The sequence below is a fragment of the Lepeophtheirus salmonis genome, chromosome 4, assembly GCF_016086655.4.
Source record: "Lepeophtheirus salmonis chromosome 4, UVic_Lsal_1.4, whole genome shotgun sequence".
Taxonomy (NCBI): Eukaryota; Metazoa; Arthropoda; class Copepoda; order Siphonostomatoida; family Caligidae; genus Lepeophtheirus; species Lepeophtheirus salmonis.
The window spans coordinates 5,521,251-5,593,339 of NC_052134.2; the positions used below are offsets into that span (position 1 = coordinate 5,521,251).

The 72,089-nt window shown below is 30.8% G+C and overlaps 3 protein-coding genes and 2 long non-coding RNA genes across 6 annotated transcripts; 3 read left to right on the forward strand and 2 right to left on the reverse strand.

Annotated features, from left to right (window-relative positions):
* The first annotated feature begins 16,276 nt into the window (after positions 1-16,276).
* On the forward strand, positions 16,277-20,448 carry LOC139905113 (uncharacterized). The gene is made up of 2 exons (XR_011779595.1): positions 16,277-16,587; positions 19,864-20,448. It is a non-coding gene; the product is annotated as an uncharacterized lncRNA (long non-coding RNA).
* Positions 20,449-28,181: 7,733 nt separating this feature from the next.
* On the forward strand, positions 28,182-32,884 carry LOC121116441 (uncharacterized). Its single transcript, XR_011779594.1, has 3 exons — positions 28,182-28,691; positions 28,801-29,165; positions 32,412-32,884. It is a non-coding gene; the product is annotated as an uncharacterized lncRNA (long non-coding RNA).
* Positions 32,721-35,137, reverse strand: LOC121116442 (thioredoxin-2). 2 transcript variants are annotated; one of them, XM_040710695.2, is made up of 4 exons: positions 35,000-35,137; positions 34,025-34,172; positions 33,836-33,967; positions 32,721-32,956 (listed from the first exon to the last, which is right to left on the reverse strand). In XM_040710695.2, exons 2-4 carry the CDS (start codon positions 34,145-34,147, stop codon positions 32,894-32,896), a joined length of 318 nt encoding a protein of 105 aa, XP_040566629.1. In that variant the 5' UTR covers positions 34,148-34,172; positions 35,000-35,137; the 3' UTR covers positions 32,721-32,893. The 2 variants fall into 2 exon arrangements, with proteins under 2 accessions (XP_040566629.1, XP_040566630.1); XM_040710696.2 differs by having other exon boundaries at positions 34,629-35,004.
* A 25,026-nt stretch (positions 35,138-60,163) lies between these two features.
* LOC121116443 (uncharacterized) lies at positions 60,164-65,129 on the forward strand. Its single transcript, XM_040710699.2, has 12 exons — positions 60,164-60,258; positions 61,621-63,051; positions 63,113-63,277; positions 63,353-63,376; positions 63,452-63,640; positions 63,702-63,869; positions 63,938-64,000; positions 64,068-64,241; positions 64,410-64,433; positions 64,506-64,667; positions 64,730-64,753; positions 64,809-65,129. Exons 1-12 carry the CDS (start codon positions 60,201-60,203, stop codon positions 64,973-64,975), a joined length of 2,649 nt encoding a protein of 882 aa, XP_040566633.1. The 5' UTR covers positions 60,164-60,200; the 3' UTR covers positions 64,976-65,129.
* Positions 65,005-68,757, reverse strand: LOC121116539 (uncharacterized). The gene is made up of 2 exons (XM_040710802.2): positions 68,686-68,757; positions 65,005-67,450 (listed from the first exon to the last, which is right to left on the reverse strand). Exons 1-2 carry the CDS (start codon positions 68,695-68,697, stop codon positions 66,857-66,859), a joined length of 606 nt encoding a protein of 201 aa, XP_040566736.1. The 5' UTR covers positions 68,698-68,757; the 3' UTR covers positions 65,005-66,856.
* Positions 68,758-72,089: the final 3,332 nt, after the last annotated feature.

Genomic DNA, 72,089 nt, shown 5'->3' on the forward strand with positions numbered 1-72,089 from the left:
TTATTCCTATATTTACAACGCAAATCTTTCGAAAGCACACCCTCGAACGGCACTTCCATCTATTATATTTATCTATATAGCCGTACCTTTCTCTCGGTACGCGCGCCGGAGAAAGGAGAAACACACTCCTCACAGAAGTTTAAGGAACTCGATCACCCTGCCCGTTCCTGGGAGAAATATTATTTACCCTGGATGTACCCTCATCCAACTCTGGATGATCCAGGGAGAAACCATTCCTTTCTCCGCCTGTACACATTTACCATGCAATGGGGTGAACGGGAGAGCAGTCACATTGGAGAACCAGAACTTCATGGGACGATATCCACACTGAATTATGTGGTCCCTGACTTGGGCACGAACTTCTCCTCCCAACAATGACCATGGTTTCTCACGAACGAGCATTTTCCCTGTTGATGAAAAAGGGCTAACCAAATCCAGCGGGGCTAGCTTCGCCGACAAGCCCACAACGGGGAGGTCACGTGATCCTGATCCCATCCAAGTCGCCAATGTTGTGTATTGAAAAACGTTGAAGGAGTCACGAATACATAACACTTAACTCTCTTGCCAACATTTGGTGTAGCGAATGGCAAAAATTCAATCTTCAAAAAAGGGTACATCTTTATAACACAAAATTAGTGTCAAAAATCATTTATACTCTACAACTATTCCATCTAGGGCAGAAATATCGTTGAAGGAAGAGGTAACTTGGCTGGTGTACCTTTTTCACCATAGTTACATTCCAGTTCTAAAGAGACCTTAAGCTTTAAAACAAGTAGCGAAACGAGAACCCACGTGATCAATAGCTGAAAAATGCACTGGTGCACAGAAACTTTTTGTCTTCACTAAAGATACAGTTTAGTTATCATTTAGAGATATAATTAGGAGTTATGATGTTTTTTTTTTTTTAAATGTCCCTTATTTTATTTGGAAATGGTTATTCGAAGTCCGGAAGACGAACTTAGCTTAACTAGAGACGAATTTGATAATATGGAGTTTTGTTAACCAAATAATTTGTTTATTCTAGTTAAAAGATTACGTTATTTTTTTATATATATTTAATGTTAAAAAATATGTTTTATATTCAACTATGGAGTCCAAGTCAAATCTTGAGTCTAATTACTCACCTCTGACAATAATTGACCATTGTATTTTAAATCATACATTTATTATTATAACAACAATCAATCAATGATAAATGTATAATTGAAAACACCGGCTTCTCTCTTTGGTGGGAAATTCAAAAAAGGAAATATCAAAGAATAAAATAATTTCTTCTTTCAAAGCTATTTTAGAGTGAGGTAGGTGTGCTCATAAATCACTCTCTTTATTACATCCAAGCTTAAACTAGTAGTAAAAAAAATAACAGAGTGACAGCATATGAAAGGGGACATCTTGTAAAAAAGTGTTTAAAACACTCCACCATTCTATCTCCTCAGGCTAACGGTCGTTTTTCGCTACTTGGTTTAAAGCTATAAAAAAACCATGTCCGCAATTGGGGGGCTTAACTCTATTGGCTAATATTTTACTGAAAATATTAATTGATGTGACTAGAAGACCTAATTTGGAGTGGGGATTTCATTTAACTAATTCTGCAATATTTAAAATTTTAATTTTGGGATCAAATCTATCTAATTGTGCCATTGGTGATATCTCGATCGGATGGGCGCAGCTCACATAGTCATGTGGAGTAAGTCACCTAGCTACGACTCAAACAGTACTGTGGATATTATTTGGCAAAACACATCAGTTGAATATTCATATGGGAGTCCTTGTTCTAGATAAAAATGTTGATAAGCTACTTGAACTATCAAAATACTGAGTCTGATTAGAGAAAAGGGGTGGATTACAAATTAATATAATTACATAACTTAATGTTGAGTGATACCTTGTAATAAATTAGCAGCTAATGTTGAAGGAGTATCTTCTCCCAAATAATTAGTTAGTCAAGATAAGTATAATAAAGAATCCTTGGATGAATGGACAGATGTAGAAGAAGAAGTGAACGTAAGCAAAAATTGTTATGTTAAGGAAATGAAATATTTATTAATTCTTTGTTGGATAAGTTCGTTTAATTTTTGATAGATATAAAAAAAAGATGTTTCTTTTGACTACAAAAAAGTACAAGAACGACATGCTTCATAAGATATTCCATTCTTTTCTCCAATAAGTTTTTTTTTCTTTAGAATTTACTCTTCAGTAATGGAGAAGGGCAATTCACAAAAAAAAAATTCATATTTTATTCAGTTCAAGGAAATACTTTGTGAACTATCAGACCATTCTTTTTGTTGTATAACTCCAGGAAAAGTAAATTTGAAGGTGAACATGTGATAGTTCTTTATTCATTTTAGAGGACAGAAATACTTTTATAAAAATTTCACTCTTCTTAACATGGAGTTTAGTAGATGATTCGACGACAAATTCTACAAAAATTATCATATATTCAATTTTTTGTTGATTATAATATGATTTGTAAATTAAGTTGAAGCTGCGGTGTGGTGAAAACTTTAAATAACTTTCAAGAAGAAAGTGTATCGAAACTTCCTCAATAACGATCAAAAAAAAATTGCGATCTGAAATTCACAGCGATATAAGGATCAGGGCCATTGGCGATCAATTTAATTCCGATCAAATTAAAATATAAAATTTCTTTAAACCTATAATTAAACCTATATATTAAAATCTTTTTAACTTAAATAATCGATTTATACATTTTTATTATAAAATATAATATATGTAGGGGAAAAAAACTGAAATACAGTCTGCTGGCGAATAATCTTATATATACAAGAATAAACATTTGAACTTCCTCCACCTCTTCCGTTTTTTTCTACCTAGTAACAGTTTTTGATTTTCACTCTACTATTATTCTAAATTAGTTTGGAGGGAAGGGAAGATTGCATTAGCCTCTTAGTTCGTCCTGGGTAAACACTTAAGAAAATTAAATATGTCCAATAATTTTTCAGGTAGTTACATGAAGGGGAGATCGAATTAACCAGTTAATTCGTCTTGGATTGCTGCAATTCAAATAAACGCTTATTGCTTCAATTCAAATGAACACTTATGAGCATTATATCGAAACATTGGATATTACGCAGGATACATAATTTATTTGAAGGTAAAGTAATTTTAAAGTTGTTTTGTAGTTGGTGCCTGTATTAGCGATTTTCAAGTTGGGTAATTTAGGAGTAGGTTAGTTTATTGAGATCACATCACACTTTCATTATCATACCCCATGAGTCCGTGGAACGGCCTGGCTCATTCTAGTCTTATATATACAAAAATAAACTTGCCTGGCAAGGTCCTTGTCCTTTTTAAGGGTGTAGTCCATCAATACAAGAAAAATGTCACTGGCCACCTCACCTCTTGCATTCAAAGCATCATTTGAGGCACACAAAGGCAGCTGGTTCACAACTATAAATTGAATGATGTAAATAATAGCTGCTACATAGGTGCAGTTCCTCTCCAGTTTTGCTGTATTTACAATTATTGTGGAGATCTCTGTATCAGTCCCACTCCTTGTACGCCTATCCTTCCGCGATGCCACTGACTTCATATCCTCTTTACTGGACTCGTGCCTTCTCAGCCCAGCCAGTTGTTGTAGCCAGTAATGGTGAAAACATTGATGCTGTTTTTATTTGAACTAAAGTTTCTGTAGGCATAGCAGAAAATTGAATCTTTGTCAAACGAATACTCTAGCCATTCTCTAACAGCAAACCTCGAGGTGTAAAATGACTACTTTACCCCACTGTACAGTCGGATATGTTTTAAGAAATACCTGGGTAGGCTTTGTTGTTCCAAGATCCCCTGGCACTTGCAGGCCACCAACAGGGGGCAGTGACGACCCCGAAGGCTTCTTATACGGAAGTGAGGGCGGTGCCGGCGAAGGCAGCGAGTTGAGCAGGATTGAGTTGACATTACTAGTACTCGCTTTCACAATGGTTATAGCGCTGACGTGAGAGAAGCCAAAGTAACGGCAACTGTTCCGGATGCCGCATGACCCACTTTGTCTCCATCCTCTGCCCTGCTCTGGTTCATGTCTTCTGCGGTGTTCTTTTTTAGCCATTTTCGGATATCCATTGCTAAATGGATATCCAACAGGTATATAACTGTTGTTGTAGAAGAAGTTCAACGTCAATACCGTGCACGTCATAGATTTGCTATAGGTGCGTACACTTAGCAAACTTTTTGTATTTTGTGATATAGTGCTATAAGTGCTATATACAAAGTATAAAGCAAAATATATAATCGTAGCATGTACTGTTAATAATAATAATTGACAATAGATTGTGACTTTTTGATTATTTCATCATATAAACCAGGGTTTCACAAACTTTTGATTTTGACAGCTGTATATTATAAATTGCAAGATATATACATCTAAATGAATTTTAATGGTTTAAGAAAATCTGCTTTTATTTGAAAAATTTTATTGCGACGGATGGCACTGGTGTTTTCTGCCTAGTTCACTCACTTTAGGATCAATGCTGCTTAAGTAGTCTCAAATCTCCCCTGTTACAATTTGCAAGCGATTTCTTTGCTCTGTAAGAAGTTTAGAAACTGCACTAAATCCCCTTTAAGCCACGTAATAGGATGGAAAAACAAGGAAATAAAGTTTAATTCCCTACCACAAGTTTGGATATATAACAGGAATTTATTTCTGCAACCAAAGATCAGTGTATGATTTTTTGAAGAGAGGCTTCAATTCAAAATCGTTTTTTAGAGCAATTAAATCTTCTTGAATTACAAAATTAACTTGAACAAATATCAATGAATCGATTTAGCACCCAGTCTGGTATTTCCATATTTATGATATCTTGGTATCTTTCAATCATGCAGAGATTTAAAATTATCGCAGTATATCAAGAGATCATCATCTATAGAAGTGTTAGTGTCATCAGTTAGTAGTTTAAGACTTGGAAAATGATACATATTCTAACGATCAATGTTTTCTCGAAAGAACAACAGCTTTTCTATGAAAGTAAAGATTTTAGATTTTGCCTTAATTAGGCTGATATAATCTCCTTGTAATGGCAAATTTAAATCATTAAATTTACAGAATAAATCAGTTAGATACGCAATATCTGTTTTGCATGCCAAGAGACCATCACTCAAATCACTGCATTTATTTTCCTCTAAAAATTGCATGACTGTGTCAAAAGAGAATTTTCTTTAAAGAATTGTTTAGCACCTTTAAAAACAGACACCCCTCGAGTGTCTGTTTCCAATTCCTTAGCAAACAGTAATTCTTGCATTCCTTTATTGTTTTTAATACAACGACTATACCCTAAGAGCAGTGATTCATTAACTGGTAACGTAGATTTATCCAGGTGCAAACCAAACCTTTGTTTTTTCAGAATGTCACACAAACTTTCTTCAATATGTACAACTATTTCATCAACTCTTCTTCGAAGAGTATCATCACTAAGAGGAATAAATTTAATAATAATATGAGGGGAACTATGATGTACTACTGCTGGCAAAACTTCTTCAACAACAGGTAAAATAAAATTGAATGCAGCTATCAGATTGAGCAATTGTAAGAACAAACGAGTACATCATCACCTTTTTGTTCTTGTTTCGTCATAAGTGAGACGATGGATTTCTTCTGCTTTAAATTGTCTCTTAAAGCTTGAAAGTACGAGAAATCATTGTTCTCTTTTTCTGGATGCATTTTATTTCAGTATGTAGATAGCCTTGATAGCTGCATCGCCTCGTTAGAGTGTTCTTTCTCACAAATGAGACACATTGGTTTTGGAACATTGTGAGGAGGAGTAACAAAGCCAAATTTCAAATATTCAACGTAATACTGTCTACACTTTTCTTTCAATGAGTTCTGAGACATAATAACGGTAAGAATACTACGTAACAGTCTTAAAAGGTAAATCGGAAACAAAACAAAAGGTAAGCTTAATAACTTAACTCTACTAATTTATGAAGCAGGGATGAAATAAACTTGTAAATTTAGCTACTCCAGAACACAAAAGAAAATTTCGAGTGCGTAGGTGTGTTAAATAAAACTACGTGTCGTTTACTAAATAACTGCTCGCACTCTAAATTTTCTTTCATGCCCTGGAGAAGAAGATGTCTTTGGAGTCTACTTTGCCTTCACAAAAAAAAAAAAACACGCATTTTTTTTAGCCCATAACAGGGGAACACATATATTGATCCAGCATCCGGCAACAATGCTCAATTGAGTAGCTCAAGCGATACGTCATTAAAACAGGTAGAGAATATATTTGTTATAATTAAAGAGCTATCTCAATGAGCACGTATAAAATATGAAATTTCATAATTTTAAAGATATCGATAGCACATTGTGTTAATTTGGAGTAATTTGTTTCAAATTTGCTTTATAATAATATGTAAATACAAAATATTTTAGACAAGAATAAATTATATATGTATTATTACTTATTCAAACTTATTAATACTACGTAGTACGTACAATAAATAAATGAGTGACGTCATAGAAAAGCTCCAAAATAATGTGTCATTGTAGAGTCGGAAGATGCAAAAATAGAGCTTAGACAAAATTTGCAAATACTTCAAGGAAGCTTTTTTAAATTTCCCGTTCCCAAAAATCAAAAAGAAGTTGCAAGAAAGAAAAAAGGATATCAAATCTTAAATATCTTCCAAATTGGAAACCTTTCTGTATGTGAAAATCATTTTAAATCATAATTCCCTTTCCATAATTGTTCAAGTAAAAGTATATGAATAGTGAACTAAATAAAAGTAGAAACAGTATTGTACTGGACTAATTCACCAGAGAACAGGAAATGATTCTCCAAAATCCTTGAAATAATAACAACTCTAGCGGACAAAAAAAGTAAATTTATACCAAGATATTGTTTTTCGCTAATAATGACGTTAGTCCTCAATCCGCTAATTGGTTTGATGCTTTAGTTTAAGCTAAAGGACTCAAGGAAATGAGCAGCCACTCAGTAGTAGAAAAGCATGATGTCTACTTCTTGGTGCTGATTGGCTTAAAATTGTCAGCTATCAGAATATATATTTGAAAGATTGGATAGGTCATTTACTATTATGTTGAATTAATTTAATTACCTCAATAAAATTAGACAATAATTGCAATATATTTTTCATAATGATAATTTCCTATGTGTAGTGTAGGGTATTATAAAAATAGATCAGCTACATGTAATAAGTATCTATACTTTTCGTTAATGAAATGTTTACCTTTTCAACATACATAAATAAAAGGAAGTTCTGGATCAATACCATCAAACTTTCTCCAACCAAAGACTCAAGAGTTTGTCAAGTAATATAATCAACAATATTTTACTATGTGAGTAATATAATAATTAAGTAAATAGGTTGTATTAAAAGGATGTCACTGGACTTAATTACATTCTCATTTTTGGAACTTAAATTATTTGTCTAAGGCATATTTTGAGAATATTTTTTATTTGGAAGTTTTGGAAGTGTTTGAACATTATTAGATATAAAAAACAAAGCTCTCTTTTAACTGAAACTTTTAATATGAAAGTCTGTCTCTTGTATTCAAATGTTAATTTGCTAAGAGGAATTCACCTACTCGTCTTCTTGGCTAAGTCTTTTTATATCTTCGTAAAGAGTTCATACATCAGTTTTGACTGGCTCTCATCTTCATTTAGAGGGTAATGTCAAAGAAGTTTAGCCCTCCAAATATGTATCATTTGGGAAAAAGGACTGACTCACGTAGATAACAAGAACTCACATCGTTTTGGATCAATATTTTCAAGAAAATATCACTGAATATAGTCCATTCATGAATTACTCCTTGACAGGTCACGGATAATTCATTTAAATATGGTTATTTTAAAGACAGTAATTTTGAGAAGCTTTGAGGAAAGGGACCAAAATTTTCTTCTCATGAAAGTCAATATAATTTTTTGTAAAGGACTGATTTACTTAATAAATGCTACGAAAACATACGTACATCTATCAAGACTTTATCTCCATTCAGTTTATATATCTAAATATTATGTTTATCGGAGTTCTCTGATCTTTTATTTATTGGAAGGAACTATCGATTTTTTTAATCATGTTTCATAAATATTTAAGCATTTTTGAACTAGATACTCGTGACTCATAGATTGTATAAATTTAACTATTATTTTTTTCTTTGTAGAATGAAAATATTCGATACATAAATGATGATATCCAGATGGTCCTTTTAAATTTATTTTTGTACATTGAAATTTCTTTCAACTTATTGATTTAGCTTATATTTTTTCCACCAAGTTAAAGTTACAATTATTTATTTTAGAATCCATGGGTTGTGGCTAATTTCAAATTGGGTTATTGAAATTTATTCAATTACTTGTTTGAATATAATAATATTGAGAAAGATTAGGAGGCATCAGAAAAATAATGATGATGATTCCAATGATTCTTTAAATATTTTATTAGGAATGGATAGGACCATTTTGGAACCAAAGATTGAGAGAAACAATCAGAATTTAAATGAAAGGAATTTTTAAATGATTCATATTTTTCCTATGTCAAAAATACAACTCATTGATAGCTTATACAGTTTTTCCTTAAAATCTTTCACTCTTCCTGAATGCGTAGATGAGAAACATATATATATTTATGTCGTTGTTTTTGTATGTTCGCTCTTTACATTGAATCCTTTAGTTTTAACAACAAGCTACAGACTATCACATCACCATATGGATTATATTTGTTTAGTTAGCAGATACCCTATTATTATATTGCATTAAAAAAAGAATAAAAAGTACATTTAGAAATAGGTAAAATTTGGAGCTTCTATAAATTTTAAACCATAGAATGATAGAACAAACAATTACTAGCTGCTCAAATGTTGATTTTTAAAAGTTATCCTCTCTTTATCAGATTTAATTTTATTTGACAAATAAAAGTTGCAAGATTTATTATTTTCATATTTGTTTTTGAACTTGAAGATTTTTTGAAATTATACAGTGAAATAACAAATATTAGAGTTTAAATAGTTTAAAGTGTATGCCTTATACTCGTACATAATTTTTTTGACCAAAAAGCTCAAATATTTTATCACTAGAAGACGTCCAAATCAAAAATATTTCAACACAAAAAAAGGTTTATAAACAAAACCGATGAAATTATTGAAAAAAAATAACAAAAGACTATAATAATAATCTTTTTTGTTGTGATTTTAAATGACCCTAATGATTTTTTTTTTTTTTTTTTTTTTTTTTTTTTTTGTAAAATGGAAATTTTAGATTAAGATACAATCGTAAGAAAAAATTACTACCATTTTTTTTTGAAAAATAACCACTTATTGTCGACAATATTCATTTAATGCATTTACAGAATATATTATATAATGTGTTTAGTTTTTTTTTCTTCTTCATAGAAGCATTATTTTAAGGATAGATTTTAATTTGTATTTATCTAATTTTTTAATTCGTTTCTATTTAATTTTTTATCTATTCCTATTTACGAACAAGCTGCTTTTACCTTCAATTGATTAATTCAAGGTACAAAAACTAGTATTGTTAATATAGATATAGCAAGAAATAAAAAAATTAATCGATATTATTGATTCACTATGAGAAAAGTCCCATATTATTGATTTATAATATTTAATCAAATAATAATTCCATACGTGATGAAGGACCATTATAGCATTTTTTATTATTATTGTATTGTTTTAATTAGAACTATTATACATGTTCAAACATAATTTATTATTGCATAACGTTGGAGCATTGTCCCCATAAGCAAGGCGTCCATCTATCTTGTATCACTGAATATCCACAATCGAAGACTGTGGTGCAGCTTTCACTAGTCCCAGCATCCCATGCCAAATTATGTGGAATACAAATTACTTTATTGTCGCCCTTAAATTCTGCAGTTTCACACCTAGGTATAAAGGTAATTATAGAAAGGAATTATTTCAAATTACCCTACATATGTGGCCGTCATCATAGGACAACTCTAAAACGAGTTTTCACAAAATTGATTATGAATTGTATTTGAAAGGCCACCTCTGGACTAAGTTAAGTTTTATAAATCAAATCAAACTTCTAGACGTTAGTTAACATTCTTGAATATCTCAGCTTCTTCTATAAATTTGAGTTCATATTGTATGTCTCTGAAATATTAAGTTGTATGTATGTGTGATGTAAATAAAAATATGGAGCATTTCTCCTTCTCTTGATTTTTATTAACTTTTCATAAATGGTATTATTTAACAAAATCTCACGTGAAATTGTAGGGACAAGGATATTTTTCTAAAAAAGTTTCGTTGAGGATCATATTGAGTAGTGCATGGGTTTTTATATGTTCCTCCAAATATATAGACCTACTTAGATTATCACAAAATTTTAATGGTAAATTTTACGAACTATACATTTATATTAAGTTTGTTTATAAATTTTGATTAGGCTTGTGTCGAATAGTTGTCATATTGTAAAGAAAAAATGGACAATAACCAATGAAAATTTTATTGTTTTACGATGTCATCTGTAGGTTACACATCTTGGTAAAAGTTTAAAAGAAGACAAAAATTATTTACTTTATTAATAAAGCCTAAAAAGAAGCATTAGCCGTTATTTTGAATTCAAAAAATTGATAGACATTTCCTAGTCTATAAAAAATAATAAAGTAGTTATTATGTTTTTTTAAATCACTCTATGTACAAATGAAAAGAGAATAATGTAAGTTTGCTTTTTTTTGCCAAATGACTACTTTTCTATACTAACCGTTATCAAAATTTGAAAAAAGTTGAAAAACAACTATCTATATAAATAGTCGAACATGATTTCCTACCCCCAATTTCAGTTTTTTAACATTTTTTGGTGGATACTTACAAGTAATGCTTTAAAACAAAGTAACAAAATGAGACCGTTAGCTTGAGGAGAAACAATAGTGCAGCGTTTTAACGTTTTTTCGCAAGATGTTGCTTTTCATATGAAGTCACTCAGTTATTTTTATACTGAAATAATTATTAATTAATGGAATTGCTGTGGAGAAAGAAGAAATCATTTTATTCTTTAATTTTTCCTTTTTAGCATATCCCACCAAAGAGAAGAGGAGTTACTAATTATACATTTATGATTTATTAATTTTTATTATAATATTTAATAGTATAATAATAAATGTATAATTTAAGATAAAATGGTAAATTATCGTCACACGTGTGAACTTAGATCCGAGACTTGACTTGACTCCATAGCTAATTTTTGTCTAGCTAAGTTACGTCAGTCTTCCGGACCTCGAATGAGCATCTTCCAAAAAGTAAAATATATTAGATAACATCATAATTCATAACTTTTAATTATGTGTATATTTCCAAAAAAACAATACCTCTAGCGGATAAAAAAAGTTTCTGTTCGACAAGGCATTTTTCAGCTATTGCTCACATGTGTCCTCGTTTCGCTACTTGGTTTAAAGTTTTAAAACTGTTCTTCTACAAAACATTCTTCAAATTATCAGAATTACCACCTTAATTTTCGGTTTCTCTTTATTAGCAAACCAATGGATATTATTTTCAATATCTTTGACAATGATAAAATGTGGACAAATGTTATATTGAAAAAAAGTAAATCAATAAAAACATCTTTTATGTTTTCATCAACACAGATTTGATGATTTGGGAAAAGTTATCCTATGGCATTGATACAATATCAGTTGAACTCAGTATATTTTGCCCCCACAAATATATTGTTGAAGCAGTGATTATAGGCTGGACAATCTTTATCACTTTGCATGAAGCTTCTACCTCTGGAGCCTGTTAGGCATCAAATGTCACAAATAAAAGATAAGGGAAGGCTATCATTGTGTGTTCTTTGAATAATGAAGTAAAGGACCTGTGTTATTTATATACCTGTTTTGCAAATATTATTCAAGCCATACTATCCTTTCTCATAATTATACAGTATATATAAAAGTATTAAATTAGTTATTATACTCATGGAGTTCTGACATACCTCTTCATTAACTTTTGATTTATGAATTAATCGAGGGGACTAAGAAATACATAATTTATCTCCTACTCAACTTCAAACAAAGTGTCCTCAAACTGCAACTTCAGATTTAATGTATGTATATAAGTTTAGACAGCACTAAACTCGAGACTAAAATAAGACTCAAACTCACTTTGTTTTAAATAACAAAATTAAGGGGCCTTATCCTTTTCAACTATTGAATTAGAGCTGAGGAACTCTTACTCACAGTTTGGAATCGGGGCACACTAATTTATAATTCAAGTGCAACATCAGGCTTGAGTCAGAGTGAAAAAATTTGCGAGTTTACTTGAGCTATAGCTCAAAGACTCAAGACATGAATTTGACTTGTAAAAAATAAATCTTGTTTCAATGCTTTCTGTTTCAATACATCACACACACATATAAATTATTTTAATTATATAGGATATCCAAGGTTGTGCCCTGTTCAGATTCAGTGGTTTTATCGGTCTTGGTATCGGTTCTTTCATTTCACCGGTCTCAGTCTTTATTCAGCTTTATGGGTCTTGGTTCTTTTTTATACAGGCTCAGTTTGGTAACAAGCACTTAAAACAAGGGGATTCACTAGAAAATTCAGACCCAATAAATTATATTAGATACAAACAGGGCCGCAGCTACCTTTTACGCAGAGTGCCCTAAGTTCCAGGAGTGTCCCTGAAAACTTAGGTTGCTTAAGACAGTGGTTTTCAAAGTGGAGTCATGAGGAGAGGCTAGGGAGAGGGTTGGGTGTTGGAAGCTGGAAAATTGAGGATTGCTTTCAGTCTACACATACATAGTACACGTGTTTAGTATAAATGTATTAGTGTAGGGGGCCTGGACATAGTAAAGTTTGTGAAACCCTAGCTTAATAAATATTATAGTTATCATATTATTGAGCCCGACAAGCTTAGTAGCGGACCTTAATCCTCTTTTATTTACACCGTCTGGCGACTAAAATCAATTTTCCAGATCCATAAGAAGCCCTCATCAATTTGGAACTCAAATACAAATGTATCAAGGTGAGAACGTAAAAAAATCATTCTAAAACACTGCAATTGTATTTAAAAAACTCAATAAATAGACTTATTAACTAAAGTTAATTGAATTTTTATAATATATATTGTATTTTCTTTTTATATTCTACATAGGAACAGAAGCACAAGAACCGAGATCGATAAGCAATATATTACCGTCTCGGTTCCAGTGTCTGTTTGATTTTGTCTGTTCCAGTTATAGCGGTTCAAGAACGGGAGCCACTAGAATCGCTAGAACTACTAGACTGATAAAGGCACAACCTTTACAATATCAATAGTTAATATGGGTAATAGAAATATATTAATATCAATTATATTTTCTCTAAAACTTCCATCATCACTGAGGAATGACTCTTGGAAAGGCTCAGACTCCTTTCTTACATTGAGCTGTTTCAATGCATCATTTTTTGTCCCTAATCTATAATATATGTTCTCTGCAACATGGATCACAATTCACAACAGCCAAGACTTAGTGGGGATATGTTTTCCCACAGTCGATACTAAGAACTTGGCATACTATTCATAAGCCAACTTACTTGTCTGACTGTCACATTGCTACATCAAAAGAATGTCTTGTATGTTTTCATTTGAACTCTCATATGATTTCTAAGATTGTGAGTAATGCGGATTTCCATGCACAAGTTCAAAGTATTAAGTTAAATTTCTTAAAAAATGTCTACAAAAACAACAAAACTGTTCAATATAAATTGATTTCAATTTGAGACCAAATGTAAAAAAAGCCAAATCTAATTCTTCAATACCAAACTGCTTAAAAAAAGGGTAATCTTGCAACCTTGTTAGAATCTCTGAAAATATAAGATACCATCAACTATTTTTCGATGTTTGTATGAATTATGAGCGTTCTATGCGCTTTTATGATATTGTCAAAATTTTGCTAAAAAAATACTACTTGAAGTGAGAATGAGTAGTGGGCTACAACTAAACATTAGGCGGAACGCAATCCACGGGTTGGGCTCCCTCTACTTGATTATTAAATTGCTTGCAATGAAATATTACCTTAATAAAATCCTTCATGATCAAATTGGTTGCATTGAGTTATTTAATAACCAAATTACACATAATTATTTTACCTGACAATGTTGATGAACGTAAAATGACTACACTATTGGAAACCTGCTGCCAAATTGTTGTAATTGGCGAATGAACCCCTTATGCGAGACTCTAATCACTTTTTCCAGTGGAGCACGTGGTGGGCTCAAAATCAAACGCTAATTCACTGTTTTTTGATATAACCTCTAGAGTTTAACTAAAATTTTTACTTGTATGATCCATTTGACATCCTACTGTGTTTGCAAAGGTGGTCAGCATAAAAATGGGGGGGCTCATGCTTAGAAACGTTTAAGAGCCATAACTATAAATTGCAAATAGTATTTGTTATATTTATAAAGTAAAATATACAACATCTGATATATATTAGACTCTTGTAAATTATTCATGAATCTGTGAGAAAAAATATTTTTTTATTACAGACATTCTCATTCTTTGGTCCACGTGTTCTCTTTTCTTTGTATTCGTAATCGTAATACACGAATATTTACGTATTTATTTCATTTGAATTCATTCATTGAAGGCCCAGGTGTTTTGCAATATTGTTATTATAGCCTCATAAAATTTTGATTACCCTACGAGTGAATATTTAGAAATGAGTCTGCATGAGATATCTTTCATTTAAGTAAATAGGCACTAGATACCTCTTCAACGTTTTTCTTATTTTGGGGGAGGGATCTGAAGAAACAAACACGAATATAACAATAATGAGTTAGAGGGAAATTTTTCTGTACGTATTTTCTTTCAAATTAGACACCTCATGGATTCGAACTTGAAGATGGTGAACTAGTAAAGTCAATTAATTTGTATGTAATGACTTTTGTATAAATTGCAAATGAATTCATAATTAGTTGTTATGTATTTAATATCTCCTTACATATCTCCTTCTTCGTCTATGTATTATAAGTACTGTGTTTTACGTGTTATAAATAGTATCGTCTTTTGTAAATATATTAGAGTTTAGTTAGAATACACATGATCATATAAACAGTGTGTAGTTTCATTCCTCCACGTCATTCTTCCTCTCATCTCTCCTGGTCATCCTGGATCTCTCCTATTATAAATAAGCTTGTGTCTCTCCCTCGTCAAGACGCAATATTAGTAGGTGAAAAAATGAAATGAATATTTCTTAACAGAGTTTTTCCAATCACTGGCACCGATACTTTTATTGTCTGTACGCTTTTTTATAAAAATCATTATGTTTAAAAAGATAGTGTACTCAATTTTAAATAACACTATCCAACAAAATCACACTTTCTTTATGCACTAGATCAGCACTATTGGATAGCTGGAAGTATGAACTTTAATTTAAAAAAGAGAGACTCCCAAAACCCCTGTATATCGTTGTCAATTTGAGATGAGGCCCCAGCTAAAAGAGATAGAAACAAAAAGATAGAAGAAGAAAAGAGATAGAAACATAGAGGGAAGAAAAAAAAGGATTTGCTCCAAAGACTCCCTTGAATTTACTTCTTTGAAATTCCTCACCCACTACGGGTATGCAACAAGTCATTTTGTGTCCATGCAGCTTGAAATAATTTATTTATACAGCTGAAGACATATGTTATAAATCTTTTTTTTAATATATTTCTCTATTTTTCTCCTTTTTCTTTTTCTCTCTTTTTGTTTCTATACTTTCTAGGTGAGGCATACCAACAAATATGGACTTTTATTATAGGATAAATTCAAAAATGAGGTTTATCCTTGAAATATTGTCGTGACCTTATTTCAAATTGACAACAATATAGAGCGTTTTTGGGAGGCTCTTTTTTTTCAATAAAAGCTCATAGTTTCAGCTATCCAATGAGATACTTTTAAACTTCTTGAATCTATTTGTTTTGAAGCAATGAGCCTCTGAATAAAAATCACCTATTTTTCACTTTAAACAATGATAACTCAATTTTTATAAGTATGATGCAGACAATTTAAAATAATTTTAGAATTTTGTAACATTCGGTTTTAAAATGTATTAACATAATTTATCATTATCCTCCACGCCGAGGGCTTAAAACAGCTTTGAATCTTAAAAATAGGGGAGGGGGGAATTACATATATGGCTTTTTCTCGAAGGTTACATATGATGCTCTGAGTGAAAACATAATTCAAAATTGTTATGTATTTAATATTTCCTTACATGTTTTTATCTTCTTGTATATTCGTCTATGTATTATAAGTACTGTGTTTTACGTATTATAAATAGTCTCGTCTTTTGTAAATATATTAGAGTTTAGTTAGAATACACATGATTCTATAAACAGTGTCACATTATTCCTCCACGTCATTCCTTCACCTCATTTCTCTCGGTCATCCTGGATCTCTCCTATTATAAATAAGCTTGTGTCTCTCCCTCGTCAAGACGCAACAAAAATCAGGGGATCAAAATCTGTTAAATTGAGCATATACTGTTTTTGTACCATTTTTGTAGTTGGGCAGTGCAATTAATAAATTAGAGAACACCAAACAAATTAAATACGTAAATATTCGCCTATTACGACTACGAATACAAATAAAAAGGAACACTGGCCACAAAGAATGAGAATGTATGTAAAAAATATATTTTTTCTTACAAATTTATAAATGATTAACAACCTGTACTAAAATTTAAAGAATTTTGAATATTTTACTTTTTAACTTCAACAAATACTATTTCGCCTTTAAACGTTTCTAGGTCTGAGCCCCCATTCTTGATGATGACCCAGGGGTCTCCGCAGAATTAGATTCTGAGGGGGGCTTGGTTTTTGGAATTTTTTGAAAAAATCCCAAAATTAAATTTTTTTTGAAAAAATTTCAAAAATCCATAGCTATTCACAAATTTTTTTTTTTTTAAATTAAAAAATCCATAGCTATTTATACAAAAATTAAGGGCATAAAATTGAACTTTTATGAAGAAAATTTTAAAAATTAAATTTCAAATATTAATTTTTTTGCTCTGCTACAAAATTTTTCAGAATAAAAAAAACAAATTTATAATAAAGACAAAAAATCCTTAATTTGGGGGCCCGCCCCTTACGGACGCACCTGTGACCACCTTTGCAAACACAGTGAGAATTCGAATTGATAATATAATTTAAAAATTTTTTTATACTCTAGAAGTCATATAAAAAACAGTGAATTGACATTGGGTTGAGCCCAACTTGTGGGCAGAAAAAGTGAATTTAATCTCAAATAAGTATTTCCTTTGACAATTACAATTGTGGGTTATGAACCTACTCTAGGCCATATTGACATATTTTTTTGTACTCTAAAAAATTATTTTTCCAATGTTAATAATTACTTAGAAAATATAAATCAAACTAGAAAAATTGTTTCGAATACAGAGAACACTCTGACAAAGACGAAATTCTGACGAAAACGAAAATTTGACAAAAATCATGACGAAGACGAAACTGTGTCGAAGACAAAATTCTGACGACTACAAAACTCTGACGAAGAAGAAATAAAAGATAACTATCACGAAACAATGACGATGTCTGACGAAGACAATATTATGACACAAACGAAACTATGGCGAAGACAATATCTGACGAAATGATGACGAATACTAATGACTGACGAAGACTATTGGCTGACGAAGACGAGACAAGACAAGACAAAGACGAGAAGAAATGAAAATAGCTGTCCAACTATCTGTAACTTTAATCCAATTCTGAGTTTGTAGTTTTGACTCACTAATTTTGAAAAAATTAACATCTTTATGAATTTTTCCTTGTCATATTCAATTCATAAATCGTAAAACAAAGCAATGATAGCCAAGAATAATACATCAATAAAAAACTGTTAATTAGCTTTAAAAAACAAATGTAATATTTTTTAATATAAATAAAAAAAAACTAGTTAACCAGGACCTTAGTTTTTCACATTAAATCATATAAGGTTGGTGATCTTTGATTTTTTTTGAAATTTTAACCATTTAAAGATAACTTACACTTAACACTTACGAATGTTTTTAAATAAGGGTTTAAGTCATAGAATTATGAGTAATGTTTTTATTTTTTTATTTAAACCATAAATTCAATTACATAAAAAAAAATATAATAAAGTTTCTTTAGACATGCATTTTTATAGTAAAATATTATAAATGTACAAAAATACTATATAAATGAATTTATGAAATTAACTAAAACACACGATTACTCTGAATTCTAGTACTTTGAATTATTGATCCAATATAAACATTTTTTTTTTGGTACCATTACCAATGATACCACATTCTAAATTTCAGTCAAATCCGTTTCATCGAGGGATTACCTATGCATAGAATTAGTTGATTATTCTTACCTGCCATGAATTTCAGTTTTGTAACATCGTTTGTTGGCTACTCGCGAGTCACTAAATCCTTCCTATTATGTAGAATGATAAAATTAATCAATATGGGCAAATGTTTTATCGAAAAAAGTAAATGAAATAGTAAGTTATGGAATCAAGAGTAATCTTTTAATCATACCTTCATTTATATAGTAAAAAAAATAAAATAATATTTCTTCAAACATACAAAAATTATTATATAAATGAAGTTAACTAAATCCCCTCATTACTCCTTATTCCAGTACTTTGAGTTACTGATTCAATATTTCATGTCTGATTAGGAACATTACCAATCAGTCAAATCTGTTTCCTTGAGGAATTACCCATGTATTTAATTAGTTGATTATTCTTACCTGCCATCCATTTCAGTTTTATAATATTATTTGGTAAATACCTACGAGCCACTAAATCCTTCTTAATATGAATAATCATAAAATTAATCAATGTGGAAGAAGGTTAAATTGAAGCAAGTAAATAAATAAAAACCTTTTTATATTTTTATCAACAAAGATTTGATAATTTAGGAAAACTTCTCCCAAGCATTGATACCATGGCAGTCGACCTCATCATATCTTGGTGGTACACATTAGTATCCAGAAAGTACATTGTAGAGGCAGGAACGATAGGCTAGATAATCTTTGTCACTGTGGCATGAAAATTCTTAGTCTAAAGACAGTAAGGCAACACATGTCACAAATAACAGATAAAGAAAGGCTCTCATTGTGAGTAATTTACCAATGACATTATAATTATTTGAATACAAACTCATGAATCACATAAATTCAAAATAAAATTATATTCCTTAGACCATTTAAGAGTTCAAATTACTTGTAATAGAAACATAGGAGTGAATGAATCTCACCTATGAGCTATCTTTTTTACAACACGTTCCTTACAAATCTTGTATTGGTGTAGTATCTTGATATATTCAGTAAATAATAAGATATGTATATTTACATTTTTGAGTGTATCTACGTATAAATAATTCATTACCAACTTTTGGTCTGTGCTCTATATATTCAAATACATTAATCTAATACACTCTTGAGCATTGTAATACTATTAAGTTATTCTATTTGACCGATCAAAAATTTATATATATGCATTACATATATCTAGGAATCAAGAACAAAAGTGCTATTTTTGTATGAAACCAAAAACAAATATTAAAAAAATAAAGGTTTAAGTCGGACACCAAAAATATATAAAAAACTACACACCAAATTATGAAACTAATCTGTATATATATAATAGAGTTTGTGTGTGTTTCTTTCTTTTATGGGTATTTTCGTGGGGGGGGGGGGTTTATTCTACCCTTAAAACATAAAAATTATTTTTGGAATTCATGAAAATTTATAGATAGTTAAATTATAAATCATAAAGTAACTGGGGACTCAAAAAAAAAAAAAAATATACAAACAACGACGTTTTATAAATTTATTCCAAAATCAAAAAAGTTATTGGTAAAAAAGAAATCGGTGAAAATTATAGTTTTGTTTATTTTTTTTTAGGTGCAAAAAAAATGGATTTTTAATTGAATATTGGAGTTGTAATTAAAATAAATTTTGAGGAAATTTGTCTGGAAATTCGTCTGCATATAAATTTAACTCATAAAAATTGATGTTTAACTGAAATATCGGTCATTTACTAAATAATTTTTCACGTTTTTTTTTCATCAATCGTCAATTTTCAATTTTTAAGAAGAAATACCACAAAACGATACATTTTGGACATATAATAATAATTATCGACTTTAATCTTTAAGCATATAGTATTTTTAATTTGCTGGACATTTTATTATATATAATTTTGGCAATGTTTGCAAAAATGGACCAGTTATCAATGATTATTTTTTTGACGACATTATTTTCTATAACTTTATTGGTTTAGTAAGTACAAACAAAATATCTGGGTAGGTTTGTTTTCTTTTTATAGTGCGAATAAATATGATTTTATTCTGTTTGAAAAATTAGTGCAAAAGAGTTTTTTTGCATTTTTTCTTCGCGAATTTCGATTTGGCAATTTTTTGACCAAAAATAAAAGATGAACTTTTCATGTAGAATTTTTTTTTAGAAATATATTTTGGTATGTTTGAATTTTTTTACACAATTTTTTTAATTCATAATAATATGTACATTTCATATAAAATACAGGTACTATATTATGATGCTACTAACGCTCACCCGCACAGAAAAGGTATAAACATTAAGAAAATTGCATTCAACATCAGGGTTTTGGGGATGTAAAACCATTATGGGGAAATTTATACTTGGGTATTGATAAAAAGTTTATACGCACAGTTGAAAAACCGTTTACAAAATTTTAGTTGTAAAAAATATTTTTTTGAGCTGCCAACACTTGATTGAATTTTCTTTTATTTTGATTTGCTAAAATACAGACTTTTATTACATCAGAAAACATTCGAAATAAAAATTATATTTTATGGGTTATTGCTAATTATAGTCACAATTAGATTTCCATTATTATCTATTTGAGTTACCAATAGAATCGAGTGCAATAAAGGCTTCAAGCCTGAATATATCCAAAAACTAATATTTTTTGCACTTCATATAGTAATTCCCGTATTTATTTCGACAAGTAGTTTTTTAGTGTTCTTTTAAAAAACAATTACGACAGTTTTAAGGAAACGCTTGCCTTAGGTCTCAATTTTTGACGTAAAATATAAGGACCCTGCATTATATCCTTGTTTTAGGTCTCACTCACGCTAAAGCCAGCCATAAGGACATTTTTTATGAGAATAAAAAAAAGTAAACTTTTGGTTTGTACCTTTTTGAAGAATTGCAATAGCTCATAAAAGTAAGTGAGACTTTATTTTGAAGTTTATTTATTTCCAATAACATATACATATGTTCGATACATATAAGTAATATGTTATATGATATAATAATATTTAAAGAAACGATTATTCCTTGTTGAAATATATACACATTTACAGTTTTTGAAATACGATCAAACATCAGTTATTGAAAAATATAGCTTTTTCTGGAGTCAGACAAAGATATTCACTCCTGTGATGTAAGTTTCTTTTTTTAATTATATAATCATCTCTTGTTACATCGTTGCATCATCAAAATAACGATTTTGATGATGCCTCAGTCACATTTTTAACTACTCTATCGGCAGCTTGAGTGTACAATGAATATTTTCAATAATAAACGACTCTTCATTTTTCATATTGTTATCAATTTACTTACCCGAAAAAGATTTTGTAATGGATTGGAGGGGTGCTGAGGGGGTTTATCCATCTCTACCTTTATAATTTGAGAATATTAACTACAATTAAAAATTATCTCAGGTATCTTAAACAATCTAGGGTACAACTGTGAAGGACCAGCCCGTGAAGATAGAATTATCTTCCAGTCAATTTTAAGAATCTCAGGTCTGTCTTCACAAATCCTACTGAGAAAACCTTTTGAGGAAGAGAAAAATAAGAATTTTCTTGTATAACTCGAAAAATAATTTTATAGCTTGAAATATATGCCTTGCCCTATCTTGCACATTAGAATTCTTCTTCATGGTGAACCACATAGGGTCCATAGACAAACATTACAAAATTTACCAGACAAGTAAAGTTATCAGGAAGATTCTCTTCAGAAACATACAGAAGTCAGCCATCTTGCATGATTTATATTTCCTGGATTTTTAAAAGTAATATAACGTGATGAATTGAATATAAATATTTTTGATCTGTACTCAATTCTATATGAACTGTTTTGTGCTACTTTCCTTTGACACTATGAATATTTCTTTATATGACTTTGTTTTAATCTTAGTATACCTAGAGACATAGACGTCAAAGTCACCTGATGTCCCTGGCGTTGTTCTCCTTTTTAAAAGGGATCAAAGAGGGGGGGAAAGGATGCAAAAAAAGAAAGAGAGAGCAGCAATTGCAATTTTGAATGTGAAACCAATAACTTTATTGAGGCTAATAAGATGGAGGAAATAAATAACGAATTTGCGAAACAAAATGAGTCTTGCAAGCATTTACTTCTTCATAATTCTTGATGTCTGTTGGTTGCATAATTTAGTGTTGCATAAAAAATGTGTAAAAGATAACAACATTTTTGTTTTCGATTTTATCAACAATAAAACTGATTCATATTTAACTGAGTTGTTCTTTTTGTAATTTGAGCACAGATATACTGGGTGGTTAAAAACTTGTTTTTTTTATTACCCGGTATATGTATTGTCGGGCTTAAATCTTTGTCGGACTTATCATAGACTATATATAAATGGACTATAATACTATTTCAAATCTGTTTTTTTTTAAATAACCGAACAAAGAATGAACAAGTTACGTCAGAACGAGAAGAAAAGGACTAGAGACAGAAAAAAATCAGCAGAACGCTGCAGTCCTATTTTCATGTTTTGTTCTTGTGAATTTATATTGTTCTGATGGAATTGTGTATGGTTTTTGGACTTTGGAAACTCGTATATTGTTGTTCTTAGCCTAAAATGATAGAGAAGATGACATGTACGAAGACAGGAAAGCTTAGTCGATTCCTCTATCGTAATTTAGCCTTGAAATGAGGATGGGATTCTTCTTCATAGTCCTCATAGAAAGGAGGGATTCAATAAGTCAAGTTTAACTTCCAAAGCCCAAGCATGAAACACAATTCATTTCATGGTTAGATGATTTCATTCAAAAAGGATGCCCCTCTAATCTTCATATGGCAGGATTATAGGCAAGACTCTCCATTGTATGAAATTTTGCCTTCATTAAGTCATTTATTTTGTAGAGACATCGATAGGATTAGGGATCCCCATCTAAGTTTTCATATGACTTCATTAACAAACAAAGTGGATTCACAAAACAAGTATCGAGTTATTTTTGAGCGATATCTACACTCATGCCGTATAAGAGGAGTAGTTCTTAGCCTCTAACCACAACATTAAAAAATATCACGTTTAGGAGGACTCGACTCCTAATAGTATTTAATTATTAATCTATTTGTGCATTAAATAAAAATAATCCTTTTTTAATCGCTTAAAGGATCTAACAAGTAGGTCAATATTTCAGGATTAATTCCTGTTTACATAAATTAGTATTTCTACACATCATTTTACAATCGTTTTAATAAACTACACATGTTAAACCTCAATTAATTACTTATAATATTGAGTTATATATAGCGTTTTCACGTCATGTTATAATTTGAATGTCGACCATTTTTGGGGCCTAAACAGCCTAGTTTTGAAAAAAGGAAAATCGTTTTTCATTAATAATCAACTATTGGATGTCAAACAGGATCAACAAATACACGGACTATAACCCCTAATGCCTTGTTTTAGTATATACTAGCTGAAGATTCCCACGATACAGGACTGAATTAACGGGAATATAAAGAAAGTATGTAGGGGGTAAAAACAGACAGAGAAATGGGGATGTGGAAAGAGACAGAAGGAGAAAAGGGGAGAAGGAGAGATACATCCTTGTTTATTGTATCACGCAACCTTTCCTCGAAAAAGAAACAGAAAAAAGATTCAGAATTATTTGGTAGTTAGCCAAATATGTAAATCATATCAAATGCTATTTATACCTTAAGTCCTCCCAGAATATCATTTACATATTATGTATCCAGAATTTTTATATTTATTGAAAAGAATAAATTATGAAATAGCCATGACGTATCAAGAGAGATTAGTGAATTGATAGCAGATATTTTTGTGATAGCGAGGTAACGCCGTGATATAGAAAGAGAGATGGAAAGGAGTTTTTATATCGGTTAAAAGCAGCCTCTTAATGACTTCAAAGCCCAGAAAAAATATCATGGAATATACTTGGATATTTTATGCGTCTACTAACTAAATTTCCGCCTGTTTTGTTCGACTGTTTTGGATTCAATGTGTGATAACATCAAAAACAGACTTACAAATTTATATTAACGGGTTTTCCGTATTTTATTTGTTCTATGCGAATAATGGAGTTATCAATATTTGCGTAATTTTACACGGATTACAAAAATAGAAAAGAAAAAAAAATTGTGCATCGTTTGGAGGGCTTTACTAATCTTCAAAGTCTTGTAAAAACTTACGTATTCACAAATTTAAACGTTTGTCTAAAATAATAGAGAATTGAATTTTGAGAGTTACTTTATGATTAAAATCAATGATCCAAAATATAGAAAAATAGCGTAAGTAAAGTAAAGATTAAAATCCACGACAAAAACTAAAAAAAATATACTTAAAATTTAGTTAATAGTTTTTTTTAGTAATTCTTCTTATTTGTTGTTATTCAACAAAATAAAAATGTCATTTATTATATTTATAAGTTTGAGATACACGACGAATTGATATGCAGGCATCACCAGGTTCCTAGAAATTTCGAATTTTACTAATTTTGTCCTAAAAGCTCCCTCAATATTAAACTTGTTTTGAGGATTTCCATGAACTTTATCACAATATTTTTCATAATAAGTTGTGAGAGCTTTGAGCTTATAAACTATACCGCTTGGTTTCACTAGTGAGAAAAAGCCTTAATAGTTAATCTGATCAAAGTAAACCCATTGTAAATCATTGTTTAAAATAAAATTTTAAATACATCTTCTGGATATGACATCCATTTGTTTTTTTCTGGTTGCTCAAGGAGAGGGGATTCAAATTTCCTTCAGACATGAGCCTTTCTTTGAAATGGTGGATTGCCGTTTGGAGGCATATTTAGTGACCGTCAAATAATTGAAAGATCAGAATGAATCAAGGATGCTCAACTTTCAAAAGGAGATTATATCCTGGCCGATAGAGGCATTATGGTGCAAGACCTTTTTGCTAATTAAAACGCAAAAGTTAATACATCAACGTCAATGCGAGGCATCAATCAACTTCCAGGATCCACTGTTCTTAATGACAGGAAAATCGCTTCTAAGCGAATTCATGTTGAGCGAGTCATAGGACTCGCTTAGACTTATAAAATTATCCAGGGATAATTTGATTGCAATAAAAATAGAAAAGGAGACCGCATTTTATATTTTTGCTTCGTTTTATGTAACTTCCGTCAGAATATAGTTAAGAAAAATCCCTAGATAAAATACAAGAAAATCAGAATTGTCCTTCGGGGCTGCGATACGTACTATATTGTTCTATCCATGTATTTGGTAAAAGTAGTTATGACCCTTTTATAGCTTCATTTTTTATCATTACAGGTTAAACATAATTTGAAATGACAGAGGCATTAATTACTACAAACATACCTTGAACTTCCGTCGACGACATTTTTGCTGATATAAGTACATATATGTATAGTAATACACAAAACAAACACATGTTGATATTATGTATTTCAAGAAATGAATATTTTATTATAACTAAATGAATATTCTAAATACGAAATTAAATATTCCTTGATATGTATTGAACAAAATATTTATCATAAAGTTTTGTACATAAGAGGATGAAGAATTTTTTTTTAGAAAAGAAGTGATTGTCAAAAAATACTTCCTCAATAAATAAATCTTTAAATGTGCAGACTACGAAAAAACATTTTGACTTCCTAGTCACACAAAGTTGTCCATGAATCTGGTAAAAGTAATTATGATTCTTTTTCAGCTTTATTTCTCCATTTCGAATTTCTAAGAATGAAAATTGGGACCTGTACAATTTTTTTCGTTTTGTCCTGAAAGGGGGCTTTTAATTTTAAAAATAGCGTTTTCACCGACACATCCATCAGGAAAGCCAGCCAAAAATTTATACTCAGGATCAATGAACAACCCACATTCCTTGACTATATTATCGGTGGTATAAAAATATTTGAGCTTTACCATGGGAGATAGCGGCAGAAACAAGAGTTGGTGCAACACAAATAGACTCAGCTAATTTAGTGTAATCTCGTCTTCGTGTAGCCTTGCAAATGTCTCCAAATCAGGATGCAGTTAACCATGACTTTTTTTCTTCTTTCCATAAGTGTGACCTTGTCGTTATCTTTTCTGATTCACATAATTTAACACAGTCTTTTACCTAAAAATGAGTAAATGGCTTTTATTCCAGCTGCAAACACAGTTATGTAGGGAGCTAATAAACAACGTCATCGGGTGGATTTGTGTAGCCCTCTTTTTTGTTGTCTCTCTCTTTTTTTTAATGTTCCTTTAATTGGTAAGATGGGGTTGCACTGAATAAGTATAAGTAAACATTATAGTATTACAATTACTCCATATAACCTAGGAATCTGTTGGTGAAATGAAGTATATTTCTTTCTCTAGGAATCACCGGGGCGCGAACATATACACACATGAAGTTCAAGAGAATAACTCAGAGTGTGATGTCCATGAGCTATGGCGATTCCACGTTGAACCCATTTGTTTACTCTCACACACTTTTGCTAAATTACTTCTTATGCTATGAAAGTACAATGTCGCGAGTGTTAGGTTTCGACCTGCAAACTTAATCTAGCTTAAACCTGTTTAGAGGTTTTCATAACTTTACTCAAGATAGTTTTCATAATTGCTTGAGTAATGTTTATCCTATGAAAGTATAGCTTTAAAATTTTAGCAAGTGAATTTTGTGGCTTATAAGTAATGAGTTCGAGGCGTAGTGAAACTATTTGTTTTATATTGGCACCATACAAAGAACTTAATGATCGCCAGCTACCAGCTATAAACGACGTCATTAAATTTATTTTATTTGTCAAAAACGACTTGAAATTAAATCATAATGGAAAAAATCTATCTAATTATGGTATTTATGCGATTGCCCATAAAGAGATAACAAATATTTGGACCAAAGGTTCGATTCCAATGGCAACGAAGAAACGAGATATTCAACTGTTAAAAACCTATTTCAGAAAGTACCTTAAAAAGGTGGCGTGATTCAATATTTAGAAATACCGTTACATTAGCGCATTTGTCTGCTTCATGCCAATGAGTTACCCCTTCGTCATTTATTTTTGAATTTAGATGGTGTCCTGAAGAATATTACGGACCAATTGGCAAACGATTGACTGGCTGTGAAAATGAAAATGTCGTTCCTTTTTCTGCAGTGGATTATAATTTTCCTAACATGACGAGGAATGTGGTCGATCAACTAAGTACAGATCAAAATTATATGTCTTAAAATATGTCAAGCTATTTCAACTGGTTCCTGTACACCTGAGCTGGCAAACCGTAAACCTGGAAAATTGGCATACTCAAAATGGCTTACTACTTCTAATCGTTTACTCACCCTTTACGCAAATACTCATAATCCATAAAAAAACTGCAAGTACTTGTCAACTACGTGCTTAAAGTCTACACTCCAGTATGGTGCCTAATCAAGTAAAACACGTTTTTTAAGGATGGACTTAAGCATTTTTTTGAACTGATTGTTTACTCTAGATTTTTACCAGAAAATCTTAGGTCTGTCGTGGAGTCTGTTATTGAATGAAATGCTTTTTTGCACACCCAGAAATATTTTTTGATTTAGTTGGCTCTAAGGCACGTCACTATACCCACCACGACAAATACTGTTTTCATACCGAGTTTCCGAACTATTGGACATTAAATGCTGAGTTTGAAGTGTCATAGTCTATAAGGCGAGCAACATCCAAGCACAATAAAAATATGTGACAGGGATATAAATTGGGGTATACTTAGAAAATATCAAGACTGATGTTTTTTGGTTGAAGGATACTATGCAACATCTCTAGGGCATTGAGTTTTCTTAATTGGAATGTCTAGATATGGTTGCTATTAAAGCTGAGAATATATCTGCGAAGAAATAAAATTGTGTCTCTTGTCTGAGAAACCATTAAAGGTAAAAACCTGCCTTTTAAATATGTATAGAGACATACTCCGAGAGCACTTGTTTGGTTTCCCATCAAGGAGCAGAAAGAAAGGAAATCATATGAGTTTGTTCCATGGAGTAAGAATGTAAAATTAGAAGTAAATCCAATAAAGACACAGGTCAAAAGAGAGAAAAAAACAACAAAAAACTTTTTAATTTAATTATGTTCTAAATGGATTTTTTGAGTCTCGACTTCGATTGGCCTAGTACAAGTGAACATGGAGAAGAAGATGAGTCCCTTTATTCGAACGACAAAGTTCTGGAGCTTCAAGACAATAAAAGAATTGAAGAGATTAAATCGAATACATCTCAAGAAACAGTTACGACGCTCTCGATATTAGTTAAATAGTGCAAAAATATTTTCAAATGTTAGGTTCCGGATTTACTTAATCATAGTAGGAACAAGGAAGAAGGGCACTGTGCACAGTAACATATAGTCATGAAATTTTACATGGTGAAAGTCATTGGAAGGATGATACTTAACAGGAAACATAAGTAGATTTAGTAAAAATATTATTTATTTGCAAGTCATTTTCTACCATCAAGTTGATAAATAATTATAATGCAGGTCAGTTTTACACGGGCTTTTCAGAGTATTAATAGCATACATTTTAAGAATGTATTATATTTGAATAAGAACATTTAACAACATTGAAATATCTTTGCACTAACAATAGATACCTCTTCATATTTGGAGCAGTCCTTTGAACCAAATCGGCTCTTGAATGAGTCAAACTCACCCCAAATACATTTTACATTGAAACCTTTAATCCCCGTACAATTGGATCTACAAGGAAAACAGGATGAAAAATTAAACATATCATCACTAAGTTCAAGTTCCAAAGAAGAAATCGTCACTAGCCAGGAATCGATAATAAGCCGCTCAAAGCTTTACCGTAGACACCTCAAGAGGCATCGAACATCATTTTCACATTTCCAGTTATGTGAATTGGAAATAGCATTTGAATCTACTCACTATCCAGATGTTTATTTCCGAGAGCTCATTGCTGATAAATTGGGACTCTCAGAAGCCCGAGTTCAGGTAATTTATATGAAGAATCAATCAAAATACTTTTACTTCTAAATTACTAAAAAAATTTCAATGCGTAACCATTATTGGAAGTTGTTGTAAATAAACTAATTTTTATTTGACAAACCCGTTTATCTGGGTTCTAAACCAGGGAAATTAGTATAATATATTTCAACTTCTATCGAAAACACATTTTTTGCCAAAGATTATTTATTCTATTTCTATATTAAACAAGAATGGTTTAATTCCAAAAAACATATTTTCAAGATACCAATCAATATTTACTGTTTTTTTTTTCAATTTTAACGTTTCACAGAATTGGATTGATCTTGAACTTTCTTAAAATATTGTTTTTGAAACTTTCCGACTGATACCGAAAATCAAATACGAATAGGACAATTTTATAACAACTTTTTCATAATAATGTTTTGTTGCATATGATTTAGTTATCATATTTTGATCTAAGCAACTTCAATATGTAACATAGAATACAAAATTTGATTAATATTTTAAACACAGGCCTGAATAATTCACTTATTCATAATTCTCTAGGAAGCATTCAGACGTCACAACTCAGCGTTCTGGATTTTTATTTTTAAGACAATTCTGACCAATTAAGGTACCTCCCTATAAAGTTTACTCAAACCGTCAAAGTTCGGAATTATTAATCGAAATTTATTTTTAAATATATATAAATGAAAAATTAACGTTAATTTATAGCATTATATTCAGTTTTCATGATTTTTTTTACCTTTACTGTAATCTATAACTAATTTTGAACCATAACCTCTAGTTTTTATGCTCTAAAATGAGGTTTTGCGTGCTAGAGCGTTTTGTTGAAAATTTGATGAAAATATAGGGTCGTGAAAAACGACAATTATTTGATCACAGTATTACGTGGGCCCAATGCCGGTTTTACGTGGGATAGTGAGGCCACTTTCCCCAGGCTCCATTTTATTGGGCCCTTATGCTGGAATAGAATTTCAAAATAATAAAATATAATTTTTTTATAAATAAAAATGAAAAAAAGATTAGCAGTTCAAAAAAAATAGTTAGTTTTAAAATAGAAATAATATTATTTTCTAAAAAAAAAAGTCAACATGGATATAAGTCCAAAGATGGCTTGGCCTTTTTTAACATATTTTACTTTATCAAGAAGTTAAAATATTTATAGAAATCTCAAATTTTAACAAAGGAAAGGAAGAAAAGGGTTCCGTTCATTAATTTTTGCCCTTAGCCTCGCTTACGCTAAAACCATGAAAAAAAGTAGAGCTACTCACTTTTTGTCAAAAATGGCATATTAAGCTTACATTAATTTAACTCTCCATGTTTGACGAACACTTTTGCAAATATGAAATACCTTTTGTAAAACCGACGTAAAAATTTAGATTAATTAGTTAATATATTTTATTTGCCGATATCTCAAAGCAATTTTATTGTACTTATTACACATTTGCTCCAGACACACAATTAGTAAGTTATACACCAAATAGTTACCTTATTACTACAGGTTGTAAGAGCTTTGTGGTTTAACAAGGAGAATATGGACTAATTCCATATTTTGCAAAAATGTTTATTGAAAAGGTTATCTAACGATTAATCTATACAAAATATTGCTAAGCTACATAATATTTGATAACCCCTGCCACTGAATGATAGAAAGACACTCACATTGAACATCAAATTTAAAATTATTAGTCTGCAATTACTCTATAAAAGCTTTTTACGTATCATTTCAATGAATAATATAATTTTTACATTCACTCGTAAAAAGAATACCATTGAAAGAGATGATGCATCATGCTGAAATTAAAAAATAATATAGCTTCATGAATCAGTGTTTATTCATTTTGTAGATGTATATTGTTCCTAAATATATCCTTCACATAACATCAAGTTAAAATGATCATATTAGTATTGGTATCAATCCTAATTTAGGACTGAAGTCCTACATTGAGGACTTGCAATCTCAGAATCAAAGACTAGACTAGAACTCGACCCCTAATTTATACTGAGCTCAACAAAACCCTTATTCTTAACAAACATATATTATAAATGTGGACTTGAGATGAGCTCAAAAGAAATCTGAGGACTCAATTTTATATATTCAAGAGCTCGATGAAAATATTCAAAGACTCGAATTGTAGTAATAACTTTTTCCCCACAGCTGCCAATCCCTCGATATTGATCATAATATCCCATCTTAATCATATAAAAAACATTATAATGTAGCTAAATTATTCAATTGTATCGTTTTGTTATACTGAAGACAAAACGTGATTTGATATCCATCACTACCAGACACGAAATTATAATTTCCAACATTGGATTCATATTTTGATTTAAAAAAATAGATAATATAAATCACAAGAAAAATTGCTACGTGTTCATTGATCAATTTATAAAATAACATAAAATACTAGAATACATACTGTATATTTAATTTAGAATGTATAATATCATTCGAAAATGGTGTATTTCTTAGCACTTATTATACAATCTGTATATTGAACAGTTAATATTACCTTAGTTTCAGGAAAATTGTTTTTATCCAAAGTGCATCAAAAAATTGATTTAAACAATGCATTTGTGTAAATAGATGTACAATTACATAGTTCATAAATATATTAAGTACATCAAATCACTTATTTTTTGCTTCAATATGTTTGCATTTGATAAACATTTATTTAACCTCTCTCCTTATCAAATACGTACATCATAAGTCTTAACTTGTCTTCGCCATTTCTCATCACCCCTGCGTACTTACAATGTACAAAGCCCCCAATGAAAGATTTTTCCTTTCCATCTTACCAACAGTAACATGATAAGATTCCATGTTCGTGTCTATGCTATATAGCTATTATATGAGAGACCATTAATATAAACTGATATTAATACATAACTTTAAGTTGCTTTTATTTAAATATGATAAAGTTTGGGATACCCTTAAAGAAATGGGATTGAAACTCAGTAACAAACTTAACCCACAATTTTTTGTATAAGGAAGGGTTCAAATTGATGGTAAATTTTACCGATTAATCCGAACTTATTACATTCTAAACATTAAATTGTCAATTTGCATACGGGTCTTAAATTTGGACTGAAACGAAATTTTTTGAGATCTGCACAAAAAAGTAATAAAAAGGAACGTCGATTACATAATATATGATACTTTATATGCTATGTGCCAACCTCTTCCTTCATAAAAGCAATGATTATGTGCATTAACAACATTACTGAATATTTTTACTCTTGAAGGTTTGGTTTCAAAATCGAAGAGCCAAATGGAGAAGAGGAATTAAGGATTATGGTGCTATTATTAATGAAGCCGTCCCTTTTACTACTCCAATGCTGACAGATTGTTCATCCTTTGCCTCACCTTCAAACACACCTTCTTCTCCTAAAGAAACGAGTTTCCTTCTTTCTTCATCCTCCGAGTCTCCTAATGATATATTGAAGTCTATTATAGAAGACCAAATTTATAATAATGATACCACTACGTAGCTGAAAAAACATCCAAACAAATATTGATTTTTCGAAATCCACAGAACTTAAAGCAATGCATAATTTAATTAATTCTTGATTGACACTATTTTATTCATAATAATCTTAATTGCAAATAATAATACTTTATATCATAATTGAAATGTTGATCACACATATTGTATATTAGAATTGATTTCAGGTGATGATAAATATTACAAATTTATTAAACACAAATAATTATAGAACTTGTATAATTATTTATTACTATTAATGAGTTCTTCAAGTTTAGTAACGTTGGCTCCCATTAAATCAGCGACCTAGAGAGTAATTGAAAAAAAAAGATATGATGAGCTAGTTTATTTGATATAATTCTCTAATAAATATATAAAATAACACAATAAAAGAATGACTAATAAAAGACAAGTGCACACGAGCGACTGGACCAAGGTGACTCAAGTCACCCAGAGTAAAATAAACATGTACTCTTTTAAAGTCATATTGAGGAGTAATTTGTTGTATGTGACTTGAGAGGAACTGAGTCACTTGATGCAAGTAGATATGTGGCCCGTCAACACAAAAATAACCTTGAATGATTTTCCCCAAAATTGAGTCATGATTACGTAAACTCTTCAACGAATTATCGTTTAATTCTATCAACAAAATATTATGAGTAATCCTTTTGAGGCAATGTAAATTGCACTTATAAGCAAAAATTATCGTCAAAATAAAATCATAAGAAATTGATTAATTTTATTTGAAATTAACCTTCACAGTAAATGTAGACACTAAACTATGGTAAACATTCTTGGGTATCTCAACTTATCCCTTACATTTGAATACAAATCCAATAATTCAACGAAATAGGCCAATGAAATATTGGAGTGTGTTCCAGAATTAGGGCCACATTCACTTTAGCGTCATCAAACTATGAGCACTGTGTGTAGATATTTCATACCTATGAAATTTGTTATTAATACGAACGGGGTATCATTTTGTTTTTGTGAGACTGGAATACAGTAGCACTCTGTATAAAAATAAAACGAACATTTTTGTACAAAATTGTTTTGTCAACTCATAACGTATCTCTGTATCTTAAATAACTTTTACATAACAACCAATTAATAAGTCAAAAATTTTATATAGTTTATGACAATTCAAAGCTACATTAACGTAAAAGTAAATAAAATAAAAAATACCTTTTTAGTCTCCTTGAATAACATAAAAGTGGGCATGGCAGTGATATTGTAGTGTTGGGCAACATCTTCGGCCTCATCTACGTCAACCTTTATAAAAACAACATCATCCATGCTTTTAGCCCATTCCTCAATCTATATAGATATAAAGATATCAATAAAAATCTACACACTACACGATGAAAAGATTACTTGTGGAGCAATAACCTTGCAAGGACCACACCAGGTGGCGAAAAAATCAACTACAACCAACTTTGTTCCAGCTTCTGAGAGTTGGGAGTTGAAAGAAGAGAGGTCCTTAATTTCAATGACCATTTTGGAATAATATTAATGGTTAAATCTGTAATAAGTAAGAATAATAATTGTGAAAAACATTAATATGATATACTTGTTATTATTGATATTAGTTTAGTATATGTATTTTAACAAGGAGAGTTCTTAGAGAGGTAAGGGCGGGGGGGAATGTATAGAGTCAGGCCACATTCATTATTTAAAGTATTGGTTGCTTTCCCTCACCTTACAGAAAAAACCTTAATTTTACACTACTGATGCTATACATATAATCACTTACATACATAGCTATAATTAATTAATGAGCTATTGGTGGGAGCCAGATAGGAAGGTGAGAAGAAAGTATGATGTAATAACATCATACCTGATATTAATTATTATGTACTTAGAAAGTATCAATAGGTATACAACTTATAGAAGGACAAGGACAATTTAAGGTGGGGGGGGGGGTATTAAAGAAAAGAAGGAGCCATGGAAATCAAGGTATTATCGATGTGTTCTTCACCTCAGTCATTCTTCTCATCAAGCATGAGCAACAAAGAGCCGCATCCAATTGTGAGGAGGGGCCTTGTTTCTTGTCCATATCATATAAATCCTCTCATTTAATTTCATGCACAAGGAAGTACAACCAAAATAATGGCAAATACCTAGGAAATAATTCAGTAGGCCGCTACTTCAATCAAGAAGAGGCCTGCCATGAGTCAATAATTACATTTTATTTAAGTAACAATTTATCATAATTAAACAGTTAAAAGTTACATCAACTGAAAGTGACTTTCAAATCATAAGAATTTACAAAAAAAAAAATCGGGTATATACTTGTGCAAAAATGAAAAATATAATAAATATATTACTAATATTGTTAAGTTAACTTACATGATGAAGCTATGAAATTCCCTAGTTGGCTTTACACGTAGAGTCGCTAACATACAATACTATGGAACAATAATAAAAAAGAGGGAGGATAAATATAGGATAAAATAAAGCAATAACAACAACGCCAAAAAGCGTGAACGTTTATTAAATAAAACATGAGGTGCTCTTCTTTAAAAAGTTAAACGTTTAACGCTCCAATGACGTCATTGGACGACCACCAATCAGGGAACTTAGTTACAAAAAATACGCGCCGAATAATTAATAAATAATTAAACGATATTATTTTATATAGCTAGAGGAAGAAACACATAAACTTCCGGCCGGCCAGTGAGTACGTGTAGGCTGGAGGCTACATGAATCAGCAAGATACTTGCATGCATCAGAGCTTTTTAACAATATAGACTTTGTCCTTGTTAATTTATAAGTTATATCATTTGTAGCAATGCTTGAGCAGTGGCATATAGCTGGAATAGATAACATAGTTAATTATTTATATACCTGTTTTAAAGTACTTGTATATCAATTTAGCTAATGTTATTTTAACTTTTATAGATCCATATTACTATGAAAAGAATTCAATGAATTATTTTGTTATAAAGAAAACACTTGTTCAATTGATCATGGAATTCTAGAGTGTCTATAATTCTATGGATTGATATAGGGATGTGAACATTAGGTAAGTGGCGCTGATGATAAATATTGAAATAAAAATATACTTTGATATGAGCAAGAATTCTAATTAATTATTCCTCCCTATTTTGAAAATTCTAAATCTAGCGTATCACGATTCATGGTATCATTTAATAGTGATCAATGACCATTATAATTTATAATAGTCTATAAATATCTTTGTCAGAAGATATGCTATCCGATATCTCTAAAAGTTACCATATTTTGTATGACATTTCCTCGGGTGTGGGTTTATCTTTACCATATAGAAAAAAATATAAAGCTGAAGGCAATTGAACTGCCTTTTGCATGCCTAGTCACAAGTGTTGTGTCGGTACAGTCTAGTCTTAAAGTGGGTTACCACATGTATTGTGATTTGTGTGTGTACACACAACATATTATTCATAGGCAGTTGCCTCTAGAAAAACCTACTATGAACCTATTTCGTAACGTTAGTTCTAGTTTTTCCTGATGGTAAAAATCACTCAATCTATCATCTAAGTTAATAAGTAGCAGGAGGGATACCGGTACATTCTTTTTAAATAGGTACATAGTTGTTCTTTTTTTGGCTTTTTGCAAAATAAGGGTGATATTTTTCAAGGTTAAAATAACTAATATATATTTTTCAAGGTTAAAATAACGAAGTATACAATTCACTTTTTCTTTAGATCATAAATTATTAAACCAAAATATTTCATCTATCATTTGACGAAATTTTATAAGGCTAGCATTAACCATATATACGATATTTAATCCTTTATTTCTATGGACACAATAATACCATCTTTTTTAATTCAAACAAATCATAAATTTTTATCTAGGACTGGGTAAAAATATTTTTGTTTATTTTAAATTTTAGTTTTATGCATGTGCAACAACTTTAATTAGATTTCTTTTTTTTCTACGTATTTTTGAAATATAAAAATAAATACTATTAAGTATGTATTATTCAATTCTCGAATAACTATATTCATTCTCGAAACGGTACTTGTGGCGCTTGTTTGAAATGTAAATTATTCAAATAAATGTTTCATCTATCATCTGACGAAATTGCATTGGCATAAACCATAGATGCGACATTTAAACATTTTAGTTGTTACAGATAACTAATAAGCGATATTTGTTAATAGCTGACAAGATTCAATTCATAATAATACTTTGTCCCCGACAACAGCTGACTCATAATCCACTACTCCAGTGCCATCAACTGAAACTTCGGCACTATATATCAAGGTGGTGGATAATGAAGGATAATCTAAAGCATTTTCAATTTCCAAAACATTTTATTATATAATTTTTGCAGTATCTACAATAATGAACCAGTTATCGAGTATTATTTTTTCGATAACATTATTGTTCATAACTTTTTTGTTTTTGCAAGTACGAAAAAAATATTGGTAAGTTTGTGTTTCTTTTACAATTCCAATAAATGCTATTAACTATTTTTTTGAAAAATTAGTTTAAAAAGTTTTTTCCAATTTTCTTTGCGAATTTCGATTTTGGGAATTTTTTGAAGTAGTTGTTTCAAGCTTATACCACATTATTTTTTTTACATTCATATACACTACTAAGGGTTACAAGAGGCAATAATAGTATTTTTTTTTTTGAGGGGGGGGGGGCAGTGGAGTTCCGATGATGAGACTTTGTAAATTACCTTACTTAATCGGATTGATATAGTGTGTGAAGAATCCAAGAGAATTAGAATTATTAGGATCTTTTTGGGCAATAACGAAACATTCATATAATAATTATTACTATATGTAGTATATAGAAGTATTTTCTGAATATATTCTTTAATTATCTTAATTAATTTGCCCATTTTCAATGGGATTTCTTCTCCCTCCTTAGCCTGAGCAACGCTGGGTAATCCTTAGCTAGAATGAATATAATACGGTAGACAACTATTACTATTATTACCTTGTAGTTGTATCTTTGAACAACTGCATCTAATCATTTGTGAATATTTTTCAATTTTCTTTAGATAGGGGATATACACCATTATCTTAATACTAGGTACAGTTTTATAATTTAAAAAAAAACCATCATTATAGCGAAGAAATCAATTATAAATTTAAAATAAGTGGATATTATTTTTTCTTAGCATGAAACGACCATGTGAAAAAAGAAAATTTACAACTAGATCTTAATTAGTAATTTATGTTGATATAGAGTTTATCTTGCTAACAGAACCGAAGATGATGTACTGAATAAGCCTCTGTTGCCTTGTGATTTTTACTTTTCTCTATTGAAAGAGATATTGATTTTAGGAAATATTTGAATAATACACGGGAAATAAAGTTTTCTAGAGATTTCCCACTTTGAAATTGCTTGCAATAGTCTGTAATACAGATCAATAATAGTTCTATAAATATATATCAGTACTTTATTATTTTTTTAATCAAAAGTTACAATCGTATTATTATTTTGCTACATTTTAACTATTGTTTTCAGTAAAACAACATCTCATTATCTAGTATCGAAAACATTTCATAATTTATTAATTTGTGTAGAGATCCTATATCTTTGCAAGAGTAATATTCTAATATGGTGAAAAGCAATTTGGCTATTTAGAGAAGGATTCCTGACTCAATATGTTTAGGAATTTCAATGATATTCAGATATTTCAAACATAAGTCTACAGAAGTCAAGAGGTTTGTTATATATTTGTCAAATACATAATCACTTAACAGCTTCGAATAATTATTTATATGTAATAACAGAATAGAATATGCCTTGCAGACCAAAGTATGGAGAAAAGAGAAACAATTGCTATTTACGAGTCTATAGTCATCTTCTACTTGTTTTCAAATGACAAAAGTGACTCAGTAGTAATAAAGCAATCAGGCGTGAGCTTGAAGTGTCCAGTTTATATAATTATTCGCATAGACCGTATATCACGAAGTCCAACTGATAAATATGAGTGATTTTTGCGTTTCAGTTTCGTTTTCAGGAAACTGAAGGACCCTTATTAATTGAATAGTTTTCTTAAGAGTAGGAGACGAAGCAGAGTTGACTTTCAATCATTTCAATGAAGGAGCTGTGGGTCCTCTCTTCTCCTCACTGGGTATGTATCTATTATTCTGTCATTTTATGGAACTCCTTAGTTCTTATATGTAGAAGTATACGATGATTCCGTGGAAGATCTGAAGTAATTTATGCATAGGGTCAATTATTAACAAGATTAGAAGTCACTAGTCACCTTGATATTTCCATTAAAGGAAATTAGATTGACGAAGTGAAATGGATCTCACATTAAAAGTCGAGATCCCTTGAGCAGACCATGGCATTGAAGAGAGTTATAATTAGTTATATCACCACCTTGATAAATTTTCAACTCACGTTGTTATATTAATAAATAATATTATTTACTAGGTAGGTTACAAATAATCAAAATTATCTGAATCAAGGACCTTTAATAGGTTCCTACGATGTATATTGAATGTAGAATTTTGTCGTCACCAAAATGACTTCTTCTATTTGTTGTATAAACACTGAGTTTGCACTTTTTTAAAGTCAAAAATGTAATTTTCTTCTCATACCTTCCCAAAAATGACGTCACTTCTTCTTTTAAATTTCATGTTTATAAACCGCAGATGCCGTATCCTATACTCTACCCCATCTATTTACGTTTATTTTACTATTTCTATTCCAACGCAACCTTTAATTAAATTATAGAGGTTATACATAAATAAATATATTATTTTATTTAACATAAATATATAAAATACATTTGGTAATAACAATTTTAAATTATAATTAAAAATACATAACAACACTTCCAAGAACTCCTTGAGACTTCCTTGTAGTATGACATCACACTTTCGATTGAATGTTTTTTTATAGATGACGTCAGAACATCTTTTTATATTTCATATTTGTTTATCAGTCATTGTGCATAGGAAACAAATTTTCACCAGTACAATAATGTCTATATCCGTGGATATAATATTATAAAATTATGCCACTTGATGGATAAAAGTCTAAAGTTTACCGAATTTTGCCAATATTAGATCGGAAATGCCTGAAAGTTGTCGAAAATTAATCTTTTTTAAAACACAAATTTAAAAAGTGAAATTTTTAATTTTGAATGTATTAGAGCTATTTAAAATGATTTTTTTATTAAAAAGAGTTGTAAATGAGAAAACAATTTATTAGTAGCCATAGACAAATGTATTCTCTATGTCTCGTAAAATCAAATTTTTGCAAGTCCTATAATATCGATGTTAGCTGAAATAATTTTATAAAATTTTGGTACAAATTATTATGAACCACCTTGCTAGATATTCTCTATGCGCGACCCACACTTTGGAAACCCCTGCTTTATACAAAACTTGAGACTTCTAGTATTTTATGTATGGACATGACTAAAATTCTATTGGAGTCGTTTAATATGTTTCTTCGTGATTGAAGTTAAGCTAAAATTGAATTAAGGATGAAATTCAATTGGCGTTTTGCATGGACTCAATTCTTAGATAAATCTATTTGTAAGTTCTTGGAACATAATTCTATATTGTGTACTTGTTTTCAAGCAATCGATACTTAAATGTTTTTAATCAATGCATACAAATAGGTTATACATTTACATGAACTTAGATAATTCCTGACATAGAATACTCCTATATTTATTTATTTTACTACAGATAGTAGAACCACTAATAAAAAATTAGACAGTCGGTACTTTTGCCTTAAACCACTTCGCCTACATTTCGTCTTAATATATAATTAAATGAGGTTTATTCGTCGTTATTGTTTATTTTTGGTTTAAATTGATGTTTCCTTTGAATTTATAAATCAAAATATGTTATGTTTGTTACTATAAAAACATTAAATGGATATTTTCTTTAGGAATAATTATGGGATTCTACCCCAAAATTGCAATGCATACTATCAAAATCTCACTATGTAATGTGTTCGAACCAGAAACAAAACATGTAATATTATCAAATATTTTTTTGACGACTCGGCATAGCCCTGCCAATGAGCTATTACCATAATGTATATTCTCTATGGTCCTGTCGGTATGTAAAAATAAAATAAACCAAGAATGAATGTGGTAATCCTGGGGGAAAAGGCATTCGTAGGATGTTTTTGGACGTTAATTTCCAAACTCATCATTGTATCTGCTTCTAATTTGTTATATAAAATTTTAAATGACGCGTGTACAAGAGAAAACATGATCTTCTTACTTTAATGCTAACAAAGCTAGGATCTTTATACACTATCGTGTATATGTTTACATATAACAATATATAGCTTTTAATGTTGTACTTATTCAACAAAAAAACATGACATTATAAACACACGCAACTTCAAAGGTTCTGATCGAAGGATAAGTATGGGATTTATTGATTTTAGAGATTCCTTAATTTCGGTTGTCCTCTTTATTTGATTTTAACGGCTTAAAGGGAAGTTTTTTCAAACCTTTGTTAATTAGTTGAATCAATAAAACCGTCTCACTATCACGGGACTTTGATTTGATAAAATACTAACTCTAACAAGTAAGACGATAGATAATAGTTAAACTAAATAAATAGAGAATATCATGAATCATGAGTTATGCGTTTCTTATTTCTTCAAAAGAATCTAGACTCTTGAAATTAACTTCTTGGGTTGCACAATCTAATCTTTGAAAAAAACCACTTCACGTCATGAAATACATTCAATTTAGTTATCAGATAATAAATAATATCACTTTTATAACGTATCAAATAATAATAACTAAGGTTGTGCCCGTTCAGGTTCACCGGTTATATCGGTCCCAGTCTTGGTTTTTTCATTTCAACGGTTCCAATATCGGCTCAGCTTTATCTATCTAGGTTTTGTTCTCTGTTCTTTTTTGTACATGATAGGTTTGGTAACAGGCACTTAAAACAAGGGCTTCGCGAAAAAATTCGGCCTAGGAAATGATATCCGATACAAACAGGACCACGCATACCTTATACGTAGAGTGCGTAGTATCCCAAGTTCCAGCAGGGCCCCTGAAAACTATTATAAAGGGGGCCTCAGTTTAAAATGTATTAGTGTAGATCAGGGGTCGGCAACCTATGCCACGCGTGCCTCTGCTGGCACGCGGATGTATATTCACTGGAACTCGCAAATTAGTAGATATTCCTATAATTTGTGTATGTTTTTTAACATTATCGTTGATAGTTGCACACTCAATGATTAGAAATGTTGAAGTTGGCACTTCATGTCTCAAAGGTTGCCTTCCCCTGTTGTAGACAGTGTATTTACACTGTCTAGTCCCTAAAACCTTATTCTAAATCCGTCTTAGCTTTTTGGAACTCAGATACAAATGTTATCACCTGGCAATGTAAAAAGATAATTAGAAAACACTGAAATTGCACCAAAAAAAAACAAAAAATGGACAACTTGATTAAAGCTAACTTATTTTATATATTTTATTTTATTCATATATTCTATATAGAAACAAAAGCATAATAACCGAGACCGAAAACCAATATATTGCGGTATTGGTTCCACTTTTTCGTTTCCAGTCCGAGGAATTCAAGAACCGGAACCACTTGAAGAAGACTGTTAAGGGCACACCCTTTATAACAACAAATGAAGATGAAGGATTTTTGTCAACAGCTGACCAAATTTCGCCTCTGGTCCTTCTCTTTAGTAGTTCAGTGTAACGAACAGTTTGGTATAGCCATAGAACAAATGACTCGGACTTTTCGTTGTATTATCTAATTATAAATCATAATAAAATACAAAAAAATATATAATTATATTATTTTTCTAATCTTTTGCATGTACAGTCAAATCTGGATACAGGAAACTGTTATTTTTCAGATAAAAAGTTGACTATATCCGGATTTTTATTTTATCCCAAGTATTTAAAGAACCGGAATTTTCATACTGATGTAAACAAGTAATAAGTCATTTTGAAACTCTTCATTTCGAGGCAACCAGTGTCTGATTCGATCCATTTTTTTACTGATCATCGAGGATTTTTAGTTTATCTTCCAGCGAAATTGTTTTTGAGGGTACTCATGAATCATGATATGTATCCGTATTGATTGAAATTTAAAAAGGCAACGTGAAATTAATTCAAGAAGAAAAATACAGAACAAATATGTCGGCGCCTGCTTACGATTTGTATGGTCTATATAAAGGAAAAATACTCATATGAAACTCTTCATTCTCATGAATTCCTATGAAGTTGATTCTAGAAAAGAAAGAAAAAGTTGACCTAACCGATTTTTTTACTTTTTGTTTCTTCTTTGAGATATATTTTATGATATAAAAATAGGTATAAGATGGAGCGTGTTTTATATGCCTACTGGTATTAGATCCAAATTTCGTTTATTCGGACTTGACTGTAAAATGTAATTATTCCATAATCTACATCAAAAACGCAAGATTTCTATTTGTTTAAAACACGAAACCTTAAAATTATTTTTACTTTTATGTGACCTTTTTGATTTTTAGAGACAAAGTTGATTTTTTACCAATTAAACTAAAAGAAAGTTAATATATATTTTTAAAAGTCATATTTGTTGTAGAATTAATCAATAAATATAAATTTTCGTTAATATTTTATATGTTTTAGCACAGGTATAAATGGAATCATATTTTAACTGGGATTTGATTAAAATAATGTTAATCATTTACAAAATGGTGTATAACACAATGAAAAGTACATAGAAAATGAAGAAATGATGACTAATACTACAAATATATTTGAAATTATTTTGACTCCCGTATTCTATGAAATATTCATGTCATATTGCGTTTTTTATAGTATGATAAAAAAACTAAAAATATTGAAAAATAAAATTTTGGTAGTTGGTGGTGAGTATGTTCATAAAATGCTTATCTGTATATATATAAAATAAAGTGTGCGTCTTTTATTAGTACCCTCAAATTATTATTTTTAGAACGTTAGTTTAAATATTATACGCTCCTACCTATTTATCATAATAGCCCGTGTAGCTCAGTCGGTAGAGCGTTAGGCTTTTAACCTAACGGTCCAGGGTTCGAGCCCCTGCACGGGCTGAGTAATTTTTGTTTTAAATTATTTAAGTTTTTTTTCTTAATTAATGGTGTCTAACTGAATCTAATTCTAACTGAAATTATATATTTATTTGATAAAAAAAGCGCAAAAATATTAAATTATTTTAGTATAGTATTTAACCCTCCGTTACATCCCTTCAAATCCTAAAGTGAGTACAACATTTGCATTTTAGAAAATCCAACTTGAGTTACTCTTAGTAATCAGTATATCTGTAAACATTAAGTATTCTCTATAAAGAAGTATATAATTTGCATTCTAGAACTTTCCGGATTAAAGAATTGTAGATATTGGGAAGTAAAGGTTTGGAGACCAAATATATTTTGGCAAACAAATTTACCGATTTTTTATATTTTATTTTATTTATTAAAGAATGCATAAATGCTTATAAATTATAGTACATATGGGTGCCATAAATTGGCCATGGTACAAATATTAATCATTTTCTTAGGCCAGTAGAAAAATAAGAGCCTATACTGGTTTGTTTAGATTTAAACTTTTGGTTTATAATGAAGGATAAATGGGTATAATCCAGTTTGTATGCTATCTCGAGGAAGTTATCCCTTTGATCCTCAGGGATATTGCATGAATCCACGTTTATTACGTCTTTATACAAAAGGCCTTGGTGTTGTGTTATCAACTCACTATCATCCCATTCCACTGATTCCATTGATTGGATCCTTTCGTCGATCTTTATACATCCAATCTTTGCGAAGTATTTAGATTTTTTTTGCCTCTTTCACCTTCATCCAAACATTTTGCTACTAGTGGACGGCATCCAGAATAGTTATTTTCTTTGGTAGTTCGATAGCTGTATTGTAATCATCCATACACACAACTATACTTCTGAGCATGGACTTTCTATATTCTAATTTGAAATTTTGAATGATACCTGCACCCATAGGTTGCAGATGGAAAGTGGTGTTTAGGTGGAAGAACACCACTTTTACATTATAGAGTGTTATCGGTGGATGAGCTCAACAGTTGTCTATAAGTAACAAGATATTCCTATTTTGGAGGACTATTTTGTTGTTCAAGGAGTTAAACCATCGCAGAAATATATCAGTGGTCATCAAGCCTTTTTGTTGGCTTCATACTTGAACTGCATCCGACTTAAGGAAAGTTGCAAGAAGAATCTTGGATTTTGCCTTTTTTCTATCACTAAAGCTCGCAGCTTCTCATCTGAAATGGAAGCTACCAATGGAACTGTGATGCGATCTTTGGCCATTTCCCCATTCTTTGCACCTTCGTTTTTTTGTACATAAGACCGTCTTGGAAGTGTTTGTAAAAAAAGTCCAGTCTCATCACAATTTAACACATTTTGATAGCCTTCCAAGAGAACAGGTGGATTCTTTGTTCATCCTTCAATAGTCTCCGGTTAAACTTCCACCCCTTTGCCACGCAAAACAGCACTGCTTATTTGATTCATTGAGATAAATTTTTGCAGCCATCCCTGCGACGCTTCAAAGTTATTCAAACCCATAGACAAAGGGAAAGTAGCCACCTTTTCCCTGATGAGAGGTCCAATCAATGGATTTTTTTTGAATGACAGGGCATAAACCATTCCATTACTGATTTACACGGTAGAGTATTTGGAACGACGATCCACGAGACGTTTACTCTTCATATAGAGTACCTGAATTATAGTCCAAGAGGATTTTCTCTTTATTTTTCCGCGTTTCGTATACATGAATTTTGCTGACATCGAGAATCTCTTGATTTTTTTCAACCTTAAGATCATATAGAATACATTTGTATTTTTTTATTAAACTACGTATGTATTGTTTGCTGTACAAACCTTGTGACCCTCTTCATTCAGTTCGATGCACTTCAATTGCTGTTCCACCGTCGAAATAATCCTCTTTGGTGTATTCTTAACGACATTTTTCTACATTCTGAACTATTTTCTAAATAATTTTTGTGAGTACGCTTCATATAAAACATGCTCATGGGTTGGTGTATCATATTATCTGGGTTAACTTGTTGATACCAAACTAGATACATAACTATGTCTTGCTTATGCATCTGATGTGGCGGTTCTATACATACATATGTACTTAAAATTACTCTTCTGAAATGACTTTATTTCCGTACATCGAATGGGTTTTTGACCTTTTTGTACCTCAAAAGCCTTCCAGATTACGGATAAAGGAATTTTCGTTATTCGGAATTAAAATTTATGTATAAAAAAAGTCAAATAATTTAATGCAGGAGAATATCTTCCGTGTAACGAAATTTCTATGTTAATGTGAACATTTTTCAAAGCATGGTTTACAATGGCCTACATTGCACTTTGAGCATTCAGTTGTTATGGTGGATGTACATTCTTTGCCTTTGCCGCGCCTTTTTTTTCCGTGGGATACTTTCCTGGGATAACTGACCACTGAGATCTTGTGATTTAACACCTTGCAACTTTTTCCTTTGGACCACGTAAAAGAAAAGGTCTACGCCAAAAGCCTAGTGTCGATTCAAGGCCTAAAAAATGGAATTCGTGAAGCTATTGAGGGCATACAACATCAACTTTGCAAGTTGGCGATGAAACATTTTATAAAAAGAATATGGTCCGTTAAGCATAGCTGTGGCGGCCATTTGGCTGAAATAAATATCTAATCATTTATCACAGAAAATGTCATTTTACTTTGAATATCATAATAACACCTCTTGCTGGAAACCCCTTTATAAGGGAAGTAAATATTGACCACCACCATTTTTTTCCTCAAATACCAATTCGGTAGGCATTGATATTTTGGTTCATGAGGTATGTACCAACCATATGTTTATTATATTGGAAAATACTTTTATGATAGGAAATTGTAAGATTTTGTTTTGGGATCGGTTCCATCTCCTTACTTTTTTATGGGCTTCATTCCATAGGTTGTCCATGCAATGGTGGCAACAAAGTTATCCTGCCACTGCGTCACATGAATGATATTGTTCCTAGAGCATGATGTAACTATTTCCATGGATCCTCTCTTCATTTTAGCAATTTATTTTTGTAATTGAAAGTTTTTTCCCAAACGATTGCCCCTGTTGGTTCCATTATATCCTCACTTTTGTAGTTAATCAAGTAAAGCCAGAGTTCTGAACATATTCCTTAACATGATATGATGTGACAGGTTTTTTTTTACCAATACTAAGTCATTCAGGAGTTGTTGAACAGTTAAAGGGCTTTTTCAATAACATTTTAATAAACCTTCATTTTCAAAACTAGATTTGCCTTGGTCAAGTTTAAAGTTAATAAAATACCCGGAATCAGAGCTTAGGTACCAAATTTTAAATCCGAATCTGATTGGCTTATTTCATATAGCATGCTTTCATCCATGTTGTTCAAAATATTGAGCCATGGATTCATCAATGGACAAAAATTTGTCAGGATATAATGTTCTAGGCATTTTTTTAAGTGTTGGAAAAAAGGGAGAATTTTCGAAAATTTATCAGTTATTACAAAATCATTATTTGATTTGAAATAAAAATTTTTTATGATGTATGCGAATCTGTCCTTTCACTTTGAATTGCTTATTGCTAAATTTGCCACATTCTCACAGTTTGACCAGTATATTGGCTTGGTAGGCAGTTCATTGTATCCAGAGATTATAAGAATCCCAATGAAAACCTGAAACTCTTCCATCAGAATTGGATTTAGGGACACATTCTTATGTAAAAAGTATGAATCACTTTCTTTGATTATGAAATGCATTAAATCATACGAAAAGAAAGGCTCCAAAAAAACTTAGAGGAGAAAGCTCTTCATAAATAGAAGTATTTATAAAATAATTTTTGTAATATTTACAAAAATAAACCAGTTATCGCGTATAATTTTTTCGAGAACATTACTCTCCATATCTTTTTTGTTTTTGCAATATACAAGAATTTTTTGGTAGATTTGTGTTTCTTTTTACAATGCCAATGAATGATATTAACTATTTTTTTTGCAAAATAAGTTTTTTTTTGTTTTGTAATTTTCTTCGTGAATTTTTATCTGGCAATTTTTTGACAACAATATAAAATGGACTTATCATCTATACAATTTTTCTGCCGAATTGATATAAAGTGATTGGTAGTTAGAGAAAGAGAAACCTCCCTCATAAGCTGAGAACACACATCTCAAGATTCTTTTTTCCGTTACCCATACCATCAATTCAACCTTAAGAAGGAATAGATTGCATCTGGATTCTGGTGTGATGGTAGTATTTCCATTCCTAGAGTTCATTCAATATTCACATAATTGATATATGAATGTTCATGAGATAGTCGTCAATCTGCAATTAAGTAAACAAAGCTCATGCTTTTTTTTTCCATGTATTCTTGTAACAACTTTTAAGTCATGTTTGAATAAGGAGTTATTTACATAAAATAACATGTGATTATCCGTTTATTTATTGATTTTAATATAAAACTGTCGAAAGCCCAAAAAGAAGTCCCTGGTATTTTTATATCATTAGTCATATGATAATTTAATATTTTCTATAATAAGAAAATAAATTGAAAAAAGTGTTGCAATTAATATTAGTTATCTTCCCTGTAAAGTTTCCTCTAACTAAATTTTTTACACACTGAACTTTCCCCCAGACACTTATAGCTAGAGTTGAGTTGTTTGTTTTGAAAAGGCTATGAGAGCGAGACATATGGTACCCCTGAATTGGGATACTTGTTAATGCTAGCTGCCTGTTATATATATATATATATATATATTTGGGGGGAGGGGGATAGAAAAGGATGTATAAAACATATGACTTGGTGTTTTTTCCTTATTTTTTAAGGACAAAAAGTTTTTAATTTATCTTTGTAATCTCAATGTTTATTTATAAACATTTGATTTAGATAATCAAACCAACACATCAATTTGTAGAGATTATTTTAAAAGTGGGTTAAAATAATTTTTTTTCCTATAATTTCGAACAAACATTGAAACACAAATTTGAAATTGTATAGTAAGTAGGAGAGAGCAAGGCTAATCGGGAATAAACAAATTTAAATAAGATATATATCTGCCAGATGGCGAATATGTACTAAATTGTTTTAATAAAGAAATATGTAGGTATGGAAACTGCTAATTAGAGTGGACACTCAGTTGGAGCGGAAAATCTCTGCCTAAAATCAAATTGAGTTATGGATCTCAATTTGTTTTGATCTCTCAAAATTCAATGGGCTCTTGCTGTGACCATCTATAATATTTGTACCAAGTTTGTTCAAACTAATTTTGGTCTGGGGGCCGAATATTTTTTTCCAGTTAAATATTTATGTAGGTGTGCTATGCATAACGATCAAAGGAAGTATATAACGGTTCTAGGATGTTACTCTTTAGGGAGTTTCGCCCTAGGAAGCTCTGCCGTGGGATGTTGTGCCTTGCAGAAGTTTCTCCCCCATACATATATGTATTATAGCATAAATGTATCTTCATTATATAGTTTAAAATTAGTCTTCCCCTAATTGAAGTCATAATAATGCATTTTTGCATTTTGAAGTGTAAAATGAGTGCATTTAATTCAATTTTAATATATTTTAAAATAGAATATATCAAACGATTCGAATTCATTATAATAAGAAACAACAATTATTTCATTTTAATTACTAAAATGCCATAACTTCCTAATTAATTACAAATGACTTCAAGTTGAAGTAAAGGAAGACCTTAAATGATATGTCGAAGATACATCTATGCTGTAATACATGTATGAGGGCGAAACTTCTGCAGGGCAAAATTTCTCAGTGCAGAACACATTTAGATGAAAGTTATGGACACAAAATTTATCCTATTGCATAGATTTATCGAATCACTTGGAATACTTTACATGCATAGGAAAATCTTAAAGCTCAATAATCATAAACTAAATTCCATATTCATTTTCTTATTTGATTAAGGCAAGATCGATGACTCATAAGTAATTTATACTTAATTGAGTTTGTTTATAGTAAAGAACATATAAGATCAAAGGGATGATTAAGTTGGAGTATTAACCTATTAGATACAAACTATTGTCATTAGCTTCTTGGAATTGATAAAATATAGGAACTTAAAAGTCAACTTCTACACGTTCCATCCATTTTCTTCTTCTCTTCAACTCCGTATTTTTACTTTATTCTGTCCTTAATGTTGACATACATATGCGTAATTTATACCATACAGGAGTAAAAAAAAAACCTTTCGTCAAAAATAAAAATCTAATATAATGCATGATCCAACATTGAGGACATCAAGAAAGATATGAATGCGGAAACATCCTCTCAGCTACATCAATAAACACTTATCATATGCTTAAAATTAAGGAATCACTGTCCTCCTTATCCTCCAAGTAGCAATTTGTGCCAAAGACCCTAACTCATATTTGATATTCCTCACAATAATAATGAACTTATATTCGTCAAAAGCTAGAGCAGAAGTTAAAGTGAAGGGATTAAAAGGATTCATTGGAAATATTAATAGAAATTAGGAAAAGAGGGACGACAATAGTCAAGACTGTTGTATTATTATTTGTATTTGAAGTAAACAATAGTCAAAAGAGCTTCTCACTCTTTATATCGACTAGAAACCTCAAATCATTTAAAGAGGATAAATTCCTTCAACAAAGATTTCCAAATTAGGTGTTTCATTGAGTAGTGAAATTTGCAAAATATTTTAGAGCTTTGGTTTAGCTGCAAAAAAGTTATTTTCATATTTAATGCCAGTTTAGATCTTATCTTATACATAATGGACAAAAAATGTGCGCGCTATATGCGATACATAAATATTTTATTTGCCATTTTTTTGAAAAGAAATATCACTTTAAGAGAAAACTTTAACTATACTTTTGAAAGGTTATTTATTCATCTATAATAGTAATTTTTGTAAAAAAACCTTTATTTTGACTTATTTTTTAGGTATGAGTTCTATTTTTTTCAAAATATTGGGAAATTTATAACTTTAAGGGCCCTGTGTTACTTCTTAACATTTATCTATATGGTTCTAACTTTATTTATTTTCATTTTTTTAACCAAAAATAACATTTTTAGATCCTATGCCCCCTAAACATTAAAAAACACATTTCTAGTACTATCATATATTATATGTATTTTAATTGGTTTTATTTTTTAAAATATGAGGAAAATTTCTTTTTATTAAACATTTAACTTAATCGTCCCCTAGATTACTCAAAAGCCATGCATCCGACATGAGGACAATATCTGTAAAGGACGGATTGGTTGAAAAAAAGGAAAGTATGAGTCAACCTCATTCTTTACACTATCCTTCATGAAGAAAAAAACAGAAAAAAAAAAGCTTAGCTACATGCATGATCATTGATTATTCATACAATACTAGGAACCTGTAAGCGATAGCTCCACCACGCCGTTACAAATGGGGTAAAAGAACTGAGAAATTACAACAATGGACAGTGTGGTCCAGTCTCAAAACCGATCCTATCGTCCTTGAGACGGATCCTTAAGACCGCCGGTCCTTTAGACTGTCAGAACTGTAAGTGATCAAAAAAAAGAAAAAACGTTGAGTGACATCATCTATGACAGCAGGCTATAAGTTTTATGACTGATTTGGAATGGACTATAGCATTAAAGCAAGTAGCACATTGAGGGCCAACGTCATGAATAGCTCTGAAAAATTTCTTGCTCAAAATTTACTTTTTTGTCCCCCTAGAGTTATTATTATTTTTTAGGATTTCGGAGTAGAATTTCCTTTTCTCCCATGAATGATTCAAGTCGTTTATGGTTATTTCATTATTTGTTGTATCCTTTTTGTGTGAACCCGGAATAATTAAAGAGAATGAATTGGCATTGTACAACAAAGAAGGCTCGTCTAGTGTTTGATAAGAGATTGGAGGCTGTCTTATCCCGGAAAAACCTATAAGTAAAGTAAAAGGATTCATTCAATGAAGTGTTCTCTACGTCTCTTAATCAATACAAATCTGTTGTTGAGGACAAGTTCTATCTTGGCAAGGAAAGTCATGATGCCTTAGAGCCGGTCAGAGCAAATACGGAATAAAGAAGACTAGAGGGAAGGTTGGTCTTCTTCGTTGGGACTTTCTTCTCTTCAATGCCAGCGAAGGGTAGAACCAAGATTGAGGAGCAATAGGATCCTAGTGTTTTACTATTAATTAAAAAGGAGTTTAACTATTGGCAGCTCCTACCATGACATGGATCACAATTTTGTGCTACCCATGGACTCGGTAAAGGCCATTTTAGATGTGACTTTGGTGGAAAGATCCCTTAATAATGCTATAAAAGGAATTAAGCTCCACAAGAGATAATTCTCGGTAGATGCACCACCGGCCAAAATAACATAAATTGGAGAAGAACAGACACCCAAAGGACTGGGATCCAACATCTAAGGAACTAACCAGTCTCCTTATCCAGAAAAAAGAGATGAGGTATGTTAAGATTTCATAGATACTTTGATAACAGAAAACTTGCTGCACCTCTGATCTAAAGCATTAAACCTTTACTCTAATCCATTAATATGTGCATATTGGAGGAGGAATTAGATTTAGCAGAGGGGGTGGAGCTTAATTCAACTTTTTATAACTTGTATTTACACTGTAATTAATAGGGGTTTAAGAGTGAAATGGTCCAGAAGATAGAGAATAAATAGAAAATTCAAAGAAATTTAATATATATATGCATTTATTATGCAATAGAGAATTTTATAAATGTAAATAGAGTTATTATTATTTCGGTACATTTCCATGTAAATTAGTTATTGCTGCTTTAGTTTTGGGTTGTTTCGATTAAAACACCCTGAAAATTACAATTATATGTCTACAATTTAACTGAACTGTAAGAAATTAAATAAGTTTACAGGTTTTAATTTCCTATTTCACAAGAGAAGTATAATTGTATATTCTTGTGCAACATTCCCGTTTTCAGCTTTTGGACAAGTTTCATTCTTAGCAGAAGGTCTCGGAGGAAGATGAATTGAGTTTAGACAATCTAGTGGAGGATATATATATTTTTTAAATCATATTATGGCTAAACATTTATTGTATTTATTCATTTTATTTCAGTGCCCTTGTCTATCAGAAGAACGTAGGTCCAGTGGTTGGGGTACTGGAACTTGGTTTACACTTCGTCTAACTTATATTATCTATATTCTATGTATACAAATTGAAGTTATTTATTTCATATTTAGTGTGAAATAATCTAATTTTTCTAAACTGTTTAACAAAGACATAGTTGTTTCTTTAGAAATATAAATGGGAGAAGTGTGAAGTGAGCTTTATAAGCTTTATGAGCTTTATAAAATAATTAATTAAATAATAAAGTAATTCGCGTCGTAGGAAAATATGAATAGGAATTAAGAATAGCATGATTTAACTCAACATAATAAAAATAATTATTTGGTCATTTAATTTTATTAAAAGCTAATCTCAATGCCATACTTTTAGAAAACTATGTTGATCATTATTTTACTGTTATTTCTAATTTCTTGTTCCTTTGTTAAAGTCTTTGCAAATATAACTTACCTAAATCGTATAAATCGATTCATTACTTTATCTTTTAATAAGTGACAAAGGGGTATTTGGTCAAAGTCTTTAGTTATGATATCATTTGCTTTATTAAATTGCATAGTTAAATCTTGTGTAATTAATTATGAAAATCATGACACAAAGACTCAACCATTATTTTGAAGAGTAATTTGTTTCAAATTTGCTTTATAATTTTATGTAAATATAAAATAGTTATTAAGACTAGAATAAATTATATACGTGTTATTACTTATTCAAACTTATTAATACTACGTAGTACATACAATAAATAAATGAGTAACGTCATAGACAAGCGACGTCATGCAAAATAATATTAAAAATATTTACCATACTATTTCCTCAGGCTAAAGTTTTAAACCAATACGAGAAACGAGGACGAAAACAATAAACAGGTGAAAAATGCCTTGGTCGGATTTTAATTAATATATCCGCCAGGGGCAATATTTGGCTACTATTTCTATAATAACAACTCTAGCTATAAGCTTGAATGTATTTGTGTATTAATAAAAATAGTTAGATTTGAGTCACAAGTATAGAAAATATACATAAGATATACATTATTGTAATAGCTCTGTGGTCACAAGAGTAGAAAGTAGAACACTGAATATATTTTCATTCTAGTATTAATAAATAACAATTAAATATAGTTTAGTTATTTTAGTAATAAATTATATGAACTTTCAGACCATATCAAGAGTAATTTTAGAGAATAACTCTGCTATTCTCCTACTAATAGTGTATGGCTTGCTTCCTACTGTCGGATGATACCTACTAGAAAATTAGTCTACATGATCTCTATGTTTTGGAGTAGCTCAATTTTAAAATTCACCAGGAGGCCCTTGAGGGGGATGAATTGAGTTTTTCTTTTCTCAGACAAGCCTTCAAAATTCCAGGCTCCATTTTTAAATCTTTCATGCAATAATTTGTTGGGGTCTCTCCAGAGGAAGAAAAATTGATGGAAATTTAGCCAGAAAAGAAGGCAAATGGACTCTGGGCTACATGTGACAGATATTGATGGAACCTTCCAGACGAAACTGTAGAAGAGACTGTTATTGAACGCGGAATATATTCAAATTTTTAGAATGTACCTCAGATGAAGATATATATTCCTTAATAAATGAAAAGAAATAAATTTCGTAAATTATGCTTAAATTTGCTGTAAAACTTTTATTTGCTCTTTAGTTTTAGATTCATTGATGGGAATACATGTGTGAAACATGTATCACCATCAGAGAGGATCTTCTCATGAAGATGTAAAACTATTTAGTCTGCAATGAGAATATAAAATAATTGAAAAAATATATCAACAATTGACTATTTTAATTTATTTCTTGAATTGTTTCCTATTAATGGTGTGTTCCTTCAGTTTTTATTAACTTATATATCTTGTTCATGACTATTTAATGTATCTATTAGTAATTTGAATTTATATTCCAACATTATTCAGTCACATGTATTGAAGTTTTGGGTATAAGCGCGTATTTAAGGTCAATTTCCCTGGAAAATTCTTTATATATAGCCTGTATGGCGATCTTCGTGTACATCCACTTATAAAATCCTGGGTGGAACTTGGCACTGAAAGCAAAGATCCAGAAGATTTATTGCAAGATTATGGGAGCAAGTGGATCACTTCAAGGAAACATAGAGGACAAAATTCATTTATCTAAGGAGGTACACGAAGGAATTTGGGCCTTATAATATAAAGGATATTTTGAACTGCATATTACTCACCCTGCAATAGCAATACTGAGACGGTGCCTTCAGGCTTCCTGATTTCATTTCCATATATAATTGTAATCAAAGATGGTATTGACAAATTTGCAAATAATTTGAGTAAAAGTTATGCCTTCAGGCATATTGATGTGTAATTTTATCTCCTCTAGAGATAATTCTCCTAGCTTGAACCTCCCATCCGAAAAAAAGAGACCAAACTCAGACGTTTAAGCATCAGTATTAATTTTTTAAATATGGATATTATTCCCGGAGGATGAAGAGCATGAGTTTCTTAAATTTGACCATCATTTTAAGTAACTCAGACTCTAAGATGACAATTTGATTTATGGTCTATAAGGAGCATGAATGTCCTCTTTATTTAGCTCAAATTGTAAAGCTCAAATTGCCCACAACATAACTACACATTCTATTGCCTGGCTTGGTAACCAAGACACATAAGTTGAAGCTAGTTTGCTTAGGAGTAGAGGCCCGTAATAACAGATCATCATGATAGATACTGCCACTTATATGAAGTTCCTATTGAATTAAATTAACAACTGACCTCCTTTTTATTTTTTAATAACAGTAATAATTTTAATAATATTTTTGACTAAATATATAACTTATTAAAGACTAGAATATGATATAAGATATTGATAGACAAAAAAAAACACATTTTACCGTCTTCAGTATAAATAAATGAATGAATTTATAGGAAAAGCGACATCTACCGACAAAATAAAAGAAATAAGGACTTTATTATTTTCTCAGGCTAACGGTCGCGTTTCGTTACTTTGTTTAAAACTTCACCTCAGGCTAACGATGGTCGATGAGCTACTTGGTTTAATGCTTTAACCTGCACCAAATAATATTTATAAACAACAAGAAAATTAATACGGGCAGTACAGATGAATTGTCAGCCATCTTTTATCTTGCATTAAACAGCTGAAATCCAGTTCAACAACTGAATATATGTATTAAAAAATATATACTATTATCTTGTGTATATTATAGTTATTAGTAACGCAATATAATATTTTTTCTATTAATACATCTTGATCTAAAAGATCGAAATACCTAGTTTCTCCGTAAATTAATCATTAATTATTATTACAATATTAATAAAGTATCAATCTGACATCTCAACTATGAATAATGTTATCATTATTTGAATTAGAGAGTTGATCCAAAATACTGGGAGGCTAATAATAATGTTTAACTCTTGGAAAATGTAAGCAGCTACACTCTGGATCTATTTCTTTCACAAAAGGTAGTCCTCCAATTAAAAAAACAACATGATTATTGCAAGAATCCCCCTCCATTATCTCCTATACACTCTTCATTTAAGGAAATTGTGTTCAGCTGTATCACTGGATTTGTTATCCTCAAATTGCAAAATACATCTTTGCTGCATATCTTGCAAATCAGGATTGACAAATTCATCCAAAGTTGATCACAGCAATTTAACATTTATTAACAGTAATGATTTAGGAGGCATGATAGACTTTTCATCATAAGATCCAATTGTTGAAAAAGTGTATATATATTCCATTAATTCTATTGGACAAAACTTCTTTTTTTGATAAAAAAAATAACTTATCTTTCAATTGCCAGCCAAATATTAAAAATAATTAGTGAAAAACATAATTAGGTTTTTTATGGTCTTAATGAAGACATGTTTAGTGGAAATTCAAGAACAACCATATTTTTGTATTGATCGAGTATTTGGTGTCAATTTATTCCAGGATCCAACTTTTTCATTAAGGGAAAGTCGATAACCTAAAATTGCACTTTTCATATGCAAGGAAGACAAATTGGTAAGCAGTTTCATTCCGGGGACAATAGTTTTATTAAAAAACTTAAATTTTATATCCGTAAGATAAATATTATAAATTAAATGTAGTGCTTATTACAGTATCGTTGTGTAATAATGTCATAGATAACGAAACAATAGTTGTTAAAGGGTCACTATTTAAAAAACTATAACGAAATAAAAAAAAAGTAGAATGCATACATTTTGAATACTTTACAATTGCATTCTGATGGTAGTTTTTTTAAATGTTTTTATTGCCCTTCTAGTCCATTATTAAACGTAGTTACCTTTATCTGATCACGCAACCTTTCCAACAAAAAGAAATAAAAAAAAGGTCCGAAATCAAGTGGTAGTTATTCAAATAAGTCAATCATACCAACTGCTATTTATCTCTTTAGTCCTCCCAAACTATCATTGCCATATTATTTATACACAATTTTTGTAATAAATTACATGTAACGGCATATATTTCATAATATAATAAATCTACAAGGTATTTTAATCGATAATGTATTGTTATATTGCTTATTAATATTATAGGAAAAGCTTATCTATACATTTGTATTGAATTTTTTCATAAAAATAATAAGATGGGCAATATATATATATGTATAAACAACGAAGAATTAACAAAAAATGGTATTACTGTCCTTTTGGAAACAGAGCATAATTATACAACAGCTTATTATTTTTTATTTATTATATAAACTTATTTTATGTCATTGTAGTAATTTATCAGTTCTTCTACTCTAATTTGTAGTGGTAGAGCTTGAGTTTCTGCTTACAGGCTTATAGTATAATATGGATTATTCCATGTATATAGAATTCCATGCAATATTCAACAGGAAATCAAATTACTCTCAATACTGTAACTGGAAAGGTATGAAGTATCCTACCATGATTGGTATTGTGTTGGTTCCTATTTAGGACTGAAGACTATAGTCCCGTCCAGTTTATTTTCGATCCGGTCCAATTCAATTCTGCGGTTCTTGATGACATCACTCAACTTTATTTCTTTTTTTTTAAAGCAGTTCGTAACCATAAGGGAAGTAAAGATGATGAGAAGATCACGGAAGGAAGGCCATCAACAAGTTCAGTGAAGTAAAAATTCACATAAGCCTACCACCTCACATCAAAAGAGATATGAAATTCTAAGAATGTGTCAATTGAAGAGCACTCTGGGACAATTACATAACGGTGATGAATTAACGAACAGAAAGTTATAGAAGGGTGGCCAGGGAAGATAAGTCCTAAAGAAGATTTTCAAACATACACAATTCATAATGCAAGAAACATATCAATTACCGATAGAAATGAGGTGAAAAAAGAAATTGACAGAGTTAATAGAAGTAAAGTAATAACTAAAAACGGCAAAAATATAGTAGATTGTTGATATCCATTAGTAGATGTACCCAAACTGAGTGGAAAAGTGAGAATATATGTGGATCTAAAGAAATTGAATGACCAAGTTAAGAGGTCAATCCATACCATGAGAACATTTTGGGACATAATATCGAGTATTCCAACAAACATTGGAGTTTTTTTTTTACAACATTGGATGTAATACAACGATATCAGCAGATGGAACGGGAAAAAAAAATCAAGAGAAATAATCACTCAAGTTAAAAGTATATTATCTTTATCTTCCTGTAGTGCTAAATCTCGGAGAATACAGAAGTCCACTTAATAAATTAAAAATGATCATAGGCTTTAGCAATTGCCAAATTAAAAGCATATCTAAATTAGGGAGTAAAATGGCGGGGAGTAGACCTCCAGGGTGGCTGGTATCCTGTTCCCTATTGAACTCTTAATTTAATGAAGTTATAGTCAACGGAACTCTAATTCTGAACCAACCTGTATAGTGGAAAGGCAATAATATTTGTATTCCCCTGATTTGTTGATCGTTAATTTTAATTGAAAATTTAATCCAAAATTCTTTATCTTGTAGTTGTTTCATTGAGGTTGTAGTGAAGATCCACGTCGACAAAGGACCTTCCACTGCTCAACATATAAAGAAGATTTGATTTCTCTTGGAGAGTCATATTCTCCTTTTGTTGCTCAGAGTTTTTGGAGAATTAGGACACTTTTATGGGACAAACAAATGTATTACAAGTTCACGTTGGAATATTAACAAACTAAATTCCTTTGGTCAATAATTGATAAAACAATCTCGTATACCGCTCTATAATGCTTAAGTCTTTTTGTAGAAAAGTTTACCCACGATTTATTTATTATTATTTTTTATAATAATATAAGCGCAAATAAAAAATAATAAAATCCATGATTATGTGAATATTCTGCGAATAATGAGTATTTATATTCCAAAAATAAACCCCTCAAAGGATTGAGGGCTTACTTAAGTTCAGAGACTTATTGAGACGTATTTTTGAAAACATTCTCCCTACTTACTTTTGTATTGACAAGTATATTCATTACACAGTTCATATTTGAATCTTGCAGATGAACAATACTGTTTTTATAGTAAATTCGCATTCTTGATTTCCATGATTCCCACGTCCCAGCCTAATTATAATTTTTGGATATAACAATCTTATGGGCACAAAGGTCTTGTTGTTCCAACTTGACTTAAATTTGAGAGTCGTCTCTATGGACATAGTTTATCACATGTCGGAAAAGTCCTTATACTGGAAGTCCAAATCAAGGCTCAAGTCTTTGTTCACAAATACAAATTAAGTACTTGAATATTTTCATCGAGTTCATGTCGAGTCACAAGTCTTGAGGTCAAGTCCCCACCTTTGGCTTATATTTAAGTCAAGTTGGTGCAAGGAGGCCTAGATCTATTTTTAAAAAAATCCAAAATGGATTTTCCCACGTTTGAAAAAATAGAATAATATATTTGATGGTATGAATTTTACATATTATTATCTGAGTTTCTCCAACCTTCTTTTAAGAAATAAAAATGCTCAAAGTACCATTCATAGAATATTTTCTTAACAAAAATTGATTTTTTGATCGAATTAAGATATCTAGTGTGAGTGCAATTAGATGTCATAAAGGACAGATGTGACCCTAATTGTTTAGTTGGAATAAATCCATTTTAACTTAGTTAAAAGTTGATATCCCATCTTTATAATTAATTAATTGAATTAAATTGACCTAGAGGAAATGATTTCTACATAAATTAGAAAAGTAATTGAATTACCTTTATGAAATATTTTACGTAATATAATAATCATTGATCCCTCATCTGTACAAAAGATCACTTAGCAGTAAATGCTGGATTACGAAAAAGTTACTCCATATTAATAATAATGGAAATACCTTTGATTCAATTATCTAGTTTTTAATTACTTAATATTAGTTATGACATACATTTAAATCTTAATTAAATCAACTGGTTATCTATGTATATATCAAAATGATATAATTAGTGATCTCATTATCACATATGTATAGGTATTCATTAATAAATTCTTCAATATAAAAGTTCATTTGTTCAATCATTTATTAATCATAGAGAAATACTTCTTTGAATCGTCAACAACACTCATCATGAAGTTGCAAAGCTTGACATGTGTTTATATCCTATTTTTATCATTTTACTACATTGGTAAGTCAAAATAATATTTATTTTGTATGTATATGAGCCTCTACATATCCCGGCCTTTCCTGATTAACACAAAAATATACAGTGTATTTCGTTGTCAGCTGTATATGCTTCTTCTACCATAATCAGGCTTCCGAATTTTGATTGGTTGAATTAGAACTAGAAATTTCAAATATTAAAATTTCTATTTGGCTGGAATTAAAAAAAGTAGGCCTTAATCTAGTGAAGAAATTTTAAGTTATAATGTTCAATCATATTTTTGTCAATGTATCTTCACCCATATTTGTTAGTCAGATTACCCTGTTTCCCCCCTGCATAAAAACCTTTTCTACATGGGACAATTAAAAAGAAGACTTTGACAAATTTTGAGGCCTCTCATACCCCTTTTGGCGTGGTAGGGGCTAGACACGGGTTAATGTCACAATATTTTCCTATCCGATATCATAAAAAAATAAATTCGATCCGATATTTTACAAAGGATTAGATGTTCTCGTATCCTTGAAATCATATTTTTTTTTTTTGCTACAATTTGTTTGTTTCGTTTGACAATAGATTCAAATCCTAAGGATACAATAAAAACAAAAACAAATCAGAACTAAATATTTATTTGGTGCTTTTCGGTGACAAGATCTTTATTAGACTCTGGAATCTGACTGATCATTTTGGAGCTGTAATAATTTAAAAAACATCCTGTTAATTCATTTTGTTTGCTGGTTAATGCTTTACTTGATAGCATAGACTGACGCTTGAGGACAAATTTATTAGAATTATAAATAATGTGCATATTTATGCATTTGATTCCAGCTTAGTAATGTTAGGAAGATGACCGTTTATATAAGTCGATTTTAAAAGAAGACCAATTTGACAAGCCTTGGTAACGAATAAATATTTTTTTGATTTATTATTTCATGTAATGACCACAGAAGCAATCTTGTGTCGCATTATTTTTAAGAAAAGCATTCATAATAAAATGTGCATTCATGCATCCATTTAAGTGTGAGGACTCTTTGTATTAAGCATACCCTGACTACAATAATTAAACAACAATTTATTTTCTATTCCCTCTATTTTTCTGATTGTACCATTTGTATAAAACATAAGAGCAAATATCGAAATTTTCGATAAAGGAAATAATTTTCTTCGATACCGATAAAATGCACATATTGAATATTTTGCACAGTCTATCGGTTCTCCGATTCGATACGATATATCAACCAAACCATTTTAATCTGAAAAAAAAGAATTTAAAAAAATCATTGAAGACTTCTTTACATTGTGATAAAAATGAATCATTAAATATAAATCCATATAAATATAGGTAAATACATCTACATTATGATACCAAATATATGTTTATAATTTTAGAGGCTCAAAAGACAACAGTAGTAAATGGAGCTAAATCAACAAGTATTCCAAAATCTAGTGATTCCTCAACAAGCACAACAACTGGATCTACTATTAGCACAACCACTGGATCTACTGTTAGCACAACCACTGGATCTACTGTTAGTACAACCACTGGATCTACCGTTAGCACAACCACTGGATCTACCGTTAGCACAACGACTGGATCTACTGTTAGCACAACCACTGGATCTACTGTTAGTACAACCACTGGATCTACCGTTAGCACAACCACTGGATCTACTGTTAGCACAACGACTGGATCTACTGTTAGCACAACTACTGGATCTACTGTTAGCACAACGACTGGATCTACTGTTAGCACAACCACTGTATCTACTGTCAGCACAACCACCGGATCTACCGTTAGCACAACCACTGGATCTACTGTTAGCACAACCACTGGATCTACTGTTAGCACAACCACTGGATCTACCGTCAGCACAACCACCGGATCTACTGTTAGTACAACCACTGGATCTACCGTTAGTACAACCACTGGATCTACTGTTAGTACAACCACTGGATCTACTGTTAGTACAACCACTGGATCTACTGTTAGCACAACGACTGGATCTACTGTTAGCACAACCACTGGATCTACCGTTAGCACAACCACTGGATCTACTGTTAGCACAACCACTGGATCTACTGTTAGCACAACCACTGGATCTACCGTCAGCACAACCACCGGATCTACAGTCAGTACAACCACTGGATCTACCGTTAGTACAACCACTGGATCTACTGTTAGTACAACCACTGGATCTACTGTTAGTACAACCACTGGATCTACTGTTAGCACAACGACTGGATCTACTGTTAGCACAACCACTGGATCTACCGTTAGCACAACCACTGGATCTACTGTTAGCACAACCACTGGATCTACTGTTAGCACAACCACTGGATCTACTGTTAGCACAACCACTGGATCTACTGTTAGCACAACCACTGGATCTACAGTCAGTACAACCACTGGATCTACCGTTAGTACAACCACTGGATCTACTGTTAGTACAACCACTGGATCTACTGTTAGTACAACCACTGGATCTACTGTTAGCACAACCACTGGATCTACTGTTAGCACAACCACTGGATCTACCGTTAGCACAACCACTGGATCTACTGTTAGCACAACCACTGGATCTACTGTTAGCACAACCACTGGATCTACTGTTAGCACAACCACCGGATCTACAGTCAGTACAACCACTGGATCTACTGTTAGTACAACCACTGGATCTACTGTTAGTACAACCACTGGATCTACTGTTAGTACAACCACGGGATCTACTGTCAGTACAACCACAGGATCTACTGTCAGTACAACCATTGCTTCATCAACAAGTACATCAACCCCATCTCCGACGAATTTTCAAGTTTCAGGTAAAATATAAATATTTTTTATTATTAAGTTGTGTTACATTTTCTTTCCTTCCATTTCTAGGTTGTACCGCAGGAGGACAACCATGTGTATTTCCCTTCACATATGAAGGGTTTACTTTTAGTGCTTGTACAACTTTTGAGTTTGGAGACATACACTGGTGTGCAGTATCTCTTAATGAGGTCGGTGAAGTATCGGAGTATGGGGAATGCTCTTCTTCTTGTCCAAGTATATAGCAATATAATTCCAATTTCTTCCGTTAATTTTTAATATTTATTATTATTTTTTCTTATTTCATATTAGCCGAAGTAACAGTTACAAGAGCTGGTATGTTCTATCCAAATAATTTCAACTACAAATCTTCTAGTCTACAACTACTTATTTTGCTTAATTTTTTTTCAGGATGTCCAACAAAATCTGGAGATCGATGCTTATTTCCATTTAATTATTTGGGTATCACATACAATGGTTGCACAACAGTAGATTTTAACATTGCATGGTGTGCGACATCAATCGATTCAACCGATGAAGTTGAAGCCTATGGTCTATGTTCATCCTCGTGTCCAGCTGAATCTACTTTATCTTCTGATGGTGAGTTATTTATTGTGTATTTTGTACATATAGATAAATATTACTTGTCTTTTAAAATCAGCTTGCGTTGCAAACAATGACAGAGCATGCGTTTTCCCATTTGTATATAATGGAGTCACCTATGGTGATTGCACTGTAACGGATAACGATGGCATTCCATGGTGTGCAACAACTGTTGATTCAAATAAAGAATTCCTTACATACGATGATTGTGGACCAAATTGCCCGGGTAATACATAATTTTCTTAAAAGTCTATCTCAACAAGACTATTTACTTAAGCCTTATAATTTTCCTAGTTGATCAAGCCACTACTGTCACTCCAATTGTTCCAACGACCCCGACTTTAAGACCTGGATTATGTAAGTTATCCTCAAGGGGAAGTAAAGATATACTATTTAAACAATATTTTATTCAATATTTGTTTAGCGAACAATTGCCCCGCTATTGATGGAAATAGTTGCATCTTTCCATTTCTATACGAAGGCGTTTTTTATGAGAAATGCACAAATATTGATAATTTTGGTACTTATTGGTGTGCAATTTCAGTGACTGAAGATGGTGAGGCCTTTGAATATAGAGATTGCTCGGATTCATGTCCACGTAAGTCAACTTTCACAATATCTGGTTGTACAAATTTGACTTCAATGTAAGACGAGCTTAAAATACAGTGAAGTCATAAGTTTCTAGTTTAACATGAAGTTGGATTGGTACAACCCAATCAGAAGGTTTTTTTAGTTGATATATGATAACTTTTTTTTTTTTTTCTAGGAGAAACAACTGTTAGCAAGGCGGGTAAGTGTATCACAATGTCTACTTATTATACGTATCAAACAAGGTTTAATTTTCCTTGTAATTGAAAACTAGGTTGTCCAGCCATGAATGGAGATAGATGTCTGTTTCCTTTTATTTTAGATGGAGTTACTTATGACAAATGCACGAATATTGCTGGAACTTTTTATTGTGCCACGGAGGTTAATTCAAAAGATAAGTTAAAAAGTTATGGTGTCTGCTCAAGTTCATGTCCAAGTAAGAACATATATTTTTTTAAAACTATTATACCTAATACAAATTTTATTCTAAACACACAGGAGATACCACACTTGCTTCGAACGGTAAGTAATAATTGATTAAGGGATCTATTCATCATTACATTTTTTACTTTTTCAGTTTGTGGAACGGTCAACGGCAAAAAATGCATTTTCCCCTTCATATATAGTGGTGTGACATATAATGCATGTACTAATACAGATTTTGGTTCCACATTTTGGTGTGCCACTTCAGTTAATGCAGCAGGAGTTGAAAACAGTTATGGCATCTGTAATGATGCTTGCTAAGAAAAAACGGATTTTTATAAGAAAAATTACATTTTAAAGAAGTTTTCACTTTATTTATTTATTTAATAATATACAAATATTTGTTCATGTTGTCTATTTATATTTTAAATTGTAGTCTTACTTCAATTATAATAAACTATGATATTTCAAAATATTTACCTGATTCATTATTTAATACATCTATGTAAAACAATAAGAGGCATTCTGTATTAATAGAATTATAAATTATCATTAGCCATATAAATTATAAGCACTTTTTCAGTATGTAAAACAAAACAAAAACAATAGCAACGACTAATGAACTGGTAAAACTTTATAATTTAAAGAATATTTTAGAAAAGAGCAGATTATTTTTTAACAGCCAAACAGTAATGAATAGAAGGAAATAAATACCGTTCCAACTCCGTATTAAGCAAGAACATTCAAAGGAATTACACCAGTCACAATCATCTATTATACCACGAGTCTATATGCAAGGGCGTTCGCAGGATTAAACATATTTTTTTTTGGCGAGGGAGTTTATTTTTTTTGAAAAATTCAATTTTTTGGAAAAAATTTCAAATATTAAATTAAAAAAAAAAAAAAATCAAAAAAATATTGCTACTTTTAAAAATCCACAGTAATCCACAAATATTACATTTTTTTGGAACAACACTTCTAAAAAACTTAAAAAATTTATAGCTATTTTTCAAAAAATTAATTTTTGGAAACAAATTTCAAAAATTAATTGTTTTGGAAAAACAAAAAACTTTAAAAATCCATAGCTCCTCTCAAAATATTTAAAAAATTCATATTCATTTACAAAAATTAAATTTCAAATATTAAAATTTCTATTTGGCTGGAAATAAGAAAAGTAAGGCATAATCTAGTGAAAAAATTTATAGTATTAAACTTTCTGAATAAATATTCAAATATTAAATTATCTTGTAAAAAACAAAAAATCCTTCTTTTGTGAAGGGCTACAGCCCGTCCAGTGAACCCAATGGGCGCTCCTGATAATGGATAGTAACACAGAAGATTAGTTGTGGCGTTTTAAGTATAAGTCTTTGTGTGAGTTAGAGTAGAATTAAGAATCCTAAACGAATTAGTTTCTGCCTATCCTTTGCTTAATACGGATTGGGATGCATATTTATTTCCTTCATCTAATAGCTGCTAGCAGATAATCTAACGCCATGACAACTAAGCTGTTCTCTTCACGAACATTGTTCAAATTGGTAGGATTACCAACGTTAATTTTCGATTTCTTTCTTTTAACATACTAGCAGGTCATATTTTTTACAAATTTAGTTATTATTCTACGTCGGCATTAGAAAAAAATAAGAATCTATAGCACAAATTATGAAAAACGTAGGAACTAGGTACAATATATGATCAATATTCCTCTTCCCCCCCTTTCATTTTTGGGGAAAAAGATCTAAGTTTTGAACAGAAAAACATAGCACCTACTTTTGTATATAATTAATATAAAAATGAGTGGATATTTTGTACAGCATACTATATTGTATATATATTTGTATATTCTTTCGAATTTACTCATATATATTTTTGGCATTCTTGCAAATATTTATGGCTGTGCAACATTGGCATTGGTACCTAATAAATGAACGTAGTACGTACAACTACAACTGCCGTCTAAATTGGATTTTTGTTTTGTACTTGAGCCATACTATAATTAAAAGACAAAATTTGACAGTTATTGTGCTTTTTTGTGAATAGAGAAATTAAGTTTCAAGTTATAATATTATATTAAAGTTAACCCGTATTCAGCATATCTATTCTATTTATAAAAAAAAATAGATTTGAATTATTTTCTTGACACTGCCTTAATCAAAATACAACATAATAATATTAATAATAATAAAAAAAAATGGATATATGTGTTTAATGTTGAGGATGATAGGGCACAGGCCTTTTCTCTATTGGCTTATATTCCGGTCCATAGGGGGGTCTTCCCGCTATTCTCTTTCCCACATTGATAAGTGCATTTCCTTTAGAATCCCAAAAAGCGGCATGTCCTTTAATGAGACCTCCTTTTAAAGCAACAAATCCTCCTGCAAGTCTTCTGAAGAAACCAATGATGGAGTTGTCTGGTTTCTGAGACTCATCTTGGTAATGATGCGAGACTGTAGGAGCATTATAGCCTGTATGCTGATGAGAACTGTGAACTGCATGTGAGGCAGATGGGGCGTTATATGTTTGCACGGGGGAATCATACGATGAGGATGGTCCTTCATTATTTACATTTAATTGATTGCTTGGTGCCGCGTAGAGGGATTGAGAATGTTCTGTTGAATGAGTGGGGTGGGAATTTGATGTTGCAGAATGATCGTTATGGTGGGAGTTGGAGGCTCCGTGATCGTGGTTATGAGTATTGGAAGCTCCATCATCATGCTGGTGATGATGATGATGTCCAGCTCCATCCGAGCTCACAGATTGAAAGTTTGTCATTCCAAGTATTATAGTCAACACAATTATCTGCGAATAAATTGAATTAATGATTAATTTTTTATTGGGTATTTATCATATGGCGAAATAAGATTTCCTAAATGTGATCATAGGTGTCACAAAGAGTGACTTGAGTGTTACAACTCATTATCTCAAAAACAAAAAAATAATTAGTATATTTAAAATGAATATACTTATTTGTTGATCTATGCCAATCATTTTATACTTTTTCAAAAAATATAACAATTCCTTTTTTTTAAATATTTATATACATTCACGTCCAAATGATATATATATATTTGTGATTTATTTCAAGATATTAATCAAGAAATAAACTGGCCAACGAAATATATTTATAGAATCATAATGTTTGTTACATATATATCGTTATGTATTATTGCTTGAGGAGTATAAAACACAGTTGGAGACGTGGAATTTAGTAGATATTTTGAAAACTTGGGACTCAACTTTTATTTTAGAATCAAAGACTCGAGACTTGACTTGAAATCAATAGCTAAAACTCGCAACTTAACTTGGTCTCCAAAGGTATTTTATACTTAACTCAAATCAAGCCACTATGAAACTAAACTCGATAATAAATTTAAGAACGTGGACTTGTGAGAAAAAATTTGTGACTCAACTTGGAGTTGTAGTTATGTATAAGAACTTTTCTCTACCTTTAGAGTAAACTGACATTGACAATTTCTTGCAAACCACATGTAGCAATATTTTATTATTCAAAACTAAACTATTGCTGTTAGTATGTACAAAACCCTAATTTTTAGGTGATTAATATTTTGAAATGATAACAAGAACATGAGTATATTCAAAATTGAATTATCTCTCCCCCAAAGGTTATAACATTCTTTTAAAAACCAACATGATTTCCTCCTAATAACCCCCAATAACTTTTTTTAAAGCATTCAAAATACTTTCCATGGGGTGAAAATTACACATGCCTGCCATAGACGGTCCATAGTTACATACTATGCTTGCAACAACGCAAATTATCAACCAAAGATACAAAATAATTTAAATATCAAGAATGATTGGCTGTTTTACAATATTATTAATCACGCTTTATATTGAATGTCTTTACTATCTTTATCAAAAAACAACATTATGAAGTTATATATACTTCATTACCATTCTTGTAATAGTATAATTATGTTGTTGTTTTTTCTCCTGTAACGATAGCAAGGAGATGAAAGTAACTATGCACAAATACAAGACTTATCATAAAGTATTTCAATATAATTTCCTACCTTTGAAGTCATGTCTACGGAAATGTTCTTTATGCAACACCAAGTCAATACAAACTGATGTTTAAAAATGCCTTTCTATGTATGCATGTGTGATTATTTCACATGTCTACAAATGCAGGATATGATTGCTACCTGTATCGGATGCGCGTTTATAAGGAAAGGTAAGCCTTATGTGGAAAAAGAGCCCCTTCGGGTGAGTGCTGATCCATTCAAAACATGTTGGTTGACAAGTTTTATGATTAAAATTTTGAAAAAGCTGCAATCTTTATTTCTTAACCCTAGTAGATGAGATACCGATTAAATCAATATGCTTTGATATTACAAATGAGCTAAAAATATCCCTTTGCAGTGAAAAATTGCCACAAAGTACCAACAAATTTTTTAGGGAAATGACTACTTATTTCGTTTTCGTAGAGATATCTACATATAAATATATTAAATAAAATCTAATGTGGGATGAAGCAGTTAAATAATAACAATTTATTCATTTCCTCCCTTATTTAAGATTCGACTGCATATCAGCTGAACTGATGTATCTCAGGGTTACCATACTATTTATAGGGTTCTTCGAGATGTTTCAAAAATTTGGTTAATGTTTTCAAAAGAATACAATGCTTTAATGATTTTTTTCTAGCAAAAAGAGTCATCAACAGTGTTGCCAATCGGTAACATTTAGTCCATATAAAAAGAAATCGAAAATCAAGATGGTAACCCTGACATTTCATCTTGTATGTAGTAGAAAACAAAGGTTACTCCTTAGAAAACCGGCGAGCTAAAAAATGCAGATAATTCTGGGGTATTTTTCAGGGGGGTGACGAGTGGCAAATGATAACATGAAAATCTTGTCCTTCATGCCCTAATGGTTGGATTCAGAACAGAACACAGGGTTCGAGGGGCTGTATAATCCCCCCCCCCATGATAATTTTTTTCCTGTCCAGATGAAAATTTTTTACAAGAAAATAGAGGTAAGTTATTTTTTAGCATTTATTTTACAAAAGAAAGGTATAATTCTGCACCCCTGCAATTAGCATCATGGGCCATCTTATTATTTCCAATCAAACGTTGAACCAGAACAAGTGCCTTTACTACTCACCCCCCCACCCCCCTTAAAACCACCACTGATGTCATAAAATGTAATATTATTAAGTCATTTTTTTTAGATGAGCTGGTTGGACTGTAAAGGGAAAAAATGTGTACAAGGATAATTTGCTGAAAATATGTTGTTCATGTTTGGATTATAATTATTTTTTTATGAAAAATGAATTAATTGTCGATTTATTTTACAACCTTCTTCAAATTTTAAAGTGTCTAAGATAAATTGCTCTTAAACGAATGTGAAAGATGTTCAAATAACTTTGGCTTTCAATTTCTCAATACATATATATATATATATTATTACAAAATATAGTGTTTTTATAGTGGAATTTAATTAATTACATAATTATAGGTGCCATTAAATACTTATTTATTAAATACTCTTTTCATTATAAAGCCTTGGTATATTAAAAGGACACCTTAGAAGTCCAAGAAGAAGAAAAAAAAAAACAATAAAAAAATGAATGCAATACAATTCAAATACAGGCTACAATTTTCCACTAAACTGAATATCATTTAAATATTTCAAGGATTTTCTTTTTACTTTCAAAGAAATGATTATGAGGGAACAAAAACCTTTTATCTCCTTGTTTTTTCCTTTTTTTTGGTATTTATCAGGCTTGTGAGGGATCAGGGGAAAAAATTGCGATCCGAAATTCATTAAACAATAGCGATATAACAAACAAGGGCATTTGCGATCAGCGATTGGATCAATACACAATTTCTTGATACCTTTAACCAAACCTATATATGTACCAGGTAAATACCTTAAATAATCGATTTATACACCTTTTCAAATGTATTTATTACAAAATTTTACTTAAATAAAAATAAAATAAAATATATGCAGAAAAAACTGAAATATAGACTGGCGTCAAATAATAAAATATCTACACATGAATTATTTCTATTCTAGCTCTTTATTTGACATTAACAGGAGCTGCTTCTTAAAGTTGTTGCACTTGAGCCTCTGTCTAGTCCTCCTCAGGATCTGTTTGCACTTGGAGAACAAACCCTTGCTACAGGGAAGCACAACATTGTATCTTTGAAATACTTTTTTATCTTTCGTGAGGACAAGATCATTTCTAGACCTTCAGAGTCATCAGCCAGGTATCTTGCCACTTCTAGTGGCAAGATACTTGGCTTCCACGTTTGGTGAAGAAATAACTTTTCAGTATTAGCATTGGCAAAAATTTCTATTTATAAATATCGGTCGAAATTAGTTCCCACGAAATATATAAGGATCGAGATCAAGACCAGAAATTTTCAGCGATATAATATCGCCATATCGCAATTGATCACCGCTCAGAAAAAACTCGGATCAAGAAGCTTGGTATTTATAGTTTACTCCACAACAGATATTATATGCAATAGTTCGTTTCTGGTTATATATTAGTACCCTTGTCCCTATATTATCAATTTACCACATCATATTATTATAGTTTTCTGCTTATACATTTGTAGATATGTATGTTGCTAATATTTGTAAAAAATAATAATAATAATACAATTATTAATTATTTTTCTCATCATTGGTAGTTCAAACTCTTCTCCCATGAAATAAATCATTTTGTGTAGTCGATATACATATTTAATAAAAATATCCATTACATAATTTGAGGAAAGGAAAGAATTTATGTCAATAATGTAAGTATTATTGACTTTTAGGGAATGTTTCTAGAAACATGTGTTACATCTTAAATCAGAGATGTGAACTTGAGTCGGAAAATGTATCTCTAACATAATATATACTATTAAAAACAACACGTAGACTACACAATTTAAACTTATCGTAGTAATCCGTTATCGGATTAAAAACAGATTAAGTATTCAAATTGACATGCAAATAACTATATAAATACAATCACGACAGCCTAGTTATTAAGTATAAACAAAATAAATACCACCATATTGGCATTGTATTCCTATAATATTGGGTTCCATCACTCGAAGAAATTCATTAGATTGAATCACCTGAATCACCATCGTTTGAAATTTAATTGTAGATTTATTTGCTAGTACATATTTTTTGGCTATTATAACTTAACAAAATTCTCTGTATTCGTTTGTCAAACCTAAAACACCTATATCCATCCTCTTTGACGGGTCACAAATTCCCTATTTAAAGTGATCCAGTAGCTACATTGTACTTTATCAGCATTTGAGAGGCTGTCAGTTCCTTATTAAAAATTGTTTTACTGAAGAAAATTCATATGTCTTCTTCTTCCATTTAATATCATTTCCCTTCAAATCGATTTCTGTGGTTCTTGGTATTTTGGTTAATTTCCGATATCTTTACTGAACTTGCA

Bases quoted from the DNA above. Each gene is read 5' to 3' on its own strand.
- LOC121116442 (XM_040710695.2), bottom strand. From the start codon at position 34,147: ATGGTCATTGAAATTAAGGACCTCTCTTCTTTCAACTCCCAACTCTCA. The intron at 33,968-34,024 runs GTAATCTTTTCA...ATATCTATATAG, and splicing joins GCAAGGTTATTGCTCCACAA to ATTGAGGAATGGGCTAAAAG. The intron at 32,957-33,835 runs GTATTTTTTATT...ATTACTCTCTAG, and splicing joins TATTCAAGGAGACTAAAAAG to GTCGCTGATTTAATGGGAGC.
- LOC121116443 (XM_040710699.2), top strand. From the start codon at position 60,201: ATGAAGTTGCAAAGCTTGACATGTGTTTATATCCTATTTTTATCATTT. The intron at 64,001-64,067 runs GTAAGTTATCCT...ATATTTGTTTAG, and splicing joins GACTTTAAGACCTGGATTAT to CGAACAATTGCCCCGCTATT. The intron at 64,754-64,808 runs GTAAGTAATAAT...TTACTTTTTCAG, and splicing joins TACCACACTTGCTTCGAACG to TTTGTGGAACGGTCAACGGC.